Source organism: Phoenix dactylifera, chromosome 4, assembly GCF_009389715.1.
Source record: "Phoenix dactylifera cultivar Barhee BC4 chromosome 4, palm_55x_up_171113_PBpolish2nd_filt_p, whole genome shotgun sequence".
NCBI classification, from domain to species: domain Eukaryota; kingdom Viridiplantae; phylum Streptophyta; class Magnoliopsida; order Arecales; family Arecaceae; genus Phoenix; species Phoenix dactylifera.
The window spans coordinates 5,487,136-5,557,963 of NC_052395.1; the positions used below are offsets into that span (position 1 = coordinate 5,487,136).

Consider the following 70,828-nt stretch of genomic DNA (forward strand, 5'->3'; position numbering starts at 1 on the left):
AGCAATTAAACAGATGAAATCAACAGCCAACAGGCAACTTCACAGATCTATAAATGTCTGTTTGATGTTTGAACTCAAAATTCTTGTTTGTCATTTTTCTATTCTTATACTCCGTTTTATGTTATTTATTCCTCTTATGCTTCTAATAATTGACATGCAATTAAAATATAATAAAATGCAGGGCCAAAAGGCCGACCTGGTTCAATCTCCAGCCCTTCTCAATCCGGCCCAATGTCACTCATGACCCATTTGGACCGCCTCGCGAGATTTAAAGCGAATCAAATCCCATCCCTTCGTCCCTTGTCCGGTTGTCCCCGTTCGCTCCCCCAAAAAGATTTGAATTTGGGGTTTCGAACGTTGGGTTTCTGGCACCTTCTCTCCGCCTTCACATACTTGGATTCACCTCCGCTCGTTCTTCTCCTCCGATCCGAAAGCAGAGCAGGGGAGCAACCAAGTTCAGAGAGATCGAGAAGAAATGCTCAAGAGTCAAATGGGGAAATCGGCGGCGAGGAAGCCCCTGGCAGATATTTCCAACGGTGGGAAGTCTTTGAAATCTCGGAAGAAGAAGATCGCGGAGGAGAGTGATGACGGCGCTCTCGATCGCCTCCTCGTTTTGCGCTCCGATCTTGCCAATCTCGTTAGCAAGGTATGTAGAGAGGAAACCCTAGATTCAGGCTCGTCTGATTAAATAAAAGAAGAAGTGGTTAAAGAATTAGATAGAAACCCTAGGTTTTATCTGTTTAAGGAAGCACTGTTTCTCTCCATGCGTATGATTTCAATGATTTTGTGATATATAATGGTGCTGTGTTCTTGATGTTTCTGAGGCTTAAAATGATCTTCTTTCTTTGTGCTGGTGATAGAAAGGCTGGTTTTGAAGTTGTTCTGTAATATTATAATCTGATTTTTCCGTGATGCGTTCTTTATGTCTTTTTCCAAAATTTCTGCGCACGGTTTATTTGATTTTGATTTTTTTTAATTTTAATAATTTTTAGGTGAAAGGAGAACTTCTGGGTCAACTGGTAACTTTGAGGTCATTTTCTTTATGATCTTCTCCTATGTTTCCAGTCGCTGGTCGTGGGTTTGATGGTTAGGTTTAGGAATTTTGAGCCTATTTTTTATGCACAACTTTTTTTCTTTTTATTCGAAGTTTTGTTTTACTTCTTTGTCAACCATAGCCCGATAGCCTCCATATTTTGAACAATAGAATTCCAGTGGGTGATTTGCCTTTCTGCTCCTTAAAAAGAAGGGTGCAACAAGAGTCAATTTGGAGTAAATAGCTCAAACCTCTGTAAGCCTGTATGAATGAATTATGACTGCATGTGGCGTTCTATGGATTCGATGCTGAGTGGTGCTGTTGGATGCATTTTTTTGAGTTATTCAACATTTTGTCTTTCCGATTATGTTCATTCCCCTGATGTTTTATCATTTTCAATTTAATCAGTTGATACTGAACTCTTGAAAGGTTAGCTGAAGTAGGCATATAGTGCCTCGCGATTCGCATCGAGGTTAGATCATATTATGTGGGAACAACATAGGATTTTAGGTGGTGTGGGTTGGCTAGACAGGAAGGATATACAAAAACTTATGGAACAGGAATGAAGCTTTGATTCTGACTGGGTTATCCTTTTGGGGAAAATTGGAGACTTTAGCTGTGTGTTTTGGTTTATGGGGACATTATTGGATATTTTATATCAATATTTCAGAATATATTGACTTGTAATGCTTTTAGCATTCTATCTTTGCTCTATTAGTAATGATGTAAATCATAAGTATGGCCAATTGAGCATCAAGTTTAAACTTAGCTATGTTGGTTGCTTATTAAATGCCAAATTATGCCATTCAAGAATGTATTTCCGTTCCTTTTTTTTTTTTTGACTACATTCATCTTTGTTATCTGAGTCTACCCCTTGCTTGCTTAACCATCCAGTGTCCTGTTCCTCCTCAACCCTAGAGAATGCATATCCAGGCAATCTTTCTCTCAGCCGATTCTCTACCATTTGATCTGTCATTGCAACTTTTCCACTTCCTCTAGTATCTCATTTCTCACCCACCCTTTATAATTTTATAGTTCACCTTTAACACTGTGTATCATCCTTTGCAAAAGAAGCGTATATACCTTTTTCCATTTTACTTGACCTCTAGTATTCTTTTGGTATCATAAAAGAAAAGGTGGGAGATAGTTGCAGTGTATGGTATGGCATCAAATCCGCCCAGCTTATCCATCAAAAAGATATTAAAGACTTGATATTATACTGCCTAATCTTGTCAGTGTCTCGCATGCATGATTGTCTTGCTGGTAATATGAGAAGCATGTAACAAGGAGGGCCATGAGTAAATGAATGTTTTTATTGCTTATGTTACTTTCTTTGGTTGAGTACAGTGACTGGTGTTGCTGGAGTATTCTCAACCGAGATGACATCTAAACTCTACCATGAATGTTTTTATTGCTTATGTTGCTTTCTTCGGTTGGGTACAGTGACCGGTGTTGCTGAAGTATTCTCAACTGAGATGACATCTAAACTCTAACTTCTAAGGCACTGGACTTAATTCCTTGTCAGGGAAATTATGTAATCATGTACAATTTATTGTGAAGGCAATCAATTGTATCACTTGTGAAACATAAGATTCTACAGGTGGAACCATGCCTCATACTGTCCTCAGTATTATAACACATGGTAATTCATTACCTTTTTGGTGTTTATTCTGCACAGGTTTTTAGTGTTTGCTATAGTTAGAAATGGAAGGAAAAGGATAATATCTGTATTGTGCAGGAGTTTTGCTCTCCTCTAAAGTTCAACATCCTATGTCAAATAGATGTTGACACTTTTTCTCTTCTAGATAGCTAACAACTATTTTGTCACCTCCAGTGCATAGCCTAGACTCTGTACTACAATTTGGGAGGTTTTCTCAGAGCCGATATTCGGGCTGCAGTGTAAATTTTATAATGGGTTGCTCATAACCATTATTAGATGTCAGTGTATAATTTTTCCTTATAAGTGTTCAGTAATTTTTTTTTCTCTGGTAAAATTAATTTGAGCTTTGAATCATCTTATATGTGGCCTTTTATAATTTTTGTTCACAGATTGATGAGTTGATTGCTCAAGCCATTGAACATAAACCGCTAAGCAAGAAGGGAAGCCAAGATATTGAATCCTTTAGGCATGTCTTATCTGATATGTATTCATCTTTGAAGGTATGTACTGCCCAAAGCTGTTTTTATGCTCTAAATGGTGTTTCTAGTCCGGGAAAGCAAATCTCATTTCGAGTTAGTAATATGAACAAAACTTATGTTTTTATTATTGACAGAGGGAGGCCATGTTAGTATCTGATTTTACATTTACAGCATGTTTGTTTCTTTAATTTTATGCAGCCATGGTTCCCGAGACTCCAGCAAGCATTTGCTGGTACTTCAATAACTTCTGAAAACCAGTTGGGTCAACCTTTAAATACTAATTCTGCTTCTGGTGCAAATCGACATGGAAATGCTGCTCGAAGCAATAAAACTGAATCGCAGTTGGGTCAACCTTTAAATACTAATTCTGTTTCTGGTGCAAAGGGAGATGGAAATGCTGTTCAAAGCAATAAAACCAAATCTGAGCTGGACTCGATAGTCTCTCCTTCAGCACTCGTCTCCTGGCGTGCAGGTGCCTGTACGGTTGAGAGTGGGAGACAACTGTTTCTGCTGACACCTTTGCCCAAATCAAAAACCTATTCATCTAAATGCCCGGGATCATCCCAATCTGTAGTGGGAATTTATGCCAGTGAGGACCCATGCAACCCTCATGAATTGCCTCCATTACTACCAGGTACTAATAATGCTCTCAGTAATGTATTGGAAGGAGTGGAGTTAAAGCATTCACCAAGTAATGTTCCAAAGCCCATTGCTATTGAAACAAAGAACAATACCTTGGAAAGTGTGTATGTTTCTCCTTGGAATTTTTCAAACAACAAGTGCAGGAGAAACTCCTACCTATTAACTCCATGCTTAAAGACATCACCACTAAAGAGTTGTGCCTTGCTTTATACAATTTCTGAGCGCTTTCAGTCAGATGACATGCCAACTCAAGATAACAATGATTCCAAGCTTGCTGATGACCTTGTTGGTGAAGAAGTGTCGGACACTTTGGCATCACGGTACCAGGAGCTTTTAGGGCTGCAGCCTGCTCCTAAAGTTACAAGCCGAAGAAAGGAAGTTGATGAACTTGACTGGTTTTTGTCACCCCCAAAGACTTGCATTTTGATGGAGCCATCAGATGAAAAGCCACCTCCAACTCCTGTTAACAATGATCTTTTGGTTGGTACACCTATGTTGAAAGACTTTCAGAGCACAATCCCGACAGGTAGACAGCCTGGAGAATCTACACTGAAGAGAGAGCTTTGGACTAAGTTTGAGGCTGTGTCTATGAATGGACTACATTTTGATGCTTCTGTCTTTCAAAAAAAATTGCATAAAGGATTTCTAGACATGCTTGAGGAGGCTTCATGTGAAACTACTGATTCAGATTCCAGAGTTCCTCGATAACAGCGGGTTACTGCTAGGATTTGCTTGGTGCTTCGTCCTTCTAGCTGTTGTGCTAGTCTTCAACGCTAGATTGTGATTTTGTGCAATATCTTGTAGCCCCTTTGGAGGGGCTTATGAAAAATATTTTGCTATCATTGGTTGTATTGTTAACTCAGTAGCTTAATGAATGAATACAATTCTTAGGCCATAAGTTGTTGGCATTTGTTCTTGCTTTGCTTCTTTTGTTGCTTGTCATCGACATTTGGGAAGTCATGATCAAGAATCAGCTGCCGGCTGGTGTGTGTAATGTGACTCTAGTGCTTTTAATAGAAAATAACTATTAAAAAAATATTCATCCATCTTGCTTCGTTTGGTTTCTTTTTTCTTTCTAAATTTTATCATGTACTATTAGGGATTGAATTCCTTATCTAGAGTGAGCCCTTTTAGAGTTCTCTTTCATGCAGGTCTTCCCCAGGGCCATTCCCATTTTTGATTCTTATTTCTAGTTGCTGATGATTAGATGAGACCCCTCTTGGGTTTCTATTGGCTTATCTATGTCGGTGCAATTCATAACTCTTTCTTCATAATTCTTGAGCATTAGGATCTCATTTGTACGCTGGTACCTATTTCTTTGGCTGCATTACCATATGAATGACGGAATTGACTCTCTTTATTGCCTTCGAAATAGGCTGTTACTTCATAATACTTCACCTGGTAGTGTTTTTATTACCTTACCATATGTATCTTAGAAACCATTTACTGTGCTCTTTATACTGCTCCAATTTATTGCCTTCCGACTCCTTAGCGCTCTTCTCTTCAATGACCCATCCAAGCATGCACACCTCCTCGCCGTGGTCCTACTTCAGGCTCCCGCCCCTCTGTGTAACCCCTTGCAGTGTTCGTGATCTCGCCATGCGCTGTGCAGGCTCCAAAACATTTAGGACTCGTTTGGTTCGCGGGAAGCATTTTTCCTCCTAGAAATATGATTCCTGAGAAACAAATTTCTAAGAAGAGAATGCCTAAAAAAGTACTTTGGTATGTTTGGTTGACCATGAGAAAGTGACAAATTTGCAAAGTGCTTATGTTTGGTTGGCCATCCACTTTTTCTAGAAAAGTTATATATAATTCCTATTATGCCCTTAATAAAAATTAGGTTTTTAAGATCTCTTTAATGCTTCTTTAATGCTGAAGGGATTTTTTGGCAAAAAGTAAAAATGGAGTGATTCCCCCCTTATGGGAAAGTAACTTTCCCATGAGAAAGACTTTTCCATTAAATGTGGGAATTATATTTCAATGGAAATACAACTTTTCCTTCTCTCTCCTTTGAAAACTCTAACCAAACAAGAGGCATCTCATTACTTTCCCCTTGACCACACTTTCCCCTCTTCTTTTCCCGCGAACCAAACGAGCCCCGCGGAAAAAAAAGGGGGGAAAAGTGTGATCAACGGGAAAGTAATGAGATGCCTCTTGTTTGGTTGGAGTTTTCAAAGGAGAGAGATGGAAAAGTTGTATTCCCATAGAAATATGATTTCCGTCTCATGGCATGGGAAAGTAACTTTTCCATGAGGCGGAAATCACTTCATTTTTATTTTTTCCTAAAAAGACCCTTCAGCATTAAAGTGGTATTAAAGACTTAATTTTTATTAAAGGTATAATAGGAATTATACATAACTTTTTTAAAAAAGTGGATGGTCAACCAAACATAAGCACTTTGGAAATCTATTACTTTTTCATGGACAACCAAATATACCTAAAAATGCTTCCTGCGAACCAAACGAGCCCTAGATTAGCCACCTCCTGCTACCCTCTTACCACCCTCCCGCATCGCTGCCACCCACTTCTCCCCCGCCTCCCACCTTGGACCCCTTGTCCTTGTTGCCACCTCCATTGGACCCTTCCACGCCCCGGAATCCTCTGCACTCCCTTCTCCAAGCATCCCTCGTCCTCCAAGAGTGCACCCCCTCCCCATTGCGCTTCCCTCTCCATCCTCATCATAGATGGCCCGAGCTTTCTGGGGATGCCAGACTTGAGTGGGCCGGAGTGAGGGATCCGACCGGACTTTTTATCGTCATTAATGCTTGTGGTTAGGGACAGTGGGCTCGTGAGGCAGGAGCAAAGTCTTGGTATGGATCGAAGGGTGGGAGCGGCTGGTGAAGGAGGCCTTGGAGGTATAGACGTATAGTAGAGGACCTCGCCTGTACAGAGGTCGCAAATAGTGGGCGGGGAAGGCCTTAATAAGGTGGTGGGAGTCATAGTTATCGTCATTGAAGGAGGGCGAGCGATATATAGCAGCATCAGGAGGAGGGGACTAGTAAAAAAGGGTTCTGAAAAGAGAGACGGAGCTCCTTGGCTCAGACCTCTCTTCCTCTACGTTCCTCCCTTTCCCTGGCCACACCTCTTCTCCTCCATTTCGCCTCACTTTTTCTTAAACTCTCCTCCAGGCATAGGAACTAAACTTCGAGTTACAGCGCGACTTCAACTGAGGACTCCAAACAGGCTCTGATTATGGTAACTTAGAAGGCAGGCATATTATAACTTCTAAGGAAAGTTGCAGAATTGGCCTTCAACTGTTTTGCTTTATTTTTTAAAGTAAATTACACAAAATTCTCAAAAATTAAGCATAAATTATATTTATATTCAATAGTTTAAAAAATTTATATTTACTCTATGAGGTTTATTTTTATCCAATACTTTATTGTATAACTTAACAGAATATTAGTCAAGTAGTTAACCTTAAATAGAATCCAAATATTATATCAGAAAAATTTTAAAAATAACCAAAATAACCTTAAGTGATATAACATACGCTCGACGATATAAGAAAATGTATGCATTCTTACAATTTCAACTTTTCATATGAAATAAATGGTTTCATTAATACCGTTAATTTAACTAGGTGTAAGTGTAGGTTTTAAAAATTATTGAATTAAATATAAACCTTAATAAGATTTTTGTAATTTACTCAATTTTTTATTTTCAAATACGAGCCTTTCGAAAGTTGAGCTTGTCAAAGTTTCTTGTTGTATAACCTTGCATGAAGACATGGTGATCGTTTAGATCTACCTAGCCTCTTTAGCATTTGCCTGCAATCATAGATAGTTAGTAACATTTTTGTATCAAGAGGGGCAGACAGCATCCAAAAGGCAACATCTCATACTATCACCATATATATTGGTCAACCAAATTACAAGTAGGAGCAATCAGGGTTATACGCATGGCAATGGTTCTCTAAGACCGTTATTTACCGTTATAACAAAAACAATAACTGTTACTCATTTGGAGCGACTTGAACTCAACTTTTCAAAATTAATAACTATTGTTAGTTGAAATAACGGGCCAAAAAATTTAACAACATTGTTGTTTGATAATGTTTTCAAGTTACATAATAAAATAATATTCATTGTCCTTTTATTGAAGATTTAAATTTAAGGACTCGTTTAGCTCGTGGAAATTTTTTTTTAGTAAAATAATTTTTTTAGAAAGTTAATTTTTGAGAATATGATGCATAAAGAAATAATTTTGGTATGTTTGGTTGACCATATAAAAGTTGTATATTTTTGAGTAATTTATATTTTTTAAAAAAAGTTGTGTGAAAATCTATTAAAATCTTTATCTATGGATTTTGACGGCTTAAAAATAATTTTTTTTAAAAAATTCAATCGATAAGAAAATAGTTTTTCTATGTTTTCTATAATTTTTTTTACAAAATATAAAATATTTTTATAAAAATACTACCTTTTCTATTTTCTTCTCTAAAAACTTTAACTGAATATTTTTTTTTATTTTCGTTAATCATATTTCTTTAGTTTCCCTTGCTGCCAGCGCCAAAGAAAGAGGTCGAAGGAAAATGTCGCAAAAGTAACGCAGCCGGGACCGGCCGTTATATTAAGCGCTCCAACAAGCGGCGAGACCATGCAATCGAGTTACCCGGCCAGGACCTCCTTTTAAAGCCAGTCTCATTGTTTTCGCGGCATTCGTTTCCGCTCGGCGAGTCGCTTCTTGATTCCAGAACTCTCGCTTTCTACCCTCTCGTAGAACCTCTCAAAAACCCTAAACCCTAGTCTCTGCTCTCCTCCTCTCTAATGGACAAGACGAGTTCATGGATTTCTCACATCGAAGCCTTCGTCGATTCCTCGTGCGCTCCCAAACAGCAGGTTACCCTTATCTTCTCTTCTTGTTTTCTTTCTTCTTTCCGTAAAGAATGGCTAGAAAAAGAGTTTCTTGATTCTCTAGTGCTGTGCTATGGTTTTCTTGGCATCGTTCTTCAATTCTTGTTTTCTTCTTTAATCGCCCTATTTAGCTAATCTTGAGTTAGGGTTTTGATCTACCGTATTCAATTTTTTCAAAGCACATTATTTTCTGTTTGCTTTATCACGAAATCTTGAGATTTCTCTTCATTTTATTTGAATATTCTTCTTATTCCGTTAATTTTGTAAAATTTTGAGCTGTTTAATTTACTCTTTTTTTCTCTCTAATTTCTGTACTAAAGCTTGATCGTTCTCTTAAATTTCTTGGATTTTTTCCTTATTCCCTTAATTTATTATGATTTTTCGCTGTTGAATTTACTTTGTAATAGGCTGCAAGTGTTGATGCTATTGCTGCATTGGTGAAGAAGGACCTCTTAACTCTGGAGGCATTGGTGGGATTTCTATTCATCTTTTGTTTGTCTCTCTCTCTTTAGGTTTATCTTTATTGTTATCTGCTACTTTTTTTGTGTATAGGTAAGAGAGATGGAACTGTATCTAACCACCTCAGATCATTCTATTCGTGCTAGAGGTATCTTTTCTCCCAGTCAAAATACCTTTTTTTTAATGTGTTTAGTGCTTTTTTGTTAAGGAATAATACTGCTTATATGACCAATTCTGATGCTTAACTCTTTAGCGAGATTCTTAATGATGTTCTGGTTTGCCGGAGAAGCTATGCCACTATGCTGGTCTACATAATTATGTTGGAATCCATGATAATATGGAGTTGTTTTATTCCCCAGCCACGTTATAACCATAGAATATCTTGTGTTTGGGACAGGAGATGTTCTTGAAATGATATGTTGTATGTAATTCTTATATGATTATTGAATTAGAGTCTCCGGTCACAACCACATATAGGATATCAGAACTCAGTTAACTGGTGTTTTATATTTATTGATTGGAAATACTGCATCGGTTATGATTTTTTAAAATTTTTGCATCACTAAACTGTAACACTTCTTGATTCAACTTTTTTTTATAAATAAAATCACCAGATAACATGCTGCTTGATTCGCAAATATTCCATTTTTCCAAATGTATAGATTAATTGGTGTTAATCGAAGAGGTTGCATTGGTTATGGAACAAACCTGATGCCTTGTGATTAGGAATGATAGTGTTAGAAGTTATATCTGTAGAGGAAGCATACATATCTGTCAGCTATAACAAAATTGCTAGTTAAAAATGTTATGATTGTATTCATTAAATGTCGACTGTGAAGAGTTTATATTGGAGATCTAGGAAAGGCGTTAAGAGGCTGATTTGATCTGAAATCAATCCTTTAATTAGAATCTGATACAAAGAAGGATTTAACAAGTTAATTCCAGATATATGATATGGGCTGTTGATCTTTTTCAATGTTGAGAATATGTCTATCATTACAAGAACACATACATGTATAGAATATGTGGCATACTGAAAGCCAAAGCCATGTGGTGTTGTAGAATGATGGTAATTGGGCAATAACAAAGCAACTGGTACCCTTCAAATTTAAATGAGCATTGCAACAATCTAAACCACTAGGTTTATAAGTTTTTGGGCCCCTGGATTTGGCTCCGTAATTGTAACATTACCAGAAGTCGTGACAAATTTGCTGATTGCAGGATGTGAGAAATGCTGACAATCACAACTTAATGAATAGATAACATCTAGAGGTCTAAGCAAAATTTGATTGCTAGTAACTAGACTGAAGGAAAGGAGAGGTCTAGGATTATCTTCTGAATCATCTTGAAAAAGTTCATGCTGGGAAGCGCAAGTAGTGGCTATCCATGGTTAAATAAAAGATGGCATCCAAAATGCAGTAGAAAAAATTAAGTATTCATAGATTCAGGAATTGCAGTTGTTACATCATTTTTTTTAAGAAAAAAAGACAACGGAAGATTGGAGGAATGGAGCTGTTAGATACTTAGATCATTTTGCAAAACATGAGAGAATGAAAGAAATGGATTTGCAATTAGTTTAAGTTTTGCAAGTTCACTGGTTAGAAATGTTGGTTATGTTTAAGTAAAGAGCCAGTAAATATGAAAACCCTTGAAGTCTGATAAAGCTACGAGGTGGAACTGACCTATTTCCAATTGAATTATTGGACCAGTATCCACATTGGCTACTAAAGTTAGGTTTCTTAGATAGAAGCCAAGTTGATACATTGCATATAACCATGTTGGGTTCTTTTTTATATCCTATCTTTTCTATTTATAGTTGGAAGGAGTTATTGAAAATTTGCTATTTGCTGAATTGTATTCTGTACATATGTAAGCCATCTGTTGTCTCTCAGGCAACCCAATTTATGAATGAAAGGAAATAGTGAAGTTTGCTAAATTGTATTCTGCTGGCCTCAAACACTTCCCTTTAACAACACATGCTTGAGCAGAAAGACATGCACACTCGCACATGCATATGCATGTAAATGTGGACATAGATGGAGACATATACCCATGTATAGATGCATATTTTTGTTACATACACATCAATACTGGATGTACAACTTTTTTTTTTTTTATCTTTAATGAAGAAGAAGAATCTTATATAATTGCTTCTTTTAATAATGTGTTCTTTTTTTTAAGGTATGCTTCTCTTAGCAGAAATTCTTAACTGTCTCATATCAAAACCATTAGACAGTGCCACTGTAAGTAGCCTGGTAGAGTTCTTTACATCAAAGCTGGTGAGTTTGGATGCTTTCTCCCGATGTTTTTTTTCTTCTTCTAGCTTTAGATCATTGTCATCATGTTCTTTTATATGAAGTCATTTAGTAAAGACTAAAGTTGTTAGGCATAATCTTATTTATGCTTGCTCAACCTTAATTTGATGCCTTCGATTCCTTTTCGTCCATTCTTTCTAATATTCCTGTCCTCACATGACTCCTTGGCTGTTATAGGGGATTTTGTATTTCTTTGTTGCTTACACAGCTTTTTCATATTAAACATCAGACATTTTTATTCTTATTGTAGCCTTGTTGGATGATGTAGTATTTGCCTAGAGAATTCTAATATGAAGCTTTTGAAAAAAAAATGAAAAGTTGTTTGACGAAATATACCTCTCTATAGTTGTATGAAGTATTAACCAAATATCACTGGATTTTGCATTGAAACAAGCAAACAATTTAAGTGGAAGGGACATTTCATAACATATCTTTTCCCACAATACTTGACAGTATATAGGACAGTTACACTGAAACATAGGGGTCCTGCAACATGTCAAAAGAGTGGTTTTAAAATGATCAATTGGTTTATTGATCATCATTCATCAATATGGTGACTGTTCTCTATGTGATTATAATTGAAGCAAAATTCGAAAAACAGCAACCAATACTGTAGCAGAAAAGGTGGTATAAATCATAGGAAGCATGTTCAATTTAATGTAGCCTTGCAGATTGAGATATTTAATTTTTGATACTTTTCCACCTTGGCTGTGTTTGGCTGCTGGTTAAGCAGTGGGTAAGGAAGACTTATTTGTTTAGCTAGCCAAACACCACCCAAAAAATGGTGGATAACTTTGTTTGGTCAAAGGCTCAAAAAGGTACTTAACTTGGGTAACCTTATTTGATGGGGCAGGGTGAAATAGAGTTAACCACCTAGAGCTTCCTCTCTTTCTTTTATTTTTTTCACTTGTTTACAACTTTATCCCATTAACCAGGGGGCACCAACCAAACAGAGAATAACTTTATTCGCTAGCTGGTTAGGGGGTGGATACGCATGGCTAAACCTATTTAAGGGCTAGCTAGCTATTCGACATCCAAACACAACCTAAGTAATCTGTAAGCATCTTTCTTTTCATTTTTCTATGTCCATCTTAGATGAATATATCAATGGGAAATTGAACTGTGTTTTTGTTGCTTCCATACCTCATAAAAACTGATATTACTTGGGCCCTCTAATTTAAAGGTTTCTTAAAGTGTTGACACCTTTTGATACTTGGACATGATTGGACACAACTCAACATATGGAAGCACAATCCCATTTAAATTGTCCTATTGATCTTAGCAATTACTTTGCATATATGTGCGTGTGTGTGTCAATGCAGCAGACTTTTAGTTTCAAGTGCTAGACACTTAGGTGTCATAATGTTTTTACTACAAAGTTACTACATGGACCCTAAGGAAAGTCTCATTAACTTCTGTTTAGCATATAGTTGTCAAATGGTTAATCATCAATTTAAGTATCTTAGCATATCCTAAGTACCCTTAAATGAACCTAAACAATTTTCAAACCCTTATGCTACTATTTGTTTTGTTAGGCAACTTATGTCTTTTCTCCTTCCCCTTTTTTCTCTCTTTCTTGGATAATTATCAAAGTAGTGGCTTATTTGTACATATGTATGTGTTTGTCATATCTCAAAACTAGATTTTTGGAGGCTTCGTGTTTGACAAACGAGGTGCATGGATGCTTGCAATTGTGTCGAGTGTCTAGGTAACCTTGATTTCAACTTGATGTTTGCTGTAACGGTATGGGACTACGTACTGATAGATGATCGATATGGTACCAATATCGTATGAACTAGGACACCATCTTTTTTTTTTATGTTTAGGGTTTTTAAGCTTTCATTATTTTGTTGAGGCGAAAAAAGGACTTTGGGAGTTCGTTTTTGATATTTAAATGCAAGATACTTTATTATTTTATATTACATATCTAAAGAATGGTGTGACTATACAATACATGTTAAATTAACCAAATATATCATTAAAAATGTAAAATACTTTGGAAATGCAACATACATGCATCTATTATATTCCAAGTTGAGTGTCGATGTCCCTCATACATGCCTAGATCATATTTGCGATCACACCTTGGGACTTGACTCCATCATTGGTACTGTGCGCATCTAGGATCTTGGTAGCTTGTTTGGACTGATAGCCGTGCTGATACTGTTGCTTCATGGGTACAACGGCGGAAATCGCAAAAAAGGATCAAGCAAAGGTTTAATTCTTGGTCTAATTGAGGATGGAGAGGATGATAGCCACATGAACATGAAGACTCAGAGGGCACATATCCATGTGGGCCATAACCCAGCATGAGAGGATATTATTTGGTATAGGATGATGATCCTGAGCATCAGGAATTCCGATACATCTAAGATTTTCATTGGATGTACCATCTCATTAGCCAAATCAGTACCACATCCACCATCTGTGGGTCTCCTCCCGTATACTATGGTATCCTTCCTAGCTCTAGTCAAACTGGGACTCATCAGTGAATATAGTAAGCATATAAAATTGCGTTCCAACCTCCTCACTATCCACTGCCCTCCACCCTGATTGTTGATTCCATCATCACTCGAAGAGTCATTGTCATCATTGCTTGTATCACAAGATGACTTGGACAATCTATCATCGGAAGGCTTGATGGTTTTAGAGTCACCATGAATTTTCTCCTCGTCTACTTTCTTTAAGGGATTTGTCTTCTTTCCTTTCTTTTGCTTTATCTGAGTGGATGTCCAGGCACCGGCTTCTTACCCTTGCTTGATCAACCTTCGTGACTTTTGGCTAGCCCGAATGGGCAGATTATTCTGATTGGTTCTGCCTCCCTGGCTGGCCCTAGTGCTGTGCTGTGTTCTCTTAAACATCTCTCTACAAAATTTCAGATTGGAGGTCTTCGACTCTAAACCAGACTGGAGCCTTTTAGTCCATATTAAACATTAATAACCTATTTAATCTGAATTGCTTTTAGTTCGGTTTTTACTTGAGAAAAATTTAATATATATAAAATTAATCAAATTGTTGTAAGAAAAAGACATTAGTTAGTATGCTACATCCCGAGCATGATACTAATTTTTGGAAGCTAACATCTCTTTTATTTTTTACTAATTTTTTATCCTAAGATATATTTTTAGTAATAAATAAAATAAATATCAAAAAATAAAAAAAGGCTATGCCATTGTAGGGATTTGACTAAGATCAGTGATATATCATGAAATTGTGCAAAAATACAAATTTTTGGCATGATTTTTCCATATATTTTGAATATTTGTGCGTATTGATGAGGTGTAACAATAAAAAAAGGAAGAGGGATTGGAGCTCATGCTCATGCTTTCATTCTTTTCCTCTCTTTCTCCTCTCCTCTTTCTCTCATGTCTTTCTCCTCTCTTACCTCGAAACATGAGGGAGAAAAGATTTTTCTCCCCCAATTACCAAGGCTCCGAACTGGTGCAGGGCTCTTGCTGGGCTGAATCGCTTGGAAATTAGTAGTTCTAGACAGTTTGGCTTGGTAAGGACTGGTTTGCACTGGTCCATGCTAAATACCGTACCAAGACCACAGACTGTTCCAGTTCATGGTTGGTACTTGGTATAGTTTGGTCAATACCAAACCATGCGGGTTTGGTATGGTATCGTATACTATGGTCTATACAGTTAATATACCATGGTCTATACTTGTCATTAGCATGCTAAACAAAGCATAAAAGCAAACATCCAATTTAACAAGTAATTTTGCATCATCACATGTCAAAATACCAACAACTTCAAACTTGTTACATGAGAGTGCATGGCCTTTTAAAGTTGTATCTCTTATTAGATTCTTCATTTGCAGGCAATGTTTTTGTTGGTGTCATATGTTCTTACTTTCATGATATGCTGTGTGATGCTTCTTTTGACAACAGGCAGATTGGCAAGTCTTACATGGAGCACTTATTGGTTGCTTGGCTCTTTTGAGAAGGAAGAAAAATGTTGGTATGGTTAAAAGTAGTGAAGCAAGGGCACTTGCTGAGTCTTACTTAACGAACGTACAAGTACAGTCACTAGCAGTGCATGATCGTAAGGTCAAACCTCAAGCATTTATTGTCTTACGGATTCATGCATATGTTTATTACATGTAATTCATGGCGAATGTTAAAGATGTATTTGGCTGATGCTTGTTTGCCATGCACTTGCAGTTATGCTTCGAAGTTCTTCAGTGCCTATTGGAGGCCTACCCAGAGGCTGTTGAGATGCTGGTACTATCACTTGGCTTTGATCTTCAAATGTTGTACTTAGCCTTTTTATTTACTTGAATTCAGCAGCTTGCTCGAAGGCAGGAAATCTTCACAATCATGACATCACACTAGACTGTTGAATTGTGGAATTTGGTAATATCTACTTTGCTAGGGTCAAGACTTTTGAAATTTAATGTGTAACTGATGCACTCATGATCTGCATAGAAGAGATCATCTTTGATGTATCATTGTAGATTAGTATTATCTGTGAAGAATCTTAAAAGATACATATGCGAGTCTACCTTTATTTGGATATAATGCAGCATGTGTAAGGTATCTTCTATACTCAGGCCATGTACATGCACACTTATAGCTTATGTATGTGTAAGGTAGCTTATGCATGCCTTTGTTTTGTCCTGGCTTTGATCCGTGTGATGCATATAGAGCCTAATTTTGTTTTTTTTCATGAAAAATGCTCTTTTTAATCGCTATCTGACAAAACTTATGTTGCCACTGTTTTTCTTCTTCTGTATGGTTTATTTGGCACTTAACCATTTTAATTCAAGATTTTGGTTGTGGAATTTGATGGTGAAGAATCCAACAACCTTGATTAGGAGGTGGAATTGAAAAAGTAAATTGGATGAGATATTGGCAGTCTATGACAAGGTGTACTGAAATGCAGCTAGAAAAATTCATGGACTCCTTAAGCTAAGAAACAAATGCATATAAATTATGGGCACCAGGATTGCATGAGATAAAGATTGAATCGTAGGAAATCATATGAAAGGTAGGTTGCTCTGGTTCATTAGCTCTTCAATAGAAACTTGGTTGTTGAAAGAAATTTCGAGTTCAGGAAACTTTCATAAAATTTTAAATTACGAGCCATGTTACAAAGTTAATAAAAAGGATAATGTAACATAGATGTGAAAATGATGAGCTTTTTATCAACTAAATTGGTATTATGCCAAAAAAATTATGAAGGCTTGCTGTCTGCATTGATAGTTGATGACAGGTTACTCTAAGTTTTAAATAGGGAAAAGAAAATGATTTTACGTGTTTTCAGAGGTGAATCTATACCATAATTTGAATATGTTTGCTATATGTTTTTTGAATCTTTTGATTTAAGTAACTTTTGTTTGCTATGTATTTTTTTTCTATTTTTGCTAAGGTGAAGTTTATATTGGACAAAGCATAAATGCTTACTATGGTATATTAATACTGTACTAAAGCAAATAAATATGATCAATATTTGTTGGACAGTGATGCAAAAAGAGGCACATTCTTGCTGTATCTTGGGTATCTTTGATGTTAGCACAAAATGCACCATCATTTGTATCCATGTACAGGGAGGAAAGGATGGTAGTTTACTCTGCATATACTATGGTCAAAAAACAAAGGCCTTTTGATTTTGTGATTGTTATAAATGATATTATTGAATGGAGAATATCAACTATTCTATGTTTGAAGATTAATTGATAATATCGGATAATGGCAAGCCATGATTTTATAACATTGTTTAGTTAGTAGTTTCAATCCATCTTGCTAGATGATGACGGGCATGCAGCTTTTTGGTTCTCATGCTTTTCATATTTGTCTTTGTTGTTTATCTAGTTGCATGAAATTCTAGACGATGTTAAGCTATATGTGAGGATTTCCTTGCAAAAGATTGACCTTCTGGATTTTTAAAATATTCACTTTCTAACATGAATAGATGCTATTACTTTTTCATGTCATTTGTGTGGCTCATGTTCTATATGATATTGATAAGGTGTCTCTTTTTTCATATGTTGTTTCCTCATCTCATACACTATAAATCATGGCTTTTCTTTGCTTATTAGGTAGATTTGATAGCATGAGTTGATGTGGTGGTATTAGCTAGCAGTTCTGATAGATCTCTGATGTTATGTTTGACAAGGGCCGTTTTAGTTTTTTCTGAATTTCAAAAGTCATACAAAAGAATGGACAGAATGACATGTTCATCATGCCAAAAATGTAGATTGTGGCATTTATATTGGCCCCTTTAATACTTTGAGTTTGCATGCTACAAATTTAGGAAATATAGTTGGCCATTATCGAAAAAAGGGAATATGGTTGGCCATTCTTGTATCAGTGAAGCAAATGAATTTGACCATAATAACATGAGCTTAGAGCTCTATTTAGGGTGCTGGGTTATGAGTACCAACTTCTGTATGTACTCGTAACCCTGAGGTATATTTTAAGGTCAGACCACTTTGAACATCTTTTATGGAATTATCCATGCAATCGTTCTGCTTCTTTTTTCGCCTACTGAATTTTAAGGATCTGATGCCATTATCAAGTTAAGCATGACTGGAGTTTATTCAAAACCTTGATATAAGTTTCTTAAGATGCAGATTATAGATTAAGTGTTTTCTAGAAAGTTGGTTGCATGAAAAATGTGTGCAATTTTCAGTTTAGGTTGAAGAGGGTTCTTTCAGTCTTGAACTTCTCCTTCTGGGGTTCATAAGTGGCAAATAGATTTCTCTGGTGCAAGTCAGAGTCCATATTGATGAAGTACTTGAAACAAGGATCAAGCTGACCTTTTTTTGTCGGAATTAGTAATAGTGACTCGTCTAATATAGCAGCTTGCAGTTGTTTCCAGCTTCTATGCTTCTGTGCTTGCTGAACACTTGTTTATTTCTCTCCCATGTTAACTGAAACATTCTTTTTGGGAGTTTGATGATATTGCTGGTGTTACTTCATTATCAATTTTTTTATTGCACAATGCTCTTATGATGTAGGGTGATGACCTCGTTTATGGAATATGTGAAGCAATTGATGAAGAAAAAGATCCTCGATGCTTGATGCTAACTTTTCATCTAGTGGAAATCCTGGCACGAGTATTTCCTGATTCATCTGGTGCAGTAGCAAGTTTTGCTGGGGATCTTTTTGATATTTTAAGTAGATATTTTCCTATATATTTCACACATGTAAGTTCAGAAAAAAGACTCAGTTATTCTTGTTACAAATTGTTCACTTGTAGTTGCTTAGGACACAGCATCCAATGCATATGCAGAATTGTTTCTTTGTACCTAGAGTCTCAAGAATATTTTTCTCTTTATTGAATAGTTGCTTTTGTTATCATTGATAAGACGGTTAACATAATTTGTGTTTAACATCAAATTCACTAAATTTATTCATTTCATAGCTGTACTACATACTTTTTTTATGGAAACAGTTCATCATCCCATTTTGCCCCCCTGAGTGAGATTTGCTTCCAGGATTCCTCATTAATGGACAGTTTATTTTAGTAATGGTAAATGCCATTTTGATAGTTTATTTTAGTAATGGTCAACGCCAATATCTTTTTAGCACTTATAAGAACTTTGATGTTTTTCGGTATTCATAAATTTACATTACCACTATCTGTTAGACCTGTTGACATGTTGGCTCAATAGCATTCATAGAATTTGTTTGTTATGTTCTCATTTGTTTATTGAGTCCATTCTGTGTCAGAGGTCTAGTTTAGTTTAAGTGAATATGTCGAGTATCACCACTTCTATGGTGTGTTTGGATGCTCTGCCATGCTATTGGAGGATGGTCTTTGACAAACTTTTACTGGCTAATTGAGAGAAGGAGAGGGTGGAGTGGTAAGTTGGAAAGATTGGATGGGCCACGATCCTGCAATTCCTAAAAAAATGGGATTTGGCTAATTACTTTGTTTGGAAGATTGTGGTTATCGGTATGAAAAGACCACTAACATACGTGGTACTCAGATTCTGTTAATATATGTTGCATTCCTCTTATTCACTCCTATCTCTTGCTTATCGTTGTCAAGTTTGACAGCATGCTGTCATTATGTTATGCTTAATATTAGCATCCACAATATTGCTAATTGTGATCCAACGGTCATTTGCAGTCAGCCAGGTGATATTCAGCTTTACTGGATTTGACAGAGTCTTTAGTTATTTGCCTGTATATTTTGGGCTCTTCACTAATGCTTTCTTCTGGAAGCTTGTTAGAACTTGAAAATTCGATCTTCCTACTTACTGAATTTTAATATTAATCAGTAATACCTGTGCCATCGGTTCATTTGCCTCAGGATCTGTCATTTTGTCTAATTGGAGACCCTGTGCCCATCTATACATTCAGGTTCACTTGGTTGAATCATTCATTCCTCTATATTTGCGGTCTTTTAGAGTCAAACCCAGAAAGCATTGATCAAATTCTTTTCATCCGTCTTTCCACTCTTCTGTTGGCCTGTTTCCTGATCTTGCATCCTAAGAACTTTCCAGATTGGAAGCTTAATTTGTTATTTTGTCATATTCAATCAATGATATTGGTGCTAGTGTTATCATATTTTAAAATGAGTCGATTATGCCCCTTAACAGATACTAGTGTGTGGACAATGGGTAAAGAATATTAGTTACTTTTGTTCTTGATGGCACAATGCAAACTATAGATCGGTGTTATGGGTACTAGACTAGACTCTGGTACCAGAAAACCGGTGCACCGGCCCTTGTTCCAGTTTAGTTCTGTTAGAAGACTGAATAAGCAGTTGACCTACTGAAACCTGCCAGACACAGGCAAGCTTTGCTCAACCCAGCCAAACCGGGCTGGTTCCAGGAACCTGGATTCCTTCCCTTTGATTAAAAAATATATTTACATTAAACATTGGAGGACAGACGAACTCCCGACCTATCCTCTGATCTACAATTCTCTTAACCACTAGGGCATGTAAGATTGGTTGATGCAACTTGTAATATAATTATGTAAAAACTAAAACTAATTGTTCCAAAATAACAAAATAGAATTTAGGACTCAAGAATTTGGGAGATAGCTAAGTCAGATTTTATCATCGCCTTAATATTGAAGTGTTGAAGTTTTTATCATTTTGTAATTAAAAAAAAAGCCAGTTCATTTTTTTTAATATTTTTATTTCACATTGGAATGCCTATGGTATAGTTTTTTGCATCATGTACTTTTGGTCAAACATTCATTTTGACTAGACTTAGGTATTTAACTATGATGAGCATATATTATTTTCAAATTTAAATATTAGGGCTATGTCATTTTTATATTAGCACATGCTCAAGCGAACATGTTATATTAAAATTTAAAATGTGAAGTGCAGTTATTTTTATCGTGTATTCATGTAATTATTAAGTATATTCTCGATAGATATTTTTATTTGTAAATCTCCTATGTTATTTTTCATAATATATTACCAGTATTTATCTATTTTTATGATATTCTAAATTTTAATTATTATTTAATTGATCCATCAGTTGAACCAGTAACCTGGTAACCTGTTCCCCTAGCGAGATGGATGTCCAGTCTGATTACGGTGCTGTACATATCAGTCATTAGTTTTTGATACTGGTGATGTTAATGTTGATTGTTCAAACTTCAAAGTTTCAACATGTCATAAATTCTGGTTGGGATTCCAAATGAGGATTCATGCTGCTTCTTGTGAGTTGTGGTACACTTTGTGATGAATCTTTAAAGATGCTTTAAAGTTTAAACTTTTGATTGTGATATTAATTTTCTTTTACTTTTTTCAGCTGTATGTATCAATGTGGTTTTGGAGCTGTTATGTATTTCAGTTTACATTGAAGCTACTTTTTTTTCCCTATTTGACAATCAATATGAAATTATCACCTCAACAGTAGTTAACTGTGTAATTTGTCTCTTTTGGACTGCATTTTAGCATAGTTTCAATTAAAATGCGACCTCCTTTAACATCATTTTTTTTAAATTTCTATGTCATATGTTATTTTATTTCATTGATATTTGCCCTCATTTGCAATCTTGTTATCATTTTGTCTCTGCGGTTTGCTATATATATTCTATATTCATATGTGCATACAGCATATATTTCATGCATACATGAATATGTACATATATGTGTATGTATACTATGTACTTGCAAATAGACATGCATTTACATATATCCATTAATATGCATATGCATGTACATGTGTGCTAGCATGCTGGCGTGTATGCATGTGGCTTCATTTGGTCATTGTAGTGATGGGATGCTAAGATTTAATTTCTTGCTCTTGCATTGTGATTTGTTTTCTTGTTTCCATCCATTGATTGAATACTTATTTCCTCTAAGTTTATTGAACATAATTGCCATAATTGTTACCATGTTCAGCCAAGAAGTGATGATTTCGACATTACAAGGGAAGACCTTTCTAGGGCACTTATGGTACGTCTTCTTATTTGCATTGTTCTGGCTGAATCTTATTTAGTGGCTCTTCAATTATTCTGTAAATAGAAGTTATTTTAGCCAGTAAAGTTTGTATTCAAGCAAAGCACTGCAAAGTGGCAATGTCACAGACAACTTGCTTCTTTCCTTCCCTATTTGCCTCGAAATTGACTAAGAAATGGTTTTTAAGAAAGCATTCATAATCAATTTTGCTTCACAAGCATGAACTTGAATTATTCACTTTTATTGGCAATAACTTAATCACTGACATCTTCATTAGTCATTACATTATTAGAATAATATTTGAAGCATCACGAGATGATTATTATAGGGGCACATAGATGGATCTTGTAATTCACTACCTTGCGAGCTTTCCCTTGCTTGAACTAGGGCTAAAATGGGCGGGGCCAGGTTAGGCCACCTCCTTGCTCGAGCTTGGCCGATATTTTTGTCGAGCTTCAGGCTTGGCCGATATTTTTGTCGAGCTTCAGGCTTGGCCGAAGCCCAGAAAAACTATATTGGTCTGACTTGACCCTGAATCCAAGCTTAGCTTGATGCCCAAATAGGCCTAACCCAAAAAAATTGAGCAACCTAGGAAGAGGGGCACTGGAGAGGTCAATGAGGGTGGGGGTGCTAGTTCGACAGTAGCATAGGCGGTGGAAGCAGAGGAGGAAGACTAGGGTGAGGAGGGTGGACTCAGTGGTGAGGGTGCGGAGGAGGGAGGGGGAGGAGGTTAAAGTTAGGATTTTGAGAGAAAGAAGGTGAGAGCTAGGGTTTGGGGGAAGGCAGTGATAGGAAAGAGGGTGAAGGAGAGAAGGGAGACAAGGAAGGAGAAGAGGGTGGAGTGGATGAAGAGGAGTGAGTAGAGGGAGCAGAGGGAGAGGAGGAGGAGGAGGGGGTTGGTGGAGGAGGAGGTATTGATGACAGAGACTGCTTAGGAGTGGCAGTAGTTGGAGGGGGTGGAGGCAATGGAGGGGAAGGTGGCTAATGAGGAAGATGAGGAGGAGCGGATGGGCCATAGAATGCCACGGGGTTGGGGGGTTAGGAAACTGGGCTAGGGTATGGGTGTAGGCTCTGGTTAGTGCATTGGTTGGGCTCGGGCTGGGCTCGGGCTGAGCCAAGGCTTTCCTAAATTTAAACTGAAACTAATTTGGGCTTTATATCTAGGCCGAAGCACGACTTGAATCCCTTCAAACTAAGTCGAAAGCATGGCCCAGGGCCATTTCTAGCCCTGGTTTTAGCAGAAGCATTGTGCTTTCTCCATATGTTGGAGATTAATATGTTTCATAAGTAATTGTTACAGCTCCATCACTTGATAGATTTCATGATTGTCCATGCTTGGTAGTATTATAATCGATATGCTTCTATGACTAAAACAGTGACACCACTTTGGTGACAATATGTAGTGCAGTTGGGTGGTATATCATAGGTCACTGTTGTTCTGAATTCGGATTTAATAAAAACTTGAAAATTGGTTTAGTAGTTGCAAGTCAAATTTTTAATTCTAGAAACAACACTTTGCGAATTACATGATGACATGTATTTTTGTTTAAAAGTCAGGGTGATGTTTTAGTGTATATATGTATTGTTGCTGTAACTGCTCCCCCCCCCTCTCCCTCCCTCCCTCTTCCTCCTAAGAAAAAGGGAATCACAACCGGAGTACGATCCTCTTTCAGACACTTTGTGAATTGAGAGTTACACCCTATATTAATCCAAGGCCCTCTTGGTGCAAGGACATCATCATGATTTTGTTGCACATGCCTATACCATCTAAATTGGTGATTTATTGTTAAATAATTCATATGTGCCTCTTCGGCAGATGTATATATTTAGCTTCATATCATATCCCTTCAATATGGTAATTACACTTATATTCATGTGCATAGATCCTTGATATCACCCTACTTATGATCCATGCAGCATTGTTGGCACTGTTGTACATTATCTTCATGTTGAATTACTTTATCATCCCAAACTTTTTGTGTTTGCAATCATTTATCGATGATATCTATAATCCATCTACAGAAATTGATAGAAAATGCTCTCCTCCAGTTGCTCTCTATTTGGCTTGTCTATCTCTTCTGTTTCTTCTAATTCACAGGTTCACTTGGTGACACCTCTGCTGTAACTCTCTCTCTCTCTCTCTCTCTCTCTGTGTGCGCACGGCTTTTTGAGTTTGATGTGAGGTTGTGTACAAATTTTCTTAACCCCTGCCATGGAATAGTTGATCCATGCCTTAAGAATATCTTCTTTCTTTTTTGCTTTCTAAAGAAAAGGCAGTTTCTTTTTCTACAGTGGATGACTGCATTCTCGCATCCTCTTGTGGTTTTCTCTGCTGCTGACTTGCCTCCTCTCATGACCAACTTGTTTGGCCTTTTAGGTAGTGTATTATGGTTGTTTATCTCTTATCTTCCTGTCTGATGAGATTCATCCTCAGCCAAAGCTTCTTTTGTCTCTTTTCATCCATAAACTGTACCATCTATATCTGTCTTATATTTTTGCTGCTATTATAAGTCAGTCCTAGCAGAAGCCTTCAGGCAGTTGTTCTTCTTATTCTCTTTAGAATTAATTGTTCTGACTTTGGATCTATGCCTGCTACTGTTTTAAAAGCTCTTATGCTGGTTTGTGCCAAGGTTGTTTATTCTATATAGGTGGTTCAAGGACTTCCTTGCTATAAGGGTTATAAATTCTTCATTTTGTTCTGAGTAAATAAGTTGTTTAGTTGTATGTCTAATTTCTTTGTGGATAAATTATGAATACTTTGCGACACAAAAGTGCCCAAATTGCTTAGACTGTGATTGCTATTTAAACCCTTTTTGGAGGTCTTCAATTTCCAAGTTCTCTTTTGAGGAGACCTATAGCTGTTATTCTATTTTACCTTAGTTTTTTGGACTTTTCAGTCTTTGAGTTGGAACTCATGTAATGTACTACCTCTGATTAGCATATCTCTTGACAAAATTGAATCTGGCAAAGATAAGGCCTTTAAATTTTGATTTGACATAAGAACTGAACCTACAGACAAGTAACTGATGTATTTCAGTTTACTTAATATTTTAGAAAATAATAATATTTAATAATATCGCTTGAGCAGATGAAAGTACACAAAAATAATTGAACTGGCTTCTTGCCAAGGTATGCATATTTTTTTTAACAGGCCTTGTCCCTTTTTAAAGTTTTGCTCCAAAGGGGGAAGAGTTGGCAGACAAAGCAGAACAAGTTATCTTGTGGCACCTCTATTAACATCCTCTAGACTGGGTGCATCTTCCCAATGGAGCTAATTTATGATTGAGGCTGACCCATTCCAAAATGGTGGTGCCACCTAGTTTGGTTTTGTGTTAGTGTTTCTAGAGAGAGAGCTGGAGTTTCATGCATTATTGAAGGTGTTGCTTTATTATCATTTTTGGATTGCATTCTAGGAGGTTATCCATTTTAAGCATGATGCATGTCGTGGCTCCAATTAAAGCACTCTACCTTTTGGGGCACATAAGTATCCAACATATGAAATGGGTAAAAAGGTCCACACTGACAATCTGGAGCAAGTTTTCTAAGAGATCTGAGTCTCTTTTTGTGCCTAATTTTTATTGTCATTGGTGATTATTTTGTGTTTTTTTTTCCTGAGAGGATGGGAGGAAGCCTGAACGAAATCAGGGTGAGGGTGGGATCAAACCCCAGTATTGATATTAAACACCCAATGACTTTACCAACTCAACTGGCTGGCATGCTGTGGTGACTAGTTTTATTTCTACCACTGAACTTCATATGAGAAGGCTTCTTTAATGACCCATATCATAACCTTTTACTTGTTTGCCATTTAAAACAAAGCATTAGGTACTTGCCTGTGCTGCCTACCGGGAATATGACTTTTCTATATTGATGATTAAGAGAGAAGCAAAGTTGGATATTATGATGGTTGCCATCTCTGTGCTTATTTACAAATTTAATTAAGCAAGTACATAGTCTGTGGAACCATATCATGGTAAAATATTAATATTTGTCTTACTACCAAAATGAATATGTTATTCCTTGTATTCTACTTCTACGATTAATGTATTGAAGGTTCACCGTACCGGTACCGAACCCCATACCGGTGCCGCACTAGTATAGGCATATCGAGTGTCAGTAAGGTATGGTACGCGGTATGCCAAACGTACCGATACTGGTACCCATCGGTATGGATACGGTACGCCCGGTACCGACCGGTATAGCATACCATGAATATATTCACTTCAAATTTAATGACTGGGAGCAGTAGAGAAACCAAAATGCTTTGCTATGAGTTGCAATTATTTTAAAATTTGCTCCCTGCTTTGGGCATGCTATTTATACTTTAAGATTGTTCGCGGTCGCCATAAGTTTTGTGTTTCTAATATTAAGGTTTGCTTATAGGCAACTTTCCTTTGTGTTTTATCCGTCTGTGTATGTTGCAGCATGCCTTCTGTTCAACTCCATTTTTTGAGCCATTTGCAATCCCGCTGCTGCTTGAGAAACTTTCCTCCTCTCTTCCATTAGCTAAGGTTTGTAATATTATTTTATAATTCATGATGTTAACTGATCTCAATAAATTCCCTTTTGTATTATGTAATTTTGAGCTAATGGCCCAGTATATAATTTGATGAGTTCAAATGTTTACAGCTCGATTCTTTGAAGTATCTTAACAATTGCATACAGCACTATGGAACTGATAGAATGATCAAGCATGCTGGAGCTATTTGGTCTAATTTAAAAGATGCGATCTTTAACCATTCGCCACACAAAACTCTATCTTCGACTTCAGAAGCAGCTGGAAATACGGAATCTGAGGAAAATCAAATTGCAAAAGAAGCTCTAATTTGTCTGCAAACAGCTATTTTGCATTTAGACTCTCTAGAGAAAGATCCTATTTTGAGTTTGATTGTTGAAGATGAAGATATTGAAATGAAGTTTGGGCTTGTCAGCAATGAAGGGGCTTGTACAGGCATATCCATTGAAAGCTGGCGCCAACTGAGTGCTGTTGGAAATATCTTATCAGTCTCATCAAAAGCCTCCATGTCTGGCTGCACAAGAGTGTTTCAGAAATTTTTTCCTCGCTTGATGAATATTTTGGAAGTTTCTGCTAGCAGCTCATCTTATGGTTGCAATACAAAAAATAGAACTAGTAGCTTGAATTTTGGAGCGCTTTATCTCTGCATTCAACTCCTTGCTTCATGTAGGGAATTGACATTGACTTCTCAAGACTTCTCACCTCAAGTTACTACAGTGCAAGACACCTGGTGGTCCATGCTTCAACATTTCTCTGGTCCATTAGTTCATGCTCTTGGATCAGCCCTGGTGGCGGTTGGAAGCTCTGAACTTGTGAGTAACAACACTGGACATGAACATGCCATTTATGAGGGTAAAACTTTTACTTTCTTTTGTTCTATCCTTTACTTCAGTACATGCTTCATGAAGATAAAAAGCTTGTAAAAACTATCTTCTTTTCATTGTTGGTCGTGCTTCAATAACACCTTCAAGGATTTCTTAGTGGTTGATCATATGTATGATGATCAGCTTGCTTAAGCTTGTATCCATATACAGAATTTCTGAAAGAACATGTCCTATTCATCTGTGACCTTTATGGTGTAGGCTTGATTTTGTATATGATATGCTTGCATGCTTTTGAAATTGATGATATTGCAGTTTTCTTCCAGAGATGTCATACTTCTCTTTAGATGTTATTTTGTTTAGAGCACCAAGTTCTCCTTAAGTAAGGGTATATCAAGTTGCTTTTCAAGCCACATTAATCAAGATTTTATATATTTTTGCTGAAAATTTAACTTGGTAAGCTACGCGATTTTGTAACGCAGCTTAATTTGAGTTTTCTGACTTCTGACATGTTACACCAAAAACAAATAACGAATCACGTCACGTTTTATGTCAATTGTACAGCAGGTCTCTCCATGTGATACAACTAATCAATCCTTTGAAACAAAAATTATTAATTGGAAAATGGCATGTTCTTGAATTCATACAAGTGAAATGAAGAAATAGATGATGAACATGCTGTAACATATGAACAGTCGCCATAGGTTATGCTCCTATATGCCCTTATATAAATGCTGAACTTTATCATTATTAACTGGAGCAATGGAAATACTAAATCAGTTATCATGATTTAAAAAGTTCAGTTCATAATTGCTTTGACCCTCCTCTTTGTACTGGTCAACAGAATTAAAAAATTTGGGGTTCATGGCAGCACAATGAAAAAACGAGGTTTTCCTGCTATGGTTTTTTGGTGATTTAGTTCTAATTCATGGCTACAGAACGATGCTTGGGTGCAATTTATGCCGTTCTTTGCTTATATAGTGGTGTAATCAGGTACATTTGTTCTGTATCATAATACGTGTTGCGTTTTGTCTTTTTTTCTTTTTCCTTTTTTTAGTAAAGGGCTTGCAGGTACTTGCAATGTTTCCAGGATGCTACTTGCCTATATCTGAGGATGTTTATGAATATATCTTGGTGATCCTCGTGTCAATGGTCACTGAAAGGTTTGAAGACACATTCTTGTGGAAATTATCGGTGAAAGCATTGATCGAAATTGGTTCATTTATTGAAAAGCATCATGATTCTTATAGAGGAATAAGCTTTAACAGAATTGTTGTTGAAAGGATTGTTTCTTTGTTTCAACATGATGATTCTACCATGCCTCTTGCACTAAAACTGGATGCAATTTCTGAAATTGGTACTATTGGGGTAGATTACATGTCAAGAGTAATTAGATTGCTTGAAGAAGCTATTCTTTCCAAATTTTTAGCTGTCTGTGTAAGTTGTACAGGCGTATCTTTTAGTGATCTTTAAATGCCTTTCTCCAAAGGGCAGAAGAGAAACTCACTGATGCTTCTCATTTAGGTTGAAGGATGTCTTGAAGCTGCTGAGATTTTAGTTCCTCTGCTTGAGTGCTACTCCAATCGGGTGCTTGCGTGGTATGAAATTAATATATCCTCTATTATGTCCTACATGATTTAAGAATTTCCATAAAGCATCTCTTCAGATGCATGGTTTCATATACTTAGTTTTGGGAAATGGATAGAACATTTCTGTGTAATTATAGTCATCTTTGAAACATCATATGCTATATGGAATTTCCATCTACAATCTTAAGAAGAAAAAATTGACGACCATTTATAATACAAGTTTACAACATTTAATTACACCCTATGCGGGATTTTGATTTCAGTAGTCTTCAAAACAAGAAGCCAAATCAAAATAAGTTCAAGGCGAGTTTGGTAATTATTATAAAATTCCATCAGCCGCCCTTTATTTAGCCGCATATATGACCTCTTTTCCACTGACTACCCCCCACCAAAAAAGAAAAGAGAAAATTCCGCCATTCAACCCAACCAATCATCATCACTGGTGCAGGCAGCTCCCCCTCAAATAGTTTGCCCAGTGTTACTCTCTGTCAGTCCAGTTAGGATTCCAACATAGAATGATTATGAGCAAATATTAAGTTTAGGTTGTGATCCTTTAGGTTCCCATAGGTCCACAAAAAGCAAATCAAATTCCACCCTCCACCCCCATCCCCCAAAAACATGCAAATTTAATTCGCCAGCTATAAGAGCAGATATATTTTCATTATAAGATGAAGTCCATGTTAGGCCCATCTGAAGCCTTTTGCCTCTTCTTGCAGCTGATTGCATATATGTTTTCAATACTGGCTATTTAATAAGCACTGTTGCTGGCTAGTGGCCCCATCTAATTGAGTCTTACCCTTAGCCTCATATTTTGGTACTCATTTCTATCTGCAGCTAAACATTTGTTGATTTGACTTTCTTAATTCCTCTAGATATTTAAGTTGAAGTCCTCCCCTCATCAGTTTTACCATTCAGTTTTGAAAATTTGCCACCCATTTGAATTATATCTGCTGAACAAACTCTATGCTAGCTTGGAACTTCTTCGGAGCAATGTCCACTTCATAATTCCGCTAGAAATTCACTCCTACACATTCTTTCTAAGCACTTCTGGGAGATCTACTCTCTTTTTTTTGCACATGACCCCAAATCTTCTTCTGCACTTTATCTGGCTTCTAGCAACTAAGAAACAAAGAGTTTTGGAATCTGAAGTCATCCGGATTTAAATTTGATAAAATCTTTAGTAAATGTTAAAGTACAATTGATTTTCTTATTGCGGGTTTCAGAGGCCACCAGAAGGGCCATATCTACTATTGATCCATGTATTGTTTTGGTACCTCAACCAGTAAACTTTTAACATCTATTCATCTATTCTACTCCTCTTATGTACTTATTTGAGAAGTCTCATTCCTTCAAATTATCTTAGATTAATAGCTACCTATAACCTGTTCGTATTGTCTAATATAAATTTGACCTCATGTGGAATAAAAAAAGGATCTCTTTATAACAACACAAAGAATATGGAAGAAAAAAGAGGCAAGCAGTTACCAAGCTTTGTAAACCTCAACAATCTCTTTAATTCTCTTTATCTTTACTTTCTCTTTAGACTAATTTGCCTTTGCTGTGAATAGGTATGTTAATTTGACCTCATGTCTCTCAAAGTCTTAATTATCCCGAATCTTATAGTTTTATATTTTGATAATTCTCTTTCCGGTAAGATTTCTTGTTTTGATCAAGTGTCTCACCAGTCCGGTATGATTTTTTCTTTTTACATCCTCTTTTGACATTCCATAAATTCAATAACTATCTCACACGTGGCGAAATTATGAGGACTTCATTGAGCACTGACTTGTCCTTCATGTATATACATGCATGCTTGGATATACATATATCTGTGTTTGCAGTTCCGGTAATACCTGTATGGTTTTGTCATCAAGAAAGTAGTACCCTTGTGATTACATTTAAATACTATCTCATGTAAGAATTCTTTAGAACTTCAGGGAGTTGATATGTTGATATAACCCTGTCTGCATGTGATCAGGTGCTACACTTCTGGTAATTTTGATGAAGTTGCAATGCGGTTTGCTCTATGTATCTGGGACCAAATGGAAAGCATCACTATTTTTGACAAAGATGTAAAACTTAAGGTAACTGGTGCTAGTTTTACCTATTTTACTTGCATCTGTTTTTAGGTTAATCCTTCTGGCACAATATGTAGCTGGGATAGCTTTGATTTCCTAGTTGTTTTCACTTTTAACCAGCTTATCCCAGCTGTCTGTTGTCAGCCTTAAGCTGTTGAAGATATCAAAATTTGCCATATTTTATTCAGTAGTAAATCTGACTTCCATGTGGCCAACATGAGAACCAACATATACTTATGTGGCAAAAAAATATTGATATACTTTAATTTCAGGATCTTCTTGATAGAGTAATGATGACAATGAAGCTTCTAGTTTGGGGTTGTGTTGAGGAAAGTCAATCCTTGATAGTGCGGAAAGCCTATAGTGTTCTTTTATCTACGACCTTTCTTTCAGAGGAGTCATTGTCATTTTCTCCATCCAAGTTAGAAGGGTTACAGTTAACTCCAGATTTAGTTAACCTGTCATGGAGAGATGAATGGATTGTATCTCTCTTTGCATCAGTAGTGATGGCGCTTCTTCCACAAACACCTCTGCCAGATGTAAAATTGTTGTCGAATATGCTTACGACTTTCCTACTTAAAGGACATCTGCCAGCAGCTCAAGCATTGGCTTCTATGGTTAACAAATGGCATGTAAATATTGATAAATCAGAAGTGTCAAGTGCTTATACATTGGATGAAGCAATTGAAATGATTCTTGAGAGGAGTTTATTGAGTATCCAAAGCAGTAGTAATTTGGGAAAGTCTGATCTTTTGAACAATGGTGAGAGAATGCTTAGTTGTTTATGTCTCTTAAACAAGAACAGTTCTTTTCAAAATAATGCAGTGGTTGGACTAGCATGGATTGGAAAAGGTCTGCTTATGAGAGGTCATGAAAAAGTAAAGGAAATAGCAATGCTTTTGTTAAAATATTTGCTTTCAAATCCATATAAGGAATTACACTCTGATGTATCTGGAAGTGGTGATGGGCTGGATGTGCATACTTCTCTAGCAACATCTGCCGCAGATGCATTCCATGTAATTCTGAGTGATTCAGAAGTTTGCTTGAATAAAAAATTCCATGCAACGATAAGACCACTTTATAAACAACGTTTCTTCTCAAGCATGATGCCTGTCCTGCTCTCATCAATCAAACAATCTCGCTTGTTGAGTATGAGGTATTATCAGCCTTTTCACTAACTCTTCATCTATCTATTTATTTATTTTTTGTTTCTGGATCTTTTGAATTCATTTTCGGTAGATATATTAGTTATGTTTCTTGTGATTGTTAATGGGGTTAAAGTTTAGTTATTCTTCTATTTTATATGAGTTAATCTATATTGGTCAATTCAAGTTGTTCAAAATGTGGCATGAAAAACAATTTACGGCATATAATAGATTAATTTGAATGTGGCCAGTGTTGCATGGACTAATACATAGGTGTATGACAAATATAGTATGACAAATATAGTAAAAGGTGATGCTGGTATTCTTTAAGATCACTTATGTTTAGATCTCTCTATTCTTCAGTTTCAGATGTGAAAACTGGATACAGTTTTTTTTAAGAAATAAAAATTTGATCATGCATGTCTTTAATGCTTCATGATCGGTAGCGTTTTTTGTATGGTAAGACCCTTGAGCATTAAAATTAGAACCTTACAAAAACATAGTGAGAATAGCACATTTCATATGCTTCTTAGGTTGGCCATTGGTAAGTTAAGTTGTGTTGGTAGGTTCTGATCAGACTATGAGAATACTAACCATGTTGCAGGAGAATTTAAATATGTATGTGTTAGACCCTTCGACACTGGATGACACTTCTAGATGTGAATCCATGATATCGTGTTCCATGTTAAATCTTGGCATTTTTCTTGAGGGGATAAATTCTAGAAAACTATTAAACTATTATACCGAGTTGTCTATTAATGAGACCATTTTTTTGGTATGTACATGTCTATACATATACGTTCATAAATTATAGACATGCCACCATTTTTGGGTTTCAAAATATTTTGTCTCATTGCTTGTGACTGGAGCCAATTATGTCAGATAGATTTTTCTGCTTTCTATCACCATAGTCCCAGACTAAATAAGTCTTTAGATGTTCTTTACTGGAGCTGATTGGACTAAAAGCAGAGCTGTAGCTAATGATTGGCAAGTTGATTTTTTTTTGTTTGGAGCAAGGTTTGCCATATTGATGTGTAGTATCCCATACCAAGCATATCGTACCATACCGGTACTGAGAGTAGACTTAGTATGGGAGGAGTACCTAGTCTCAATATGCCGAACCATCCCCCATACCGGGCGTATCAACATTGCAGCAGCATGGTACCAATATAATAGCGAGATGGCGAGCCTTAGTTTGAAGCAAAATTTGTTGTCTCGGTACCGGTCTCTATACTTACATCCTAATAAAATGTCGATTCACCTGATACGGGGATCGGCTCAACGCATAATGCCTTCTGTACCAAATCTCAGTTCAGTACCGGTATAGTACGGTACACAACGGTACGGCGAACCTTTGGGTCATGATGGATACTATTACTCTATTAGCTATTCATTAACATTAGAAAAAGGAAAATAAGAAGTGAGAGAATGTTATTTGGTTCAATTATCCTCTTCGCTACATGCTTATATGGATGATCTAGCTATTGGCTAGGATAATATTGGTTAAAAATCCCAACTCTGTTACTCCAGAAGCAATGGAAACTCATTTTTTTTATTGCAAATACCATTAAATCTGCTTCTGGTTTTCTACAACAAAGAACAAAATATTCCAGTTGCTTTTGGACTGCATCATTTATTCTTTAGAAGTTTGATTAACTTACTCAGGAAAAAAAAATCACATTATTGATAGCCTGACATGACTATTACATTTTTCGTTTTCTTTCAAGTAAGCCATGGAATGTTGATCCTTTTACATGGACACAAAATCTTGTATTCTCAATGAGTTGTCCAGTGTTGGAATGAAATTACTTGAACTGAAACATAATTTCAGAGTGGCATTGTGTCGAGCTTTTGCGCATGTTATATCAGATGCTCCACTAGCTGCAGTGGTTGCTGAAGCGAAGAAGGTTTGCTTTGGAAACCAAAAACTTTGATTTTCTTATAACAAATTTATCTAATATTTCGTTATTCCCTTTTCATTCATCTTTTTGCAGATCGTACCCTCATTAATGGATAGCTTTGCCATGTTGAGTGAGGATGTTCTGAATAAAGATCTAATATACAGCCTGCTGCTGGTCCTATCTGGGATCCTGATGGATGATAATGGTGAGATTAGTCTAGCACATTCTTGTATTATGGTTATCAGTGGCTGTTTAAGCTGTGACACATCTTACCAACAGCTGTTAGCTCAGCTGGTTAGTACCTTCCACTCCAAGTGAGAGTTCCCACGTTCAAACCAGATCCTATTCTCAAAAAAACTTAATAATGAAAATAAAAAGGGTGATATATCTTTAGGCAGAAAGCAATAATGTTAAATTTGATATCTCATAAATCCAGACACTTCTAGATTTCTTCATGTTTGTGTGGGTGCATACATGGGCCAGTGGCTAGATTTGTACATTACGTATATGTATGCATACCTATGTTTCTGTAATTTATTTTCTGTTACATGTATGCTACCATACATGGGCCAGTGGTTATTTCGGCAACTTTGGTTGCTCTGCAGATGAGTCGCACTGAGCCTACAGTATCTGGCACTCTCATAACAAACGTGATTGTGAATTACTTGCTAAATGCTCAACAAGTCTGATCTTGAAAGAGAGGAAATCTGAAACCATGTTTTTTGTGGGGCCTCTATATTTGATTTGTACATCTATCTACTACCCCCTGTATTAAATAAGACATCAAAAAATCAAAGGGGTTTCTCTAATAAATATTGGTGAGGCAAATTTAAAGCTAAGCTTGGTAATCGGGACTGCTTGGGTAAAAGCAAGAGACCCCCAATGTACACACAACAAGTGGAAGTTTTGAGGAATTTGACAGTCATCTGTCTGAACTGAATGCTACATGAAGAAAATTAGCCTAATGATGGAATGAGAGACCTAGGTTTTAGTAGATCATAAACCAGATTGTTTATTGAAATTCTTAACATATTGGAACACATTGCTGCATTTTTCTTGTACTGCTTTAAACAATGTTCAGGACTCCGACGTCGATCAGACTATCTTTTAAGACTGTAAAGTGTGTTTTTACTACTTGCTTGTCAATATATCGTTGTTGATCGTCTATATATTTTTTACTTATATTTCCACTCCCCATTTGTGACAAGGCACTCCCCTCGACCTGCAATGGCAGGTTCTGATCAAATTCCATTTGACTTGACATAACAGTTATTATTTTTTTATGGAAAGACTAGCATAGCTATGGTTCCTGAAATTAACAGGAAAAAGCTGTAGATGATCACATGAGGCGAACGCCCTAATGACTGCATATCTTGAATGCCATTTTATGCCATCAGTAATGAAGAACAAGTATTTAGTTTAGGACACGGAACAATGGTGTTTGTCATTATTGATTTGGTAAATCACCAGTAGTTTGATCAAACAAAAACATGGATTTCTTTATAAATTATCAAATATAAAATTACTAGAGAGAGTTTTTGTAGATCTGAGCAATGAATCATATTCTCAAATAGTTACTTTGGTTCTTGGTACTGCTACTTGCATGTAATTATCACTTAGTTTTCTTGTGATCTTTGTGTTGTTTTTGCATGTGAATACAGGAAAAGAAGCCATCATAGAGAACATCAATACCGTTATAAGTCACCTCATCAGACTGATTTTCTATCCCCATATGATGGTAATATCTTGTCTTTAAACTTATGAATTTATAACATATGATATTATTGTCTACTCTGTATTTAATATATTTTTGTTTTTGAAAATGAATCCCTACTCTTTTCCTGTAGGGCAAACATGTTCTGATTACCATCAACACTATACCACTTAATATCACATATTTTCTCTTGTGGCACTATTTGTTATCAGTTTCTTGCTTGGCTGTAAGTGCCATGGAAACCTGTTTGACCCTTCTTCCTATGGAGGAATGAGATGACAATACGCATATTTCTGTTTTTTCTTTTGTTGTGGATCATTTTTAGTTTTTCTGGTTTCATTGATAAAACAAGATGTTTAACATTGTGATTTTAAGACTTCTATGAAACATAGTGATGCATTGCGATGTCTTCAGATAAAAGGAAACTTGGCCCCGGAGGGGATGGTGGGGGGTTTATAATTTTTTTTGGACTGCCATGTACTCGTCAATCTTCTGAAAACGATGTCATAAATGCTTGTGATCACCAGAGTTTGTAAGCTTCGACAATCATTCAATTCCTTGGAATTTTAAGTTGAAGATGTAAACTGTGACTCTGACACTGATTATTTTATAATCTTGCAGGCCAGTTTCATAAGGACAAAATATTTTACAAATATTTCAAATTTTCAAATAGTTCTATTTTTCCTTTTACTTATGTTGCTTGAACCTTCCTACCACTCAAACCCAGCACATGCACGCATGAAAAACTTTATGGATTTTCTTGGCTAAATTTTTGAGGATGCTGTATGGAATCCTTTATTTGCATAGAATTAAACTACTCAAAACTCTTCCTTTTAGTTTTTTTGCTATAGGATGAGGCATATTAGATCCTTTTCTTGTTGCACTACTTTCTTTTTAACTTGCTCCATTGTTTTAGCTGAATTGTCTGAACTCCTTTTTATTGTCTTAGCTTGTTCGGGAGACGGCAATTCAATGTCTTGTAGCCATGTCAGGCCTTCCTCATGCAAGGATCTATCCCATGAGGCCTCAGGTTGGTTTGATTATTCATATTACGTGCTATTGTTTCATTTGTCAGACCATGTTTGTAGGTGTTAATTCATGCTACATGCATATATACATACATATTCTTTTCTTTTTCTATGAAAATTGATAATATACATGTCTCCAATACTTTTTTTAAGGTCCTACGGGCTGTATCAAAAGCTCTTGATGATCAGAAAAGGGCTGTCCGTCAAGAGGCTGTGAGATGTCGTCAAGCATGGTTTGGAAATTTGACTTTATACATTTGTTGTTTTCATTCATCTATGGCTTTTTGCTTACAACTTGATGCATGATTTTTATTGTTAATATTTGCAATATATGCTACCACAGGGTATCAATGGCATGAAGAAGTCTGCGTTTTTTAGGAAATTGGAACTTAAAGCTGTTCTAAGGTTGAGAATGGCGTAAACCAGGTTTTTCTTTATGATATGATCTTACAATACAAATGTTTGCTGCAAATCCCTGCAGCCAAAAGTTTAAATGTTGCTCTTTTTGTCTTTTTCGTCAAAATATTGAAAGTACTAATTATCAAAGATTAGATAGAATTGATGTGACTCAAGCCTGCAAATATAGAATCAGAAATCTAACGTGTAAGTCTTTATAGGGTATAATTCTGATTTTCAACCATTGAGATCACTGAAAATTGTGACAAATCCCTGCAAAACAAGAGAAAAGTAGAGAATTGATAGGGGCCTAGGGAAAAAGGTTGAAGGCGAATAAAGAAAATGAAGAGAGATGAATAAAGAGGAGAAATACGGCCCATGAGCTGAAAACTCAATCTGGATGTCTCATCCACGACCCCTGTAAAGATGTGATGGTTGGTCAGGCCACAAAGCCAATCAGGATGCCCCTTGTATATGACTCTTCTCAATATAGTTTGCGCATGCATTGTTGGCCATGAAAATGCATGTTACCAACCGTGAAAATGGGACTGAACTAATTCAGAAAACAGATCAAGTGACAGTTCTGTACATGACAAAAACTTGAATAGATCAAATCATCAACAGTAACAATAATGTGCAAGTAGCAAATTTTAAAACATCAGCACTAATCTGTATCAATTATTCGGACAACACGTGTCATTGTTGTGGTATTTGATGGGTATCTGGAATTCATCTGTGCCAATATGATGACTATGCTCTTGATTTTACCATTAAGAATGACCCAAATCATAATTATATAGAATCAGCTTTCTACATATTGCAGTTTGATAATACAAGATGATCAAACTGTGGCAAATTGATTGCACTTACATGACTTGCCCTGTATCAAATCTCTGTATTAAACTTGCATGTCTCGGCCAGGCAATAATTTTTTTCTTCTTTCAATCTCTATTTTAGGAGCTATCTTTTTGTTTTGCAGATATATTTTTCATGCAGTTTTTTTTTTTTTTGCAGGGTGGGGGGAGAATTAATTAATGAAATAAGATTCTAAAGTATAAAAAAGAAAATTAGACAATCAAGGCGTTTAGATGGTTTGGACGAATCCACTTCTGCGAAGCATACCTGCAGTAGCCATGGAGATGGCTATTGTTGAAATTACAATCAGATGTAATTTACGCAGTCAATCTCATCCATATGTACTTGCATACAGCTGTATATATGCTCTTCTTTTGGATTTAGATTATTCAACACCATATATTTTTTCACTTGAAAGCTTGATGAAATGGAGTTCTCTACAGCAAAACATACAGAATTCAAAACACTCACTTAAAATTGCCTTCCAGTGACCAGCGCAGTGGCTTTTTTTCCTGCATAATTTATAACCTTGTATTCTTATCTTATAAAAGTACAGAAAAACATGAAGCAATTGCGCAGTTACATGATTATTTCCTGAGAAAAACACAAAATCATGGTGATAGCTTGGTAAAGAAAAACTTGATCACCACGTTTTATGGGAACAGTTTCTTAGGATTGTAATTTGCTATTCCTCGACATGTTTGAGTTTGGTGGATGATCACTTGTTATGGAATAAATGGCAATATTTACAAAAATAAAAAACTGATCCTAGAATCATGGGAGGCACAAAAATCTGGCAGTGTTTATTGCGGTAGCTGAACTTGAGTTGTCACTTGCTTGATCGATCCTAGAATCATCGGAGGCACAAAAAATTTGACAGTGTTTATTGCGGTAGCTGGACTTGAGTTGTCACTTGCTTGACTGATCCTAGAATCATGGGAGGATAAGAGTATTTATTAGTGCCCATGTGGACTTTTATTTTTTTTTGGCATTGACGGAAATTTAGGCATGAGTTAGAAGTCAAAACATTATTAGTATGTGTCAAGGTCTTGAAAAATTTCTATGATGGATCACCCAAGAGATACTGTAAAACCTGGGTTCTGTAGGTTGACGTAAGGATCAGTCCCTGAAGATTTTCCATTGCAAAAGTTCAAACTGGTTAACAATTCAGAGATCGCATTTTCAGATGGGTTGCTATGTGAAGACATCTTAATATTGCTTTTCTCACAACTATAAGCTTTCATGTATGGTTCTCTTGGTTTTTCCCCAAAAAAGAAATCAATGTTTTATTTTAAAGCAACCTATTGTCTCCTACAATTTGCAATTCTATCATTCCTCAGGAGCCTGATCTCATATATGTTCTCTCTGTGATTACGACAACAGCAAGGAATTAGGGCAGGCACAAGATTGAATATCCCAAAGGGTGTGTAGATTTGGTAACTTGACCTAGTTTGTGAAAATTGGATTGAATTCTCACTTTCTCAATGACCTGTTACTTTCTACCAATCATTTGCAAATAATCTCAACAATTTTTAACAATAATGCAAAGGGCCTGATCAGCGGAAATTGCTAATGCATAAACACAGGTTCTGGGCTATGCTAGAATATCTATTTCAAGACATGGAGAATCTTCATATAGAGCCCAATCATTTAAAAGATAATGCAACAATCTTCTCTGACATCAGATTTTGGCATCAATAATTCACTAATTGCTCATCTGAAGAGTGAATTTGAAACATTGTACTTTTCTCTTTAAACTTTTTATTGACTTTACTACTAAGATCCAATGTAGAAATTTGTGGACACATCCTCTTTTAGCTGGTAGATCAATTTGTTACTTTTTCTTCTGCTTTCCACGACACAGACTGTTGGCCTACTCACTGCAAAAGCAATCTTTCCAATGAACATAATCTCGAGTTGGGAAAATTAGGAACTTTTGTTATTCATTACTAGGAAATGATTATTCCCATTCAATTGTTATTATCAGGTTTATTTGTTTCTAATTGAAGTGTTTTAATGTCTAGGAACCAACTCAAGTTGTGATATGGCTCCCTGGAATGATCTGGATGTGCAATGCCACTTTAGCTTGCTCTTTGAGTTAAGAGGGAGGACAAGATAGAAGCCTGATACTTTTGCTATTGCAAAGTTTGTTTTGCATTCATAGGGATGTAATTATCATTTTTTTCTTCACATTTTTGTTGGGGCAAGCATCTCTTTGTTCTCTTACTTTACTGGACTTAAATTGCCTTTTTTTTTTTTTTTGACTCTTTTGAGATTCATCGCTTAGCCAAAGTATGAAGCACACTCTGAACTTGTTGGAACTGTGTAATTTAATGCATGTATTTTGTCAACAACAATTGTCTTTAGGATTGAGTTTATTAGTATTACCTGATGGATTGATTTTGATGAGTACAAAATATTTGAGTATAATACTAATGATTTTGTGTTTTTAGAAAAGTTAAATTTGTTTTATATAAAACTCAGTGAGGTTAAAAAGTTAGAGAAGCATGGAGAAGTCTTTTGAAGAGTTTTAGAGGTTTCTGTAGTTGAGTCCCAGGATATATCGAGTCGGCTTCTGAAGATCATGAGTCAACCCAGCACAAATGAGTCGACCTCTAAATGGCCACAGACAGAAAATAGAAGGTAGTCAAGACACCCCTTTTATGAGTCGATTTGATTCTTAAATATCACGAGTCAACTGGTGATATGATAATAGTGATAATTAGTTTTTTTGCGAAATCAAATGTACTCTCAACGACTAGTTTTGTCTCTCCAATGTTAGATTATAGTGAAATTTTTAAGAATGAAGTCTTGGGGAGTGGATGTAGGTGTAGGGTTAGGTACCAAACTACTATAAATCTTGTTTGTATTGCTTGATTTATTTGCTTTCATCTTGGGCTTATTTACTTATTAATTTGCTGGTAAAATTTATATTCTTCTATCAAGTACTTATTTTGTTTCATTGTTAGGTAAAATTTTTGAAAAACTCAATTCATCGTTCCTCTTGGGCTACATTGCTCGGCAACAAGTGCGCTCTTGTATCTTGTAAAGACCTGTCTAAAGCTTTAGATCTATATGGTAGTCTTTGGAATATCTTTCGCTGAATGACACTTCTTCATTAGGATTTTTCTTTTTATTAGATTTGATTATACTTATTGGAAGGCTAGAATACAAAATTTTATTCAAGCATAAAACTATAATTTATGGAATATCATAGTATTTGGCTCACACATACTCACTAAAAACATAAGTAGAATTCAGTTTTCCAAACATAAAAGTGAATGGTAAAATAATGAAAAGAAATTAGCTCAACTAAATGCCAAAGTAATGAATGTGTTCTATTGCGCTTTTAATAAAAATAAATTTAATAAAATTTGCACATGTTCTGCTAAAAAAATTTGAAATAATTTATGAAAGAACCAATAATATGAAAGAATAAAAAATTAATATGCTAACACAAAATTATGAATTGTTTAAAATGCAATCTTATGAATCTATTTTTAAGATTTTTAAATATTATTAATGATTTGAAAACTTTAAAAAAATTATATACTAATGGAAGATTTTTAGATCTTTGTCTAGATCTTGAAAAGCGAAAGTAATAGCTATTCAAGAGACAAGAAATCTAAACGGGAAATCTAAACGAGCTATCCTTGGAGGAGCTCTTGGGTTTTCTTGTGACCCATGAGCTAAGCATCATGAACCAAAAAGATGATAACAATGAAGGGAAGAGAATCTTAGCTTTCAAATCCTTCAATCAGGAAGCTAGCACAACACTTGTGAAATTTGGTACTGACGATCTATCCTTAATCACTAAAAAATTCAAGAATTTCTTGAAGATGATGAAGAAGAAGAAGCTAGAAGGAAGAAGTAAAGCTTCAGCTGAGGGAGAGCTGAACAAAGAAAAGAAAAAAAAATAGGAGAAAAAAATCTTTGCCTAAGGGGGAGCCAACCAAGAAAAAGAAGTAGCTCCAAAGAAAAAAAAACAAAAATAAATAATTTGTGCTTTATGGCACAAAGAGATAAGATAAAACCCGCATCCTATTCTGATTTTACTTTAGATAAATTGCAGAATACTTTTGAAGATCTCTTTTTTTTTTTTTAGTCAAAACAATTAAAAAGGAAACATAAAGAACCTAGGATATTAAACTACAAATTATCTGAAGCAAAAGAACTAATTTCAAAAGGAAAAGATCAATTAGCTATGGAAAATAATGATCTGAAATTAAAAGTAAAAGATTTAAATACTAAGCTTTCAAAATCCACACATATAGAGAAGAAATTAATTATAGAAGTAACTGATTCTAATAATTCTAGTCACATGTTCATAAAATGTAATTACTTTAGAAGAATGGGTCATTTGTCGCATTCATGTTCACTTAGAGACAATCCTGCTGATAAAAATAAGAAAATATGGGTCCCTAGACGATCAATATTTACCGGTCAACAAGGATCTAAAAGAATTTGAATATGCAAAGCTAAAATTTGATTAGATCAAACATCAATCAATACTAGGGTATTCTAATTTGAACTTGAAATTATTATAAAAGCTAGAATTTAAATCATGCATATCTTAAAAAAACAAAACCTTAAGATGGAAGAAGAGGAATTCCTAAAAATGAATAAATGATTCTAAAGTTGAAAAATGGATTATAACTATACTTATTTGAAAGAAACATAATTCAACCTAAATGGGGAAGAAAATAAATTCTCAAAAGTAAATGAATGCATTTGAATTTATAAAGTAGGTAGAGTGGATTGATTTTGATATAACTTTTTGTGATGCCTAACATGCTTTAATTCTATGATACTTATAATTAATGCCTTTATACATATTATAATGCACTGATACTTGTTGAAACTCATCAATATTAGCTCCTTATTTGATTTTGGTTCTATAAAGCTTCTCATATGTTTAAAATGGATATGATCTGATACTTTAAAATATGTGTTCCCTATATTCTAATATATTTTCCATATTCTATAATGACTTAAGATGTGCTACAATGCATAGAAGATAAACATCTCAAAACTTCATTGAAAACTTTTCTCAAATTCCAAAACTTTAAAAGGATTGATTAAGGGGGAGAAAGAAAACTTACGGAGGAGAGATCATACAAAATTTAATAGCATAAATGAAAGGCTTCTACAAAAAGGAAGAGAAAGAATGCTAAACATATAAAGAAATAAAAAATAATCCTAATTTTCTTCAATAAGCCTCATCTGAAATTTAAATATGAAATTTATTCTAAAGCTTGCTATTTGGTAGTTATATTATGTGCTTAATTGAGCCAAATTGTAATTCTAATATTTGATGTTTTTAGCAACACTAAAATTGATCTTAAATAGCTCTAATTGAACAAAAAAATGGGGAGAGGGAAAGTTAACTATTGTTAAGTCTGAAATTTTTGAAACTCTTGAACTCCAAGTAATCTGATACGTTAATTTTGAATGTCAAAAGCTATGAATCATTTTTTTAAGCTTGTCATATCCCCTAAATATTGATCGGAACAAATTTGAAGTTGCTATAATTCTCTTAATATTTGATAAATTTTAAAATGCAACTTTTTGATGATGTCAAAAAGAGAAAGATAGTACATTGCGTATATGCTTAATTGAACATATTAGCTTGGGTCAATTGAATATTTTATAAAGCATTCATAAAGTATGTTCTTAATTGAATATATTAGCTTGGGTTGATCTGAATATTTTATGAAGCATTCATGAGGTATGAAACCAGTAAAAAACAATCTTTTCACTAGTCGACCGCTAAGATTATGAGTCTACTCGTCTGCGCCTGACAATAGTAATGGTTAGTTTTTCTGCAAAAACAAAGTGATCATATTCACTCTCAATTGCTAGAAACTGCTTTCTAACAACTTTTCAAGTTATAAATACTTCCAAATTAAATTTGAGAATATGATGGATTAAGAAGATTGAGTAGATAGGGTAAAGAAAAAGGAATATAAGTGAACACCACTTCTTGTGCTTCATCATCTTGAGGATCAATCTAAGAAGTGACTATTCAAAGCCTCCTTCCGCTTCAAGTGTGAGCTTCTAAACATTCATAGAGAGAGAGCTTCGACTGCTAATCACTAAATTCTATTACAAAATCAAGAGCGAGTAAGAAAGAAAAAAGAGAACAAGTTAAATTCTACTCATCAAGATCCCAAGTTTCAAAGCAATCACACTTAAGCTTCAACGGTATCAATCCAACCTTTGCAGAGGCTATTGTGTTTGTATTTTTCTATCTTTGTTTAGTACACAAGATTAGGAAATCTCGTGTGGGGTTTTTGGTGTTGCTGACATCGTAAAAATCAGCTTGCTTGTAAAGTTTGAGTATACCTGTGAAATATCTAGGTTATGGTCAATTATCCTGAAAAATCGATTGGGTTGATTGGGAACCTGAGTAAAATAATCAGTGTAGGTCTTGGTTAACTTTCTAAAAAAATCAATTGGGTTGATTGTGAGCCCAAGTAAGACAATCAGTGTAAATTTTGGTTAATTTTTTAGAAAAATCAACTGGATTGATTGTGATCCCGTTCAAAACAATCGGACTGTAATATGCAAAATATTATAGTGAAATTTTTAAGAAGAAAGTCTTGAAAAGTGGACGTAGGTACAGGGTTGGCACCGAACTACTATAAATTTTGTATATTTATTGTTTGCTTTCATCTTCGGATTATTTATTTATTAGTTTGCTGCTAAAGTTTATATTCTTCTATCAAGCACTTATTCCATTGCATTATTAGATAAAGTTTTTGAAAAATCCAATTCACCCCTTTGCATAGCTTAGCAACAAACAGTATTAGAGTAGGTGCCCTTGTATCTTTTGAAGACCTAACCATCTAAAGCTCAAGATCCGTATGATAGCCCTTGGAATGTCTTTTGTTGAAGGACACTTTGGCCTCCTCTTTTTAGCGGATTTGATTGCTGCAACGAAAGTTGAACATCTACTTTACCATACGCAAGGAAATATAAAAACCTTGCCAATAGCTAATTTATTTGGCATTAAAAATACATCATTCTAAGCGAGCAATTTTTGAGCTTCATATGATATTTTTACCATCAAACAAGAAGCCAAGAACTCTTTCTTGTCGATATGCTGCTATTTATGTTGGATTAGGAGAACTATTTTTCAGTTAAATACATGGCATTCAGTATTACATATCATAGACCACTTCTGACAACCAAGCAGAATTCCACCGGACCAAATTCCCAAGGCATCTCCAAATCAAAACGTGGATACTTGGTAATTACTCGTCTGAAGGCATTTTGCGCCCACCTCCTCCAGAGAGTCAGTCGGATGGCCGTGGCAAGATGCTTGGCTGAGTCACAAACCTTGTAAACATCTGAAGGAACACCAATGCTTCAGATCCCAAGATTGGATTCGGACATTGGATTCCGACGCTTCTGATGTCTGTTACGCAGTACATATAGTTCCGAAAAGAAAAGAATGTGGCAATTTAGAGTATCCGCAAAATCCAATTCTGGGTCAGATGCAGAAACGCTTCATCAATATTGTTCAGTCCTGCTCCAACAGAGGACCGATTGCAGAATGTTGTCACAGTCCATGCGCTAACAGGGGTTCTGCCCCAGCCAAACTTTACGTGTGCATTCAAGTCATGCTGTCCAACCAAAATCTGAGAGTCAAGGTTTTCCAAACACAGATCCTGTATTGGTGGCAAGGAGTCACAAAATCTAGCAACAAAAAAGAGCAGTTTTGTTGCATACAAGGCAGATGAACAACCACAGAGCAGGAGTCCAGTGAAAATCTCTGCACACCTCATAGAAGAATGCTTTGGAGGCTGTGGTCGCAACAGGTGAATCAGGTATCATCACTGCATAAACTCCAAGACCATCCTCTTGGGGACAGGGACATCATTCTCATATTTCTATAGGTAGCAGCAACCAGAATTTTACTATGCTTTTTCCTGAGGATGGACAGCATTAGCAATTGCTGAGCCAGCCTAGAGGCACATCCTTGAGATTCATATGATTCGGATGCTTGAGGAAACCAATTTCTTATAAAATCATGTTCTCATTCTATCAAAAGCAAAGGTTGCCATTCAATTGGAAACTTCATGGCCTTCCAGGAGAGAACCTGGCTTCCAAATTCCAAAAACTAAACAGCATGATTCTTGGACCATGCAGCTACTGGATGAACGGGAAAGGATGTCTGGAGCCTCAACTTCTGAAAAGCTTCCTCTCACTGTCTCAGCCTACGTCTGCTCCTGGATTTCAAGTCCACTACAATTACAGAGATGTTATCGGAACTGTTATTATGATAAGCCACTCTAACGAGATGATCGGCAACAGCCTGGGCAGGAGATGGCAATGCTTGGTCCACCAATCCACTACGGCGGTGCCTCCTGAGAAGACGACAGGCCACATCCCCGGCCTCTTCATTGGACATCACATCCCAAAGTCCATCACTTGCTAATATCAAGCACTCATCATCTTCACTTCGAGGCATAAAACTGACTTCTGGTACAGGAATTATGTGAGGTCTCATATACCGATCACCTGAAATCCAGAATTTCTTCTGCAAATTAGCTAGGAGACTGTAAGCTCTATGGTGTACTTATCATTAGGAAACCAACATAGATGAGATGGAGGTTAAGTAAGGGCCCATATGGATTGCACACCAGGAATATAACCTCTGGTGCAGCAAATTTACCAATGCAGTTGAAGGTCATAAAATTAACCAACTAAATTGACATACTGTGTTGATAAGTTCGCAACTGGCCCTGGCCTGCTGTAAATCAGTTTCATGGCCCCTAGAGCAAAATCAACCTTTTTAATGTGCGTGCCTGGCTTACTTAGGGATTGGAACAATTTATAACGATCAAATGCAAACTGACTGCTGCTGATCATGGTAAAGTCAGCAAACCACAAAGAAAAGGTTGTCAACAGTTTGAATACTCAATACTTACAATTTATGGTAACTAAATAGCAACTAGTTTAAACCGTGCCAATCACAAATGTTCTGACAATACAACAACCAAGATTGCTATATCTGTAAGCTAAATGACAGATTAGCAGGTTTCTTCTAGCATTATTGATGAGATTTGTATAGAACTTGGATGCAATGCAAGAATCAATAGGCACTAAAAAGTTAAATGACCAAAACAGAGGGGGAAAAAACATAAAGCAAAGAGGAAAAGAGTACAAACCTATGGCTCTGGACATGGCAAGAACTCCCAATACCCGAGGCCCATTCCAGTTTATGACTCTTCCTCCTCCATTTTCAATCCTCGCGAGTTCATCCGCTATATCAGGCTGTTATGAAACACTGTAAGAAATAAAAAAGGGAGCATAGGAAGTTGGAAATAGCATGATGGAGATATACACATCTTTGAGGAAGAAATATAAGGCCGATGAAATCTCTATGATCATTGTTGAGTATATTAATAGATTGACATCATTTGAGACAAGCAATCTTTTGGATAGCCCTATATTATAAATCAGACCAGTCCGATGATCCAATTGATGTACGATTCTCTGGACTGCTAAGCATTTTCAGATGAAGTAATCATATAAATGTACAATTCCGTGAAATCAGGCAACCACAGATGCAGGGCAACTAAGAAAGCAGCCTAGTGCATAAGACTTCCACCATTATAGGGTCAGAGAAGAGTTAGATGTACGCAATCTCGCCCCAGCATACGGAGAGTCTGTTTCTGAGTTTGAAAACCGTGACTCTAGAACATAATGGAGCAAACTTACCGTTATGCCAAGGTACACCCTCACAGATGCAGAGCAAGTAGCAGAGTTATTCCTTGGCAAGAGTTAACCAACTCATTCCACAAGGGAATTCAAGCATATAAAGCCAAAATAAAACATATTACCTTGATAATAAAACCTTAACATTGTATTCAGCATTCAAACATGATTACGATCCAACCAAAGTCCAATAGAAATTAGCATTATAAACAAATCACAAGCTATAGAAGTTAAATATTATTATACATCATGACGAATGCTCATACACCAAGAAAAAAAAATTAAAGCAGCACTCTAAGGGCAGAAGGACTTTGACTCAAATGAGAAAATGGCTCATAAAAGTGGGGATTGATCATATTCTTTACACCTGCCTACGGGAGTGCCAGAGAAGAAAAAATGATTGTACATTCATATCAAACTCATTGGCTGCAGAACCAGAATTAATAATTACGAATTATTATGATAGTTCTCCTAGCGGGTCTTGACATCTCCTTGTTTTCCCTGGTGCATGTGCTAATGAGACGGGTGTCAACCAAATGACCCAAGGCCTATTGGGAGGGAAAGAAGAGGTTGCAAGAGCTCTAATAGCTAGAAATTCTTAAAAGAACAAATGTCAGACATTAAAACAAATATTGAGAAGGATCTCAGTGCTCATGATTGTGCCATGATGGAGGCACCCCACTATTGTCCCTTCCCAGGTGGTGTCACCCAGGAGGGAGCTATCAACAAATCAGTGCTCATGATTTTGATTTCCAAGATAGTCAGGAGATCCACATTCATCTACTTAGCAAATCAGAAACAACAGTATTTCTTGACAATGTGTTTTTGACAGATAAGAGTAACTCTTGATCCAAGAAAAAAACAACAGTATAAACAAGGGAAAGTGGAAACATCATTCATGACAAGCGGTAATGTCTTGCTGTCTCTAGGGTACAGAGAATGATATGGCATTGCTCAGATAAATCTACAAAAGGCATCCACTTCCAGAGGGATGTCATTGCTCAGATGGAGCTGAGTATGCTTAAGTGTAACATTAAACAAAAGATGCTGATCCCTCAAATGTTTAGTCATATCAATCAAGCTTATTTTTCAGTAAATCACATGAATTAATAACTGTTTGCAGACAAAATGACATCTATGGAAATTCATTCTACTTATCAGCCATCTGAAGGAAGCGATCTGATGAAACTTTGATCTCACAGTTACTGTGACTTATTGAGCTCATTTCATCCAAGAGATGGTGTTCACTGGACAGTGAAACACAGAGAAAGTGCATTAAATAACAACAAAAATGGAGACAGTGAAATCTGTTTGTGTAGGGAAATATAAGATAACTTATGTTGACAGGAAAAGTTCATTACTGGAACCTTATGATCAACAGTTAGCTGGATGGCTTGATTTCCACGACAAAGAATTGCCCTCGAGTCACCACAATTAGAAGATATAATTTGACATCCCGACACAAGAACCACTACAGCAGTTGATCCAACTATATCTGGGGCTACAGCCTCTGCTATGACCTCATTATCAACCCTCTCAAAGCCATCACAAAATGCCATCTCCCACCTCCTCTGCCACCCTTGTCCACCATTTAATCTCTCCCACTCTTCTGCCACAACCTCATGAATCCGTTTTGCACAATAATCAGCCACCTGGATTTCACCAAAGAAATGTAGTAAAATAACATCAATCATCTGCAGTTAAGAAGAAAAGCAGAAACATTGAGTGATCTTGCAAGTTTAATATTCCACAATATACAACTGCAACTGTTCATTCCATGAGATAACTACAAAAATCTTCTCCTGAGTTTAATAGAGCTGGTGGCATGAGGTTTAAGCTTGGAAGTGATGGCAAAGAATATTACTATCTTATAATTTCAAGTAGATCCATATTTGTTAAAAGATCCTAACTGTTCTTTGCAAACAATTTAAGCACCGGGGTCATAAGACGGGTTCTGTTTTTTAAACATCAACATGAGGTCCATTGCATAAAATATATTTTGGACTCCTTACCGAACAATTGGATTCATCAATTAAACATTTTGGTTAGAGGGTGTTAACTGGCTGAGCTGATGAAGTCTTTTATTTTTGATACAGGAGAGCTGAGTTTAATTCTACATTTGCTCCCACCATCCTAGTGCAAAAAGAATTAAACATCTTGAGGAGCTTCCCCGTGGAAATTTCGAGTTCTCGAGCGAACGAGATTGACGGTCCTGCATTGGGGTGTCGTCACCCAAATCCTCTGTTTCGTCAAACAAGGAGCTCAACGGTGCAAGTGGGCGATGCATAGGATCATGGAGGAGGCAGCTGATAGATTGCAGGAGAATTTTACGTCTTCAATTTATTTTTCTGATGATGAAGAGCCTGCCGGCTTGGGAGGAGGAATATCATTTGATCTTGCTATGCAAGCATTGAAGAAACAGTGAAACTTGGGATTTGGGAAGAGATTTTTTTGACGCTTCCTCTCTCCCAGGGTTATCTGTTATTCAAATTTCAAGAGGACGAAAAGGAGCTAGTCTTGCAGAAAGGAGCTTGGGTTGTAACTGGCCAAATACTTGCCATTGAGGAATGGCGTAGTAACTTCATACAGGGAGGGGACTTGGTGACAAAGGCTCAAACAACTTGTGGAAGAGTGCTTGTCCTCTGGTCATCTTGTTCATCTGGCAGAATCTCATATGAGATTGAGTCCTTCTACTCCAGTTACAGTTAAACAGGAGACCATTAGCCTTCTCAGGATTCCTCCAAAATAGGGGAGTCTGGTTCTATCTGGGCACCCCTTATCAGGCTCTAGACTACATTGCAGACACAGATAAGGTTAGACAGTTGCAAATGGAGGAATCATCTCTTTCTGGTAGGTCTATTCTGCTACAATCAGTCCTCTTCTCCACTGCTATATACACCATGATAAGTTGCTCTGCTACATTAAAGGGAATTGACAAATTAGAAAAGGGATCATGCAGAGCCTTATGGGGTCAGACAGCTGATGAGAGAAAGCTTCATTTTGTTGGGTGGAATGACGTGCAAACCTAAATGCTATGGTGGCCTTGGTTAGAGTTGAAAGGACAGCTCTTTTGGCTAAGGCTGCTGGTCGGCTTATTCTTGGCTGCAGATACTTCAGAGCAAAGTCATTATAGCTTGGTACAGATACGATGAAACCTGGGATGGCTATAAACTCAACAATAAGTGCTCACAAATCTTTGGAAGCCTATACGCAATGAAGCTTCCTTTGTTAAAGAAGAATCTACATGGGTTATCAGTTCAGGTAGGGATATCAATCTTTATAAGCTTCCTTTATAATTATGATGACACTCTTACTGTGGCTCATATTATTACTTCAGAGAGGACATGATGTCTCCATAAATTGTTCTCTCTGTTTCATTCAGATGTTGTGCATAGACTTCTCAAAAAAAACTCCTATTCGTAGAAGCAGTTGCAGGATCAGACTTGTTGGGACCCAAACAGAAGATATAAAGTCTCTCTCAAGGACATGTATAGATTAATCTGCAATTATGATGCTGACCAAATTAATCCTTTTTGTTCTTTACGGTGGAAACAACTTCTAGCTCCTCAGGTTAAATTTTTCTGGTGGAAAGTTATTTCTCTGGCTAACGAGTTCATAATAGCCACCAAAAGATCTCAGCTACAATAGCTTCCCCCACCCTTTTGCTTATCTTCTTTCTTGCTGATAGTTATGGTTGCCCTTTCACTCATATTTGATTTTTGAGAAAATTATAGTGACACTTAGAACATGTCCTAAAGACAGCTCCTAAACTTTAAAAAGTTTCAAACCAACCCTTCAAATTTTCAAATTGTTCTAAAAGTGGCCCTTCCATTTATTTCCGTTAATCGAGTGTTGGCACATGATGATCACACTATAGCATCAAGCACTTGTACGACAAAATACCCTTGATATATAGTGAATGGGTAGAGTACCAAAGAATCTTTCGTGTGAAATAGATCTCAATGCATTTTTAGTATATAGCTCATAGTTAAAAATCATCCAATGCATAGATCTCAAAGCACTATGAACTCCTTCATTCATCCGCTTGCATAGATCTCTAAGCATCTTTAGTATATGACTCATAGCTAAGAATCATTCGCAACACAAATCTTAAAGCACTATGAACCGCTTCATTCATCCACCTGCATAAATGTAAAAATATCTTTAATATATATGAGAACCCGTGCGGACATGTATGTTTAGTTCCATATCAATTATTCGCCGAGAAGATCTTGGATACTTATACGGAACTAAGAAACCTAAAAAAATAGTTAGCCTTTTTGAGTGAGTTCCTATATTGTTACAATATATAATCCATAGGTAAGGACCATCCACAACATAAATCTCAAAGCACTCCAAACCCCTTCATTCGTCTCTTGCACAGATCTCAAAGCATGCTTATTATATAGCCCATGTTAAGGATAACCCATTGTATAGGTCTTAAAGCACTCCAAAATCCTTCCTCTATCCTTCTGCACAGATCTCAAAGCACTCTCAGTTGAAGATCATTCAGCGCGCAGTTCTAAAGTGTTTTGAACTCCATTCATCCGCACCGTCAAAAGATATTTGTAAATGTTTGAAGAAGGTAGGGGGATTTGGGTTATCTATAATGGCAGGCTAATAGCCTCTGGTTGTGAAGCCGGAGAATCATTTGGGAATGATAGAAATTTGAAGACTCGATTTGCAACATTTTAAAGTTGGGATGCGTCCAAAGTCAGTGTCATTATAATTTTCTTTTCCATTTTTTATGTGGGGTACACCGTACGAGAGTTCGCGAAGACGGCAAGTCACTTATACAAAAAAAGATAAATAAATAAAAGCGGCAAGTCAACGTACCTGGCAGCCTCCATGCCCATCGTACACACCGAAGAACCGCACGTGCGAGATCCTGCCCGAGCCCGGGGCCGCCTCGCACCCGCCCACCTCCTCGCACCTGAGATCCATGAACTCCGGCATCACCGCCACGGCGTCCTCCATCACCCCCCGCCTCCCCACCGTCGCCGCCGCGCCCCACATCTCCGCCCCCCTCCTCCCCACGCACCTCCGCCTCCCCCTCGCCTCCACCTCCGCCGCACTGGCGGCCTCTTCATCCAGCGGCGCCGCCGGGGCCGCCAGGGCACCCGGAAGAGCGGGTATCTCGCCGGAGCTGGCGGCGCTGCTGATGCCGTCGTCGGATCCGAGGATGAAGGCAGCGGCGCTGGGATCAGGATCAGTGGGATCGGACTCCATGGCGGAGAGATGGGTGGGGAGGAGCGGAGAGCAGAGAAGAGGAAGGTGGAGGGGTTTCAGGATAAAAGGGGTCGTGAGGGGAGACCGAAACCAACGGAGGGATGACACGTGGGAAGATGACATCAGTAGACCCGATGGCGTAATTGATGCCGCTTCGCGCGAGAGCATCAATTTAGGTCATGCGGGGATACGTGTCGAGTGGAGGAGAGTGACAGGGCGAGATCGCTTTCGGTGGGGGGGGGGGGTCTGCGTGTAAATTGGAGCGATCAATGTGGTCGTGACAGCACGGGCCCATGGAGGTAAAGAGAGGAGCCTCGTGTCGCGATACAGGGGAGGTCCATGCGGTCTCGGAGGGTTTATCCACCTGAGAGCCTGAGATTGGGTTGAAGATGGCAAGGCGAGCACGCTAAAGATCCACCAAAGGGACATTGGGCCATTAACGATCTCAGTCTCCGTCTTTGATCGCGAAGGACCTGGGATATGCTTTCCAACGATGTTTCCAGGTAATATTACCCAGAACAAATTATTTTAATTTTTTAAACAATCATTTGATCTAGAAATAAAAATTTGTTTTTAAATTTTTTAAATTATAATATAAGTATATTATTATATTTCCTATTTATATTTATAAATTTATTTAATATATTACTTCTATTTATATTATTTTTCTAATCAAAATAAATTTTTGTATTAAAATAATAATACATTATAAGTATACATAGAAATAATAATCTATTAATAATAATTAATATATTTTCATAGAATTAATAAAAAATATTTTTCATGAAAGATATTGTTAGTTAATATATAAATAATATTAAATTTATTATAATATATTTTATATGATTAATAAATATATTTATGGAATATATTAGGGGTAGTTTTGGTATTATATAGTCAAAAATGTTGGATTCTCATAGAATACCGAACATGTTACACATGGTTACATGCGGATCTATAATCAATAGAATGTAACATACCAAATGTGATGATTTTAGATTATAGCATATTCGAACTAATCATGGACTTAACCTCATTTTTAGTCCGGCTTCGGTCTAGATATATTTAAAAATTGATATTTTCTATGACCAATTCTGGCTCATGATCGGCTCTGTTGGAGATCGTGTTATTTCGAGATAAAGATCATTAGTGATCTAAGATCATTTTGGAGATCCCATTTATGTTATCGAACACTACCAAAGTAATTTACGCGTACAAGATGTAATGCATCCTCTGAACCATACCTACTTTGAGGGCGCTGAAGAGTTGATTCAATGGTTCCTGAGTCATGCTTCCTTCGACAAAATAATTCATACTAATGATCACGCGCGATGCCATGCCTATGCAAACATAAATATAATTTTAAGAAAAAAACTTTCAACAAAAGTCAATTTTATTTTATTTTTCTTTATTACGCATGTGTGGTGAGGTGCCTAGAATCGAGCTAGGCTAGGCAGCGCACTTGCCCAAGGCCAACCTGAAAAATTTTCAGCTTGAGCCCAGGCTTGGTTTGAAGGCCTATCGGGCCTAATCTAAGTAAGCTTGTTTAGGTTGAAAGGCTAGGTTCGGCCCGAATTGGCCTGATAATTATTTGCGAAGTGGCGCTATTTTTTTAGGTCCAAGCCCGATCCAAATAATTTTGGTTCTGACGGGCCTCGAGGCTACCCAGGCTTATTTCCATCCCTATCGGTAGCAAGGGAGAGGTGGGAGTTTCACGGTTTCCGGGTAATCCACCTTTTCCAATATCTATGGGTAGACAGGCAAATGGATAGGATGCAGATAACTCTACAACCCACCATAAGAAGCGTCACTTCATAATAACAAGACAAAGTATATCCGGGCTTCTTCGTTTTGTTTTTGTTTTTATTTTTATTTATAATGCTGGCTTGACTCTTTAATAGACTCTTTTGAGCTTCGTTGGATTAGGAAAAGCGAAACCCAGGCATTTTAAAAACTTGGCTCTTTTTTATTTAAAAAAAAGACTTGGCTTATTGAAAAAGGCTTATAAAAGAGCTGAGTCTAAACATCTTAAATTGGAAAAGAGAAAATAAATAAAAATTCTGCTTGGCTAAATAAAAAGCTCGGCCATGCTAAATTTTATTGATAAATGAGACAATCATAATCATAGTCCATCAAACTCAGCTCAAATGAGCCAAGCCTAAATAACTATTACTGAATAACCAGCAAGTGGTGTGTGTTATCTCTATTTTATCTACAGGCTATGCGAGTACAGATTATAGACGATGGAGGGTTTTATGGGATGAGATATAGTAGGGACTCTTTTGTATTGTGGCTAGAGGCTTTAATTGCATTGAGGGCCCAAAGGATGAGAGAATTCTAGAATTTTATTAGTATTAATGAGTTGCTTGACCTCAGATTTAGTGGCCCTAGATTTATATGGTGCAACAACCGGCTGGGACAGGCAAGAGTGTAGAAAAAAACTGAGGCCTTAGCTACTACAAATTGGACTCAATGGTTTTCTAATTATCAGGTGTGCTACCTTTCTTGTATTGCCTCGGATCATTGTGCTATTTTGGTTTCTACTATTATTGCTATTCAGCGTCGCGCCCCATTTAGTTTGAGAAAATTTGAATTTTCTATCCTCAATCTTATAATGTTGTGAAGACCACCTAGAGAGTTCTTGTCAAGGGAGATGATATGTATCAAGTTACTCAAAAACTTAGGAATCACCAAGCGCATACTGTGGAAATGGGATCGGGATTGTGTGGGCAAATATCTTTAGGAAAATTGAAGAAGTGAAAAAGTCTATTTGTGATGGTGATTTGCCGGATAGATTGGTATGGCGGACATCATGTACATCTAAAGTCAGGGCCAAGAATATCTATAAATTATTTAGGAATGTCCTCGATAGTAGAAAGGATGGTGCTTGGGTATGGAAGCTGGGCGTGCACCCCTGTGGTGGAGTGTTGATGCATAAGGGGTTAAATGTTGCATCTAATTGTGACCTTTGCCCAAATGTGGAGGAGTCTACGACTCTGTGTTCTTTTTCAATTCCCAAAGGCACCGTAGGTTTGGCAATTATCCAATGTCCCAGCTGTATTTTACGCATCACCATCCGCATTGGAGGTTTTTCTACAGCATCCGAAAATATATGGTTATAAACCTGAAAGCAGGACAGATTGCATCTACTCTGCTTATGTTGTCTTTCATATGTGGCTTACAAGGAATAAATGAATCTTCGAAAATTTATCTTCTTCATCAAGATTCTAACTAGAAACAGCTTTCATGCAAGCTACTGAAGTGATTCAGAGTGAAAGAGGCTGATACGGACACTTGGACTCCCCCACATCATTATCTCTTACCAGAACGGTATTCATTACCTAGGAGCCCCCACCCCCAAGTTTCATAAAGGTTAATTTTGATGGTAGTATCAGTGATAGAGCATGTAGAGGAGGTGCATGTTCTGTGATCAAAGGTTCGAATTCTTAATTTATTTTAGTGAGTGGGAGACAGCTTTTTGACCCATCTATTTCGGGGCAGAGTTGCAAGCTGCTTGGGAGGAGATGCGGCACGCTATTATTTCTTTGAAGGCTGCTCCTTAAAGACGACTTAGTAGTAATGGTCGATTGAATTGGATTTCGAAACTCTCAAGATCTACCACTGATTATCCCATACTATTGAACATTCAGAGAGTCGTCGATACTTGTACATTGTTTACCATAATTCATGTCTATCGAGACGCAAATAGTGCAGCTAACAGAGTAACTACTTTTGTTGTCAAACACTGGTAAAATTTTATGGCCAACTTTTTCTAGCATTTTTGTTTAGTTTAGAAATATTTTATTTCCTGACTCTATTGGATTTATTTATACTAAGCACGTAGATACCATCCGGTTAATCGAAAAAGAAAAACACAACTATTACTCAGTTCAGCTCAACTCATTTACACTTCCAAATCAAGAAATTGCAGAACACTAGTGATGTTACAGGGATCATGGTTTCAAGTTCGCAGCTATTAATACTTGCTGTACGCGATTTTCCCCTGCTTTCTCCTATATGAAGTAGATGTACTCAACACAAGCGCAAGATGTGAAGGTCTCGTGACAGAATTAGAAAAATCTTTTAAATTCTGAAGTCACGTTCATCTAAAATGACACTTGTTTAACGGGCAAGACTCGTCAAAGGAATAAAAACCAACTTGAGTCAATTCGGCAAAAGATTATAATTTGTAAATAAGCAACATCCACTCTTTTATTTTTTTCCTGTCATCGAGTACTTCCTGCTCGTAAACTTTAAGATAGTGAATCGAAACCCAAGTAGCTCCACCACCCTAGCGATCATCCGCTAGCTCGCTGAAAAACTTTAAAATATCCCTAAACTTGTTAAATTCACCAACCCATGCAGTTCTCCATTTTTTATCACCATCACCTTTTCTGGGAGTGAAGTTAGTAGACTAGAGATCGAGATAGAAGGATGAACCTTGAGACGAAGAATACAAAAACAAAAATCAATCAACCCACAGTTGAACCATGAATCTAGAACTCAAGAGACCAGAGTTCAGCGTTCATGACAATTATGTTCACAGAAAACACCGCTCTGAGGCGCTCAGTCAAATGATCTCAAAGTGACGCTGCGTTTTTTTAAACTTTTTGTCAGACGGGGCTCCTGTTCAATAATCACAGATTTTTTTTTCTTGGAGGACACGGATCAATGTGATAGGTGAAATTGTGAAAGTGATTGCATGATTTCTTTTTGCAGGGCAAGAAAACCAAATAACCAGACTGCCTTCTAGGGCACGATTTTCTTTTCCCAATTAAACTTTCCAGAGCATAATCACAGTGTTAGTGATCATAAAGGCGAATCTAAACCACAAACCGCTGATGGAGCCTGACTCACCCCAGCTGCTGCTTTATTTTTATTTTTTTTTGCTAGAAGACCCATTCAGCAACCTCAACAGCACAAGTTGTAGGAACTTACAGAAAAGAATGTAGTGACAACAATACTTGGAATAACCGGTTTGGACCAAAACATGTAGAGCATCTTTGAAAAAACTTAACCTGGATGTCAAAGGTTACTTAATAGAGTTTGAATTTTGCTAATCCACTGCATCCTTACGAGACTCCAACCAAACTCAAATTCCAAAATCAGCAAAATTAATAACCTCTAAAATTATTTTAATTCTAGCAAGTCACAAACACAAGATGGCAATGCAATAAAAACAACTGAAGAATCCATTCACTTCTTCTTCCCAGCCTTAGCAGCATCTCCAGCTTTGGTCTGAAAAAAATAAAAGTAGTCAGCACCCAGAGAGAGATTTACTCAGCACCTAAGAATTTTAACATGTCTAGCGGTGGTACAACAAGCCTAGAGGGTGAAGGGCTTCGAAGTGCCACAACCAATTCAAGAGCAGTTCAACGGGCATATAAAGGATGGCATTTGCTAGAAGGATAAGCACCTTTAATGATGTTGGATTTAAAATGTTACACTTCAATTATTAAGATGGTAACTATCAAGATTTGCAATACCAATTTCCGGACCCATATCAATACCATGTTGGTACCATGTCAATATAGGTCAGTTTGGTGTACTAAAACTCTGTACACCCCCACATTGAGCATCGGTTTGATACCAATATGGTATGGTATGCCCGATATAGGACAGTACATTTTAGCATGGCAAATCTTGGTAACTATAGCACCCTCCTCTCCTTTGACTGTCAAAAAAAAGTAGAGGAGCTCCACACAAAGGTCTTATTATGCAATGCACCTCACTCTATTACCTACAGTTACTTTGGCAACTGCCACAAATTGTCTAGTCTAAATTGGAAAGCAACCATTTAATTGAGAGTCACAAGTGGCAGAAAATAGTTCCGAGATTAGACACTTCTCATGCGAAGGGAAAAAAATCATAAAACAAGTGGTTCCTGCCTCACCTTCTTGACACCTCGGATTTTCTTTGCTCTGTTTTTCCTTTCCTTCATTTGCTTCCTCGACTTCTCAACCTTTGTGGCGAGCCCATTCTGCCAAAACATTATCATTTTTCAATTAACATAAGAAGCATCAAGAAAAAGAGACACCATGTGCACCAATCTTAAAATGAACCCATCGAAGCATTGACCTCATCGAAACAGGCATAAGAGAAAATAAACTTGAATATATTAACTTTTTATACAGTAAGTTACCAGTGAGATAGTAGAAGGGAGGTGGGTTTGTCAGTAATAAGTTCAACACCATATAAACACTTACAAGAACAAACAAACGAGAAACAGAAAAAGGCATCTACCAATGAAATGACACAGAAAATTTGATTCACACTGTTTAGACATCTAACATATCAGTTTACATCACTGTTTAGACAATATTGAAACCAACCATCAAACCACCTTGTGTATCCATAGACACCAAAAGGTTAACTATCAACTTGGAAATACAATTCCAACATCCCTATTCATGTCATACCCAAAGGATTCTTCCAAGTTACAAAGAGAAGGAACTGTGCATGCAAAGTGAACATTTAGAGGATTTCTCAAAAACTATCAATGCCCATATTGTCCCCAAACGATAGCAAGCAGAAACATCAAACTGGAATTATTGTAATGATTATAGTAATCCACACGAATTGCTATCATAATAACAGGATATCCAGAAGCCAGGATGATATAATTTGTCACCTGAAACATTTCCTACTAGAAAGGTCAGGGGTTCAATGGTATTCCCGTCTTATTTCGTGCGGGTTAAGAGTTTAGTCATGCTAGAAAGCCAACAAAATTTTAGCACCCCATTTACGAAAGCACAAAGGCTTCAGAATGTGCCTTTTCTCGGTTAAAGTGCCAATCTACTTTTAACTGGAAGTGAGCACATTCATCATAGTAAAGGTGAGAAAAATGTTGGGCTTGTTTACTACTTTGCATGCGGGCAATCTTCAAGAAGAGTAACATCAGATAAGAAAAGCACAAGAATGGCAGAAATCTCGAAGACTTGGATGACATTGAAGATCTAGGCATCATTCTGGCACCATATGTTGTCAGGTTTTAGTTCACCCTGCAAGTCAAATTTGCACTGTATAACACCTTGGAACAAAGTTCTCCATATTTCTTGACCTCCTATTTGGTTTTACATGTCTTCATTGGCATTTCCTTCTACCAACCATGTAAACAAGACTAACAAAGTGTGCTTAAATAATTGCACTGTGTGCCACAGATTATTTGATTTAATTAACTTGCATGTGCACAACCATAGATATGTCCACACTCTTTTTTTGGAGTAAGAATACACCCATTCTCTGATAGCATAGAATTTCTGAGAAACTACAATATTTGAAAAAAAATGGGCAGCAGTAAACTCCTCTGATAGTATCAAACCATGAAGACAAATTTGGAGAGAAGAGATGGAGAAAGTGCTTGGTTGATATATTCTAACAGTCCGTTAGATTGACATTTGGGGAGAAGAGATGGAGAAGACTGAACTCCCTGTTTGGATAACAGAAATGAGGACAGAAATGGAGAGAAGATAAGAGAAAATGAGGACAGCAATTACCTGCTTATGGCTTCTCACCAAAAGTGGGTAGATATGAAGAGAAAATGAAGGAACTCTTCCCCTTCAATGTTTTAACTTTGAATTTTGCCCACATGATTGAGATAGGGAAATTAGCAATTTCTCTTCTCTATCAACAGCTAAGTAGCTAACCAAACAGGGTTAACCTCGTTTCCTCTCTCCCCCCCTCCACCTCCCTCCCTCCTTTATACGTCCTAACAAGGAGAGAGACACATTTTTGTTTCTTTACTCTTGTCTTCCCTCCTTCCTCTTCTTTTCTCTTCTCCTTATTATATCCGAACAGACAGTAAAACAAAAAATGGACCATCCTCTCATTTTGACTTTTTGACTAATACTGATTGAAATAACTCAAAAAGCCAGATGTGATTGCAATAACTATTCTCATTAAAGAGGAATTATGTATTGAAACATCTATAGGGGCATAAATTTAGTGATGCCAACATACAGAACCACAGCAACAAGCAAGAAGCCTCAAATTGTAAGTCATTAACAGCTAGTAAATTGATTTGAATGTGCAAAAATAGCACCAAGTGCAGGTGAAGTAGCATTATGAATTATAAAATACCCTACTTTTGTTTAAACAATGATATACTTAAGGACATTTCAGCTATGAACAATTTTGTCTCTACAATGAAAAGACACTCAAAAAAGCTCAGAAGAAATTTATAGAAAAAGAAGAAAAATAGCAGCAATAGAATTGCCTTCATGAACACACATTACAACCAACATGGATACACAAGAGCAGAAGTAACTATCAAATAAAAATAGAAGAGTCAATTACATGTAAACCAGATTGCAACAGCCACTACATAACACACAGAGATTATGTTTTATTTAATGATACCACAAACATAAGCCGCATTAACAATTTGTGCCACTGAAATTCAATTACAGATACAGAACACACAATCTCAGGTCAAGATATAGACCAAGATCCAGTCAGACATAGCAATCAGAACTAAAAATTTCCACACCATACTTCTAGAAATAAAAACTGATGTACGAATCGCATCAGACAAATACAAATAAAATGCAGGAAAACTATGTCAAGTAAGGAGAGATTGGGATGGAAACACACCCTGATGAGCCGATACTTGGGCTCATACTTCTTGGCGCTATCCACCGAGTCGTAAATCAACCCAAAACCGGTAGATTTTCCCCCTCCAAAGTGAGTCCGAAACTTGAAAACAAAGATCGAGTTCGGATCCTTCACCTCGTAAAGGTTCGCCAACTTCTCCTTCAACTCCGCCTTCAAAAAATCAACAGCTAAACTTCAACAAAACTCTACAATAAAAGCAACTGGAAATGAAGAAAACGGGAAAGAAAAAACAACTGGAAATGAAGAAAGATGGTACCTTGGAGACGTTAGCTCTTCCAGGGTGAAGGACATCGATGACCTACAAGCAAATAAGCGAATTTTGGAGTTAGGGTTTTGCTACACGAGATCAGAAGGCAGGAAGAGATCCAGGGTTTTTGGGCTCACGAATTGCTTGCGGGAGAGAAGACGATTGGTCATGAACTTCCGAGTTCTGATCGTCACGGCCTTCTCCGCCATTATTTTTCCCTTCTTCGCTCTGACGACGAGATCCGGGGGGGCGGAGGCGGCGCGAGAGCAGCAAGAAGAAGCTAACCCTGAAAAACCCTTGCTCTGGAATGACGCAAGGAGCGGACCTTATATTTTTGGACTGGTGGGCTTTGGGCCCAGAAACTGCATCGAGCCTGGAGAGCAATTTGGAATAGGACTTTACGGACTTCGATTGTTTCCGTCCACGGGGCTTCGAATGAACCAGGTTGTAACGGAGAGCTCGGGCTCCGCTCGATAACTGGACGAAGCCTGAACACTTTATGAGGCTTGAATAACCGAGTAATAGTTCAGTTTGGGCTCGGCACATCATAATCTTGTTAAAATTCGTTCAACCATCAACTATATTTGTAACGGTTGGTTCGGTCATGTATTGAATGCATGACATGCATCCTATTACAATCAGTCTTCTCTTTTTGCTTGGTAATGCAGAAATTTTTAGAGTTTTTTTTTTTTTTTTTTTGTGTATGAATACCCTATTAAAAATTCAAATTTGCATAAATATTTTCTTAAAATTTATATTTATTTCTATATCAAAAACAAATACTCCTAATATAACAGTTCTACAACATTAATAAAAACTATATTTATTTTAATTAAAAATAAAATAAAATTTTAAAATTACTTTTTTGCCTTCCATCATGATCATCTTATAGATTTTTCTTTTTGCACATCTATCCAATAAGGAGATTTTAGTCATTTTAATTTGAAATCATTAATTTTTTAACGGTGTTAGATAGTATGGATACATATGCGAAAATAAAGATAAAAAATAGGTAGAATAACAAAACAAGTATTTTACAAGGATATATATATATATATATATATATATATATATATATTAATTTTATGAGTGTATTTATTTAAAATTTAATATTTAGAAGGATATTCATATAAAAAAATCTAAATTTTTATTGCTTTTTAATTTCAGAGGGTCAAATTTTTAGATCCCTTATCGACAAATACACTTGCATTTATTAGGGTTTAAGATCCAGGCCCAATTTGGCCATATGGATTTTGGACTGGGGACCATGTGCTTGTTTGCCCCAGCCCAATCTGCTTGCCCCAGCCTTACATGCTCTACCAGATCAATTTCTAAAATATGCAATGTTAGCTTTGCAAATTTCAAAGATTTTGACAGATGTCTAGATTAATTTCACAGTACACTGTTAATGCCCTTATTAATGGTCTATATGGAGCATGTCCATATTAATTAGTTGTTGGTCCAATGCCTCCAATACAGAACACATCATGCCTTATGCAAGAGTTAGTCTACTATTCCAAGCACTCCTTTCTCCTTTCTAAATTTTCATATTTCCTTTCAGTTTTTTTCTCTACTCTCCATTCCTCCCCAAGCAACTAAAGGAGCCCTTTAGGTCACACCTCCATGCGATCATATTCATGACAAAAGGCTTTGGGTTAAGTCTAGTATATTGTATCTTGAGAACGATCGTGTAGGTATGGGGTGAAAATTTGTTCTAAAGGCAATGTTTTTACGCACCTCATTCCAAGCATGCCTCTCCAATTCTTCTACATTTTTCTTCATTATTTATATTTTTAAAATTATTTATTTGTATGATATTATCTTGAAAAATACAATTACAAAATGTTAGCAATTTTTTCATATAATTTTCGACAATCAAAGGATGAATTTTGTATATCTAAGTAATTGCTAATATTTCATTGCTTTGAAGTCTAGTATAATTTTTAGTCGTAGAGTTTCTACTATTTTAAAAGATTTTTGGAAATTGCCTAGCTTTTTTTTCCAGAAAACCACAAAATCCCATTGATCTAAATTTATGCAAAAAAAATAATTCAGCTTTTCAAATAAAATTTTTGAAATATATTGCTCTAGAAATAGTGCAAAAACTTTTAAAATAGGTCTTCAAATTAAAATCAATCATTTCAGCTACCCTGAGTTGTGCAGAAGTCTAACTTTAGTAATTTGGGTATCAAAATTGTTTCTCTTTATTTTAAAACCTCCGGTAAAAGTATATTTAATATTGTTTAAATGCCCTCTAATACATTTTATTGCATTTTTATTACTTTATTTAAATTGTTTCCAAGATCTCCTCTGAAAAACCTAATTGACCTAATGCAAATTCTTCAAGAGTTATAAGATTTAAGGCTTAACTAACTCTCTTCCTCTATCATCATCAAACTAGATGAACCCATTGACTCAACTAGATATTTTCAAATCATTGGATATCTCCTATACACAGCAAATGGGACAATAGCTAATGTTGCCCATGTTGTAGGGAGGTTAAGTAGATCTACTCATAACCAGATCAATCTCATTAGATTCGTCTAGAAAGAGTGCTTCAATATCTAAATGAAACCCTTGATCTTTCTATTCTTTGCATTAAATACCCTAAAGTGGTTGAGGATTATAATAATACAAATTGGGTTACTGATTGCTTAGAATCAAATCAGCCGCTTGCTTTTTTTTTTTTTTTTTTTTGTGGCTGTGGCCCCATAGCTTGAATATTTTCCAAACAAATAATTGTTGCTCGAAGCATTATTGAGGCTTAGTTGATTGCTTCGGATACCCCACCCTAACCAAGGTAGAGTTATTTAAAAATTATATATCTAAACTTCATCTAGTACTAAAACAGGTTATGGCCATATCAATCTATTGTGACAATAAGGATGTAATTGAACTAGTAGATTAAAAAGATACCCGCAAAAAGATAAATGGACATACCTAGCTTCATCACACACACACACACACACACACACACACACACACACACACACACACACACATATATATATATATATATATAGAGAGAGAGAGAGAGAGAGAGAGCAATATAGTTTTTTTGAAATATGCTAAGTATAGAAAAATTCAGCAAATTCATTAACCAAAGGTTTATTTAGATTAGAATCGTAGAGTCATCAAGGAGGATGGAACTTAAGCCAACTATATGTTACCAATAAAAGATACCTAAACTTTATGACCGTAGATTCCATGAGAGATGTTCAATGCGGTAGAAATAAAGTTGACTAAGTGATCATACAAGAGGATATAATTTGGAGAATATCTCCTTTCATCCCTATGGTGAGGACTTATATCAGAGACAAAATAAACTAAAGATTGAGTTATATTCTTAATGAGTCCTAGGCATCTGCAGGATATTAAGTCATCGATACGCTTAGAGGGGCACACCTCTATGAGAATCGTCATAAGGTGACAAGTAGAGAATTGAGCTAATCCTAGTAATTTTTTATAAAAAATCAAGATACTAAGCACTAGCCTTTAATATGCACTAACCATATACAAAACTGTGATATGTAAAAAATCTGAGACAGTGACTTAGCTCAAGATTTTACCTACTATGGCCCTCTCATATAGATACAAACAATATCAAGTAAAGTTCAAGTCCATTGATCACCTCATCCGTTGTATAATATAAGTTGCCTAGATTTTTTTTTCTTTATGATTTTATTAACTTTAAAAATTTAAAACTTTTCTAAGGAAACATTAGAATTTTTTATTATTTTACAATTTAAAATTTTTCAAATTTTAACTTTTTATATTTAATAATCCCGTGTTGGACGTTTAAATTTAAGCATACCTATATTTGCTGAAGTCCAAGTGCTCTAGATTCAATTAGATATTGTGGATTTCAAGCTGGTGACCATGAATGCACTTGCTCGCTCACTCGGCTCAGCTAATCATACTGCACACGTGGCAAGGCATGGTATGCGCATTGTGTCATGTCATGCGTATGCACAAAGTGCTTATATGAGCATAGACATGTTAAATTGAAATCCAATATCCAATTCAACAATAATTTGAAGAAGCCAAAGTGCATTCCTTGATAAAGCCAAATAAAGAATGGGAATTGTTCTCTTCGTAGAACAAATACACTATGACTAAAGATAAGGGTCCCTTGATAATATAGTTGCATTCTCAGAAGACTATTTTTCCTTGCTTTCACACCACATTCTTTTTAATATTTTTCTCTGAGTAAAACGTTCTTCCCCGTTAATTAATTTATTGAAGCCAGAAATCATGATAGTTCTAAAGATTTCAAAAAACAAAAGTGAAAGAAATTACAAATACGAAGACTTCTCATAACATCAAAGTCAGATAAAAACTTGTCCAAATATAGAGCTTCATTGCTGCTGCCACATTTGTTACACTAGCACCCATTGCTGTATAAATGTATATTTTGGTGAAAGCACTGTATTAATTCACAATTAGATGCTTGTATAGGTTGTACATTTTCTGACTAAGAAAAATAGTGCCTTACTACTGCCATTTCATAAAGATAACAATAAAGATTACATTGAAAAATGAGCAAAAAGAAGAAAAAAAGAAAGAAAAATAGGAAAGAGTGAGTCTTCGTACCAAAACTGGAATAGGTTTTACATTCCCATGAATGGAGATAATCTCTTGATCAGTACACCAAAAATCCGAGACAAAAAGAACTATATGATCTTACCATACGGTTTGGATTATATCTTTCGCGAGAAAAAAATGATTGATCTTCTTTTATAACGTCAACTATTGAATCACACACAGGTCTCAAAGCACTTCGCACTTCTTCATTCACCGGCTTGCATAGATCTTGAAGCTACCATTGTACGATCTGATAGTAGATTCATGCAAAAGAAAATGAATTCTTCTTTGGTGCGAAAGATACAACCCCCTCCTTCCGAACCAGCAACCATAAAGGAGCACAAATTAAAGCAATTAGCCGTTGCCAACCTGCTACGTGAGTGACGTCACTTTGTCAATTGTGCCTTTCTCATCTTTAAAAAAATTGTGAGAAAATGCTTATGATACCTAATCTTGCGGGATAATTGCGAAATTAGTTGTGAGGCACTCAATTCATCTCTAATTAGATTCCTTTTACAAGTCAGCACGCTTATTACGTGTATTCATGCCTCAGACACCTTAAATCATTGTGCGCGTTGGACCCCGCAAATCATGTGGTTCATGCCAAACGGGTGCGCCACATCAAGCCATTGCTTTCTGATTGGACGGCCCGTGATGCGGGCTCCAGCCCTTTTTTTTTTTTTTTTTCGCTAATACGGGTGGATCATACCTGTCGGGTACGGATACATCCAATAAAGTCAAAAAATAGGATACCTCGGAGTGCCAAAGGCAACTCCCCATCTCCAGTCCACAAAGTGTCTCCGGAATGGCGAGCTACAAATGCAGCCACCCAATCCGCAGCCCCATTGGCTTCACGGTAGATATGCTTGGCCTGAAAGGCCCATCCATCCCTCGCCATAGTCCATATATCACGAAGCAATGGGTGGTCACTGTCGTCACCCCTAGGACCCTCTCGGATCCAACTGATAACGGTGGCTGAATCACCCTCTAGGGTGATAGACCTAGCCTGTAACACGCACCGGGCATGTCGAAGGCCTGCCCAGGCAGCGCTCAGCTTCGCGCTCGGAACCGAGGTGTCAAATAAGTGACTGCCACCAACGGCTACAACCCTAGCGAAAGGGTCCCGAATGACGAAACCCGCACCTCCCCTCGTGCCACCATCTAGGACTGACCCATCAAAGTTGACCTTGAGGAAACTCGGGGGTGGGGGCTCCCAGGTGAAAAACACCGTGTGGGATATTGCCGAAGCAGGGTGGGGGCCCCAGATGTCCCGAGCTGTCAAGGTCCCTCCGGTGGTGGAGGTGTGACACATCTCTGCCGCCTGACTACGGGCACTCTCGACCACAAATCTCGGCGACATACATCGTTCACCGAATATACGAGCGTTCCTGGCCAACCAGATCTGGTAGGCAGTACAGCTCACTCGAGTCACCTCCTGACGAAGCGCCGGGGACTCCGAGCTCTGGTGCATGGCCTGTAAGAACTGGTCCCTACAGCTCCATACCGGCTGCGGGACCCCTGCCAGACGCCAAGTGTCCCTCGCCCTTGAGCACCGAAACAAGGCATGGTCGACCGTCTCGGCCACACCGCAAACCCCACACTCCAGGGGGATCCTCAATCCTCGTCCACCAAGTACTGCTCTCGTTGGAAGACGGTCCCAGACCACCTTCCAGAGGAACAGCGCAACCCTTGGGAGGAGGCCCAATCGCCAGATCCAGGCACAATCAGGACCAGGCTCGTACTCCCGCCTAAGAATGCGAGAAAGGACGCTCATCCTGACTCTGGGACTGGTCGAGGAACTCCACACTCGTATATCTGGTCCACCGCTCTGTGGCAGAGGGAGGGAGCGAACCCGCTCCGCCAGATGCTCCCCGAAGAAGCGGGCTAATCGAATCTCGTCCCATCCAGCCTCCCCGGGGGTCATAAGATCACAGACCTGTAAACCCTCCCCAGCCTCAATACTAACAGTAGTCGACCAGCGGCACAGGGGGAGGCCATCAACCCATGAGTCCCTGGTCACATCGATGCTGTGGCCATCGCCTATCAGCCATCGAGTGTGATCCGACACCATGGGCACATATCTCGCAATCTCACGCCATAAAAAAGAACATCCCCGCCCTCCTCGAACCCCGCCCTCCTGGCCTACCCCCCCATAACGGACAGTCATGATCCGGCTCCAGAAGCCTTGCGGCTCCAGGATGAAGCGGGAAGCATGCCGGGCGAGGAGCAGCTCTCGTCTCTTCAGGAGAGACAACACCCCAAGGCCACCCTCCTTGAGAGGGAGGCAAATACTCTCCCATGCCACCAGGTACACCCCACGGCCCCCACCAAGCGAGCCCCATAAGAAGCCCCGAATCAGTCGCTCAACTGATGCGGGCTCCAGCCCTCGCCGCCAACTTTGAACGACCCATCGTCCTCGTTGCGCTACTGTAAAATCCGTTGCGTCTTCTCGTAGCGTACGGTAAAAGAGAGTAGCAAATCACCCACCCCGATCCACCGATCCTCCCCAAGCGTTGTCTCGCCACGTGCCCCAATTAACTTCGCAACACGTGCCCCTTACCATATCCGGCCTCGTGGGAACAAGTGATTAGCTGGCTTTTTTGGGGTCGATGACGTGGCAATACATTCCATTTGCCACGTGGCCTGCGTGTCAGCTGAGAAAGGAATTGGTTCCAGATTTGGGCCTCCTTACCCGCTGCTCCGGGTTAATCCACCCGGGTGGCCGCTCCATGTAAAAGACAAGTAATGCTACGGAACCCAACAATGCTACCAAAATGAAATCCATGCCATGCGGCAAGAGAAGGTTCATGCAATGAATGCGGTGTCATGTACCCTGTGCCTTTGATGAGAATAACGAGTTGCCGTGGCGGTGGCAGGAAGCGGCATTTGGACGCTGCGTTTGGGCGACGAAACATCTATATGCAAAGAATCTTTCTCTTAGTAGTAATTAAATAACTAAATAAAAAGAGACGTGGCGGTAACTAGTGTTTGGGTGCTAAGTTTGGGCCACCAAAACATTTGCGTTCAAAGATAGACCTTCATAAAACAAAGGAAATCTCGTTACAGTTACTCGCGGATTGACAAGAAAATCCTGTTACCCGCGGCGGCCCAGCAGCCTACTTCCCCATCGCACGGTCTTACATTAATTTTCATCGTCAAGTTCCGGATGGGTGCTCGAACAATCTAATCTTATACTCATCCGCGGTACAAATTATCTCCACGGGTGACTACAAAGCGAGCCCATCGCGCTCGATGTCTCCTTCTTTCCTGTTTCTCACTCTCTCTCTCTCTCTCTCTCACGGTCTCCGAGCCGGAAGAAAGAGAGGGAAAGAAGGATACGAAGCACATCTTCTTCCTAAGAGTCCTCCGCATCTCTCTCACCGGAGGAAGACAAAAGCCACGCCCATTTAAATTGACAACTCGTCGCCATGATCTCCGTTAGTAGAAGCCATTTCCAGGTAGTATTTCTCCTGATTCATTCTTTATTCATAACCTAAATCTATCATTGTTCTCGTTCGCTATCGTCCAAGTCTTTATTTTTCTTTAAGTTGTGGGTCTCCCCCGTCTTTGACTTTGGGGATCTAATAAAAAAATATTTTTAGTGATTATTTCCCCTCTTTATGGATTTTTTTTGGTATATAAGCAGAGGCGGTGACATTTCTGTGCTTATCGGTTGTTCTTGTTTTCGCCTTTCTTTTTTCTCAGAGGTGCGGAAATCGAGACCGCTTGTATCACTCGCAGCGGCGGAGCTCGGCGGCGGGGGTGGTGGTGCGGTGCTGCGGAAGAGGAAGAGGAGACGGGAAGGTGAGAGGAGTGGCGATGGAGAGCACGCTGAAGGAGATCAGAGGGGACAAGCCGTCGGTGCTCGATATGGATCCCGAGTCCACCGTCGGCGGCGGCGTGGAGGACGTCTACGGCGAGGATCGGGCCACGGAGGAGCAGCTCGTTACCCCCTGGACCCTATCTGTCGCCAGGTCTGACCCGATCTTCGTCGGTACCATCGGTTCTTTCTTTTTTCTATTCATCGTGCTTTTCTTGATTTTTTCGCGGTGATTTTGTTTGGTTTCGCTGAATTTTGACGGTTTTTGAATTTATACTGTCGATTCTTTTATTTCTCTCTTCTTGCGTGTTTTCCTTGAATCTTTCGGTTGATTTTGTTTGCATTCTCTTAATTTGACCGTTTTCTGAGTTCTCAAACGTGTTTGATGATCTCGTCGATATGATCGAGGAAATGCTATGGCCTTTTGCTGTTGCTTTCTTGAACCGGATTCACTGGTTTTGACTGGGGTCTCGATATTATTTTAATGGTTCTTGCCCATTTTCTGTAATTCTTTCTCTCCAAAATTCACTGAATTTGTCTGGGTTTTGATACCAATTCTTTTTGGCTCATTGCTTATTTAGTTCATTTCCTTTTTTCTTTTCTCTTAAAATGGATTACTTATGAAGTGACCGTATATGGTGTTGATAGAGGTAGGCAGGTCTAACTTTCCGTGTGGAAAGTTTAATTTTTCGTGTTCTTTGTTTAATTAAACATAATTTGGAATTAGTTTACTTGTCTGGCA

At 37.3% G+C, this 70,828-nt stretch overlaps 5 protein-coding genes across 15 annotated transcripts in view; 3 read left to right on the top strand and 2 right to left on the bottom strand.

Moving 5' to 3' along the window:
• Nucleotides 1–313: 313 nt before the first annotated feature.
• LOC103721890 lies at nt 314–4,712 on the top strand. Of its 2 annotated transcripts, none has more exons than XM_039125384.1 (3): nt 314–646; nt 3,083–3,193; nt 3,344–4,712. In XM_039125384.1, the coding sequence occupies exons 1-3, from the start codon at nt 476–478 to the stop codon at nt 4,520–4,522; spliced, it is 1,461 nt and encodes a 486-aa protein (XP_038981312.1). In that variant the 5' UTR covers nt 314–475; the 3' UTR covers nt 4,523–4,712. The 2 variants fall into 2 exon arrangements, with proteins under 2 accessions (XP_038981312.1, XP_008810488.2); XM_008812266.4 differs by having other exon boundaries at nt 3,371–4,712.
• Nucleotides 4,713–8,348: 3,636 nt separating this feature from the next.
• Nucleotides 8,349–40,224, top strand: LOC103721891 (MMS19 nucleotide excision repair protein homolog). Of its 6 annotated transcripts, none has more exons than XR_003388481.2 (22): nt 8,349–8,655; nt 9,078–9,140; nt 9,223–9,277; nt 11,311–11,408; nt 15,338–15,496; nt 15,611–15,670; nt 18,409–18,597; nt 21,768–21,821; nt 26,249–26,335; nt 26,454–27,192; nt 28,219–28,598; nt 28,686–28,759; nt 30,729–30,834; nt 31,101–31,984; nt 33,805–33,880; nt 33,968–34,079; nt 35,536–35,612; nt 36,538–36,618; nt 36,770–36,849; nt 36,960–37,021; nt 38,027–38,179; nt 39,892–40,224. XR_003388481.2 is itself a non-coding variant. In XM_008812268.3 (21 exons), the coding sequence occupies exons 1-20, from the start codon at nt 8,584–8,586 to the stop codon at nt 36,973–36,975; spliced, it is 3,462 nt and encodes a 1,153-aa protein (XP_008810490.2). In that variant the 5' UTR covers nt 8,349–8,583; the 3' UTR covers nt 36,976–37,021; nt 39,892–40,224. The 6 variants fall into 6 exon arrangements, 1 of the variants encoding a protein (XP_008810490.2); XR_003388480.2 differs by having other exon boundaries at nt 8,350–8,655; nt 36,960–37,042; XM_008812268.3 differs by lacking the exon at nt 38,027–38,179.
• A 4,697-nt stretch (nt 40,225–44,921) lies between these two features.
• On the bottom strand, nt 44,922–52,882 carry LOC103721892 (probable protein phosphatase 2C 6). Of its 3 annotated transcripts, none has more exons than XM_008812269.4 (4): nt 52,430–52,870; nt 48,961–49,245; nt 47,044–47,149; nt 44,922–46,393 (listed from the first exon to the last, which is right to left on the bottom strand). In XM_008812269.4, the coding sequence occupies exons 1-4, from the start codon at nt 52,820–52,822 to the stop codon at nt 46,077–46,079; spliced, it is 1,101 nt and encodes a 366-aa protein (XP_008810491.2). In that variant the 5' UTR covers nt 52,823–52,870; the 3' UTR covers nt 44,922–46,076. The 3 variants fall into 3 exon arrangements, with proteins under 3 accessions (XP_008810491.2, XP_038981313.1, XP_026666142.2); XM_039125385.1 differs by lacking the exon at nt 44,922–46,393 and adding an exon at nt 46,593–46,733 and having other exon boundaries at nt 52,430–52,882; XM_026810341.2 differs by lacking the exon at nt 44,922–46,393 and adding an exon at nt 46,593–46,736 and having other exon boundaries at nt 52,430–52,882.
• A 4,874-nt stretch (nt 52,883–57,756) lies between these two features.
• On the bottom strand, nt 57,757–62,000 carry LOC103721893 (40S ribosomal protein S24-1-like). The gene is made up of 5 exons (XM_008812270.2): nt 61,820–62,000; nt 61,692–61,733; nt 61,415–61,585; nt 58,716–58,802; nt 57,757–58,060 (listed from the first exon to the last, which is right to left on the bottom strand). The coding sequence occupies exons 1-5, from the start codon at nt 61,889–61,891 to the stop codon at nt 58,019–58,021; spliced, it is 414 nt and encodes a 137-aa protein (XP_008810492.2). The 5' UTR covers nt 61,892–62,000; the 3' UTR covers nt 57,757–58,018.
• Nucleotides 62,001–69,558: 7,558 nt separating this feature from the next.
• Nucleotides 69,559–70,828, top strand: part of LOC103721894 (NADP-dependent malic enzyme) — a 7,012-nt gene continuing 5,742 nt past the window's right edge. Inside the window, exons 1-2 of one of the 3 annotated variants that reach the window (XM_039125386.1) lie at nt 69,559–69,724; nt 69,972–70,240. In XM_039125386.1, the coding sequence (XP_038981314.1) occupies nt 69,695–69,724; nt 69,972–70,240 (299 nt within the window). In that variant the 5' untranslated portion in view covers nt 69,559–69,694. The remainder of the gene's footprint in view (nt 69,725–69,971; nt 70,241–70,828) is intronic. The other 2 variants (XR_005511390.1, XM_008812271.3) reach the window with 2 other exon arrangements.

Coding starts and splice junctions, on each gene's coding strand:
- LOC103721890 (XM_039125384.1), top strand. CDS start 476: ATGCTCAAGAGTCAAATGGGGAAATCGGCGGCGAGGAAGCCCCTGGCA. Junction 647..3,082: donor TTGCCAATCTCGTTAGCAAG/GTATGTAGAGAG, acceptor TTTTGTTCACAG/ATTGATGAGTTGATTGCTCA. Junction 3,194..3,343: donor ATATGTATTCATCTTTGAAG/GTATGTACTGCC, acceptor TTACATTTACAG/CATGTTTGTTTCTTTAATTT.
- LOC103721891 (XM_008812268.3), top strand. CDS start 8,584: ATGGACAAGACGAGTTCATGGATTTCTCACATCGAAGCCTTCGTCGAT. Junction 30,835..31,100: donor ACAAAGATGTAAAACTTAAG/GTAACTGGTGCT, acceptor CTTTAATTTCAG/GATCTTCTTGATAGAGTAAT. Junction 35,613..36,537: donor TTTTCTATCCCCATATGATG/GTAATATCTTGT, acceptor TTATTGTCTTAG/CTTGTTCGGGAGACGGCAAT.
- LOC103721892 (XM_008812269.4), bottom strand. CDS start 52,822: ATGGAGTCCGATCCCACTGATCCTGATCCCAGCGCCGCTGCCTTCATC. Junction 49,246..52,429: donor ATGGGCATGGAGGCTGCCAG/GTACGTTGACTT, acceptor GGTGAAATCCAG/GTGGCTGATTATTGTGCAAA. Junction 46,394..47,043: donor TGCCATGTCCAGAGCCATAG/GTTTGTACTCTT, acceptor TCTGGATTTCAG/GTGATCGGTATATGAGACCT.
- LOC103721893 (XM_008812270.2), bottom strand. CDS start 61,891: ATGGCGGAGAAGGCCGTGACGATCAGAACTCGGAAGTTCATGACCAAT. Junction 61,586..61,691: donor GAAGAGCTAACGTCTCCAAG/GTACCATCTTTC, acceptor GATTTTTTGAAG/GCGGAGTTGAAGGAGAAGTT. Junction 58,803..61,414: donor CCAAGTATCGGCTCATCAGG/GTGTGTTTCCAT, acceptor ATGTTTTGGCAG/AATGGGCTCGCCACAAAGGT.